The 72,089-nt window shown below is 43.9% G+C and overlaps 3 protein-coding genes across 3 annotated transcripts in view; all 3 read left to right on the top strand.

Moving 5' to 3' along the window:
- slc25a23b (solute carrier family 25 member 23b) overlaps positions 1–5,271 on the top strand; it is a gene marked incomplete at both ends in the record, with an annotated part of 9,408 nt that extends 4,137 nt beyond the window's left edge. Inside the window, 9 exons of the mRNA XM_080524904.1 lie at positions 231–354; positions 641–728; positions 876–987; positions 1,373–1,531; positions 2,026–2,178; positions 3,076–3,189; positions 3,376–3,543; positions 3,969–4,119; positions 5,084–5,271. Coding sequence (XP_080381030.1) covers positions 231–354; positions 641–728; positions 876–987; positions 1,373–1,531; positions 2,026–2,178; positions 3,076–3,189; positions 3,376–3,543; positions 3,969–4,119; positions 5,084–5,271 — 1,257 coding nt within the window. The remainder of the gene's footprint in view (positions 1–230; positions 355–640; positions 729–875; positions 988–1,372; positions 1,532–2,025; positions 2,179–3,075; positions 3,190–3,375; positions 3,544–3,968; positions 4,120–5,083) is intronic.
- Positions 5,272–16,408: 11,137 nt separating this feature from the next.
- pdxdc1 (pyridoxal-dependent decarboxylase domain containing 1) lies at positions 16,409–31,234 on the top strand. The gene is made up of 25 exons (XM_080522337.1): positions 16,409–16,538; positions 17,660–17,736; positions 17,896–17,964; positions 18,215–18,295; positions 18,478–18,627; positions 18,867–19,056; positions 20,127–20,195; positions 20,299–20,377; positions 20,779–20,863; positions 21,184–21,232; positions 21,519–21,620; positions 21,928–22,053; positions 22,297–22,347; positions 22,749–22,793; positions 23,323–23,403; positions 25,032–25,092; positions 25,400–25,470; positions 25,750–25,855; positions 26,083–26,254; positions 26,353–26,471; positions 26,566–26,687; positions 26,975–27,067; positions 27,622–27,718; positions 28,028–28,126; positions 28,585–31,234. The coding sequence occupies exons 2-25, from the start codon at positions 17,660–17,662 to the stop codon at positions 28,941–28,943; spliced, it is 2,553 nt and encodes an 850-aa protein (XP_080378463.1). The 5' UTR covers positions 16,409–16,538; the 3' UTR covers positions 28,944–31,234.
- A 20,902-nt stretch (positions 31,235–52,136) lies between these two features.
- The window catches only part of gspt1l (G1 to S phase transition 1, like), a 23,207-nt gene continuing 3,254 nt past the window's right edge, over positions 52,137–72,089 (top strand). The window contains exons 1-13 of the mRNA XM_080522338.1: positions 52,137–52,587; positions 54,766–54,810; positions 63,372–63,629; positions 63,949–63,982; positions 64,141–64,218; positions 64,444–64,624; positions 65,634–65,788; positions 66,096–66,236; positions 66,350–66,443; positions 66,689–66,769; positions 67,983–68,156; positions 71,686–71,775; positions 72,067–72,089. The exon at positions 72,067–72,089 is cut by the window's right edge and continues 146 nt beyond it. Coding sequence (XP_080378464.1) covers positions 52,395–52,587; positions 54,766–54,810; positions 63,372–63,629; positions 63,949–63,982; positions 64,141–64,218; positions 64,444–64,624; positions 65,634–65,788; positions 66,096–66,236; positions 66,350–66,443; positions 66,689–66,769; positions 67,983–68,156; positions 71,686–71,775; positions 72,067–72,089 — 1,547 coding nt within the window. The 5' untranslated portion in view covers positions 52,137–52,394. The remainder of the gene's footprint in view (positions 52,588–54,765; positions 54,811–63,371; positions 63,630–63,948; positions 63,983–64,140; positions 64,219–64,443; positions 64,625–65,633; positions 65,789–66,095; positions 66,237–66,349; positions 66,444–66,688; positions 66,770–67,982; positions 68,157–71,685; positions 71,776–72,066) is intronic.

Raw genomic sequence — 72,089 nt, 5'->3', positions numbered from 1 at the left:
TAACACACAATGAGGTAGGCTTCGTTTACATTATTTCTCACAGTCCTTTTTGATTCCTCCCCCTTCTCTCTCCTCTCACCCCTCACCCTACCTCATCCCGCACCCCTTCTCACTGCATGGACAATTGTCCCATGACCTTGTTTCACCCCTCTCTCACCTTTTCCCCATGTTGTCTCTTCTACCCTCCCTCATATCCTCACCACCTTCCCCCACTCCCCCCACCCTTGCAGATAGTGCGCGAGAGTGACACCAACCACGATGGCCTGCTGGACTTTGAGGAGTTCTCTCAGTACATGCTGGCCCACGAGAAAGAGCTGAAGATCATGTTCCACAGCCTGGACCGCAACAACGACGGTGTGCATGGCTCTCTCTCTCTCTCACACACACACACACACACACACACACACACACACTCTCACACACACACACACACACACACACACACACACACACTCTCAGAACACTGCACTGCACTGATGCACAAAGCATGCTGTATTCCACATTACACTGGCAATTTATCAACATATTGTTGCATGACGGATCTTGCATGAATACAGGTTATTGAATGTGTAGCCCAGAGTCACATTGTATCATATCATCCCTGTATTTACCTAAGTACCCTAGTCCACTCTGTTTACAGGTCGCATAGATGTTGGGGAGATTCAGCAATCACTGCAGAACTTGGGACTGGAGGTCTCCACAGAGCAGGCGTCCAAAATACTACAGAGGTGTGTGTGTGTGTGTGTGTGTGTGTGTGTGAGTGAGAGAGAGAGTGTGTGTGTGTTTGTGTGCATGTGTGTGCGTGGAAGCGCACTGTGTGTTTGTGTGTGAGTGCATAATGTCCATGGGTTTGTTTACCTTGTGTGTGTTCTCAGTATGGACAAGGATGGCACCATGACCATCAACTGGAACGAATGGCGAGATCACTTCCTGTTCAACCCTCTACACAACATGGAGGAAATCGCCCACTTCTGGAAACACTCACATGTCAGTCAGTGCTGCTTATCTATTTCTACACCTATATCACAACATCATTCATATAGGGGGGACCTGAGGGATTCTTCACTTGTTTTCCTTCTCCTGTAGTTCCATCCCCCAGAACCAAGGGGGCGACATGGTGCCCTCTCAGACCATGTGTTGATACACAAGTCGCAGACTCATAATACTCACAATGCTTTAACCAGAATTCATAAACTTAAACATTAAAGTAAAAAGTGTAAACATCTGTTGCTAGCTGGAGTGTGGTGGCACATACAGTGCCACCTTGAGGTGACAGGTCAAGAGTTTCTCAGGAGAAAAAAAGTACTTTTAGTAACTACATGAATCATTTCTATGTGTCTCTTAGATGGTTTATTTCTTTGTCAACTCTCAGATGTTTGATATCGGGGAGCACCTCACTGTTCCGGATGAGTTTTCAGAGCGGGAACGCCGGTCGGGGGTGGTGTGGAGACAGCTAGTTGCCGGGGCGATGGCAGGGGCAGTGTCGCGGACAGGAACTGCACCCCTTGATCGCCTCAAGGTCTTCTTACAGGTGAGGAGGGTGTTTAAACTACAGAGGTCAGAGGTCAGGGCTCAGTGTTTTGGCCATCGACCCCATCTCAGATCCGTGGAGATGAAGAGAGGATGAAAAGAGGAAGACTATTGACCAAGGCTGTTGAGAGATACTATATTTAAGTTTATTTAGATAAGCATGAGCTTTAGCATTTGTTACTGTATGTTAGCAAGTATAAACATTCGTGCCCATGCTGTGTCTTTGTGCAGGTGCACAAGGTTAGCATACATTAGCCAGTGTTAGCATGACTGTATCATTGCTGTGTCTCTGTGCCAGGTGTACAAAGTTAGCATACATTAGTCAGTGTTAGCGTTACTACCCATATTGTGTCTCTGTACCAGCTGTAAAAAGTCAGCATACATTAGCCAGTGTTAGCATTAGTGCCCATGTTGTGTGTCTATGCCAGGTGTACAAGGATGGCATACATTAGTCAGTGTTAGCAGTACTGTATCATAGCTGTTTCTGTGTGCCAGGTGCATGGCTCCAGCTCACGGGGGATCAACCTGTGGATGGGCCTGAGAGGGATGGTCCACGAAGGGGGCATCCGCTCCCTGTGGAGAGGCAACGGCATCAACGTGCTCAAGATCGCCCCCGAGTCCGCCATCAAGTTCATGGCTTACGAACAAGTAAGTGTCTGAGAGAGACAAAGGAAATCCTTCCTTCCTTCCTCACTTAATCACTGATCTAATGCCTGAAAGGAGGGGAGGTTGCAGCTGTTTAAAGAAACTGGTGAAACCGGGAACAAGTTTGGCAACCGACGGACCGTTCGGACCTTTATTCAGACATTTTTAAATAAATGTCAATGTTGTTGAAAATCAATGACACACTCGCTAGTCAAGCCATAATATTCCAATGCAATGGATTCGGTGAGTAATCCCCCACTACTACCTAGCTAGTGTAGAGTAGTAGGGATTACTCACCGAATCCATTGCATTGCAATGTTTTGGTTTGACTAGCGAGTGTGTCAATGATTGTGAACATTTTTGATTGGTTGCCGACTTATTCCCGGTTTCACCATCTGCTGTCACAAATGGAATCAACTGTATTTGGACAGTTTCGTAACATTTTACAGGGAAGGGCCTTTGCGTCTGTATAGATTACCATCTAGGGGGAAGCACCGCCTATGCAGTAATGGAGCGCCCTTACATATGGGCTAATTATGAAGCATAGGAATAAAGGACTTACTCTTACACTAAATACATTGGTGTGAAAAGAAACCTCACACACACACACTCTGTTTCTCACACACCCAGTCTGTGACCCTCCTCCTCCACCCCAGTGTGACTCACATGTTCCCCCTCTTTCCACACACCAACTTTTCTCTATCCCTTCCCTGCCACCCTCACTCACCTGCCTTCCCCTCTGACTCAACCTGTCTTTCCCTGTTCCCACATTTCTGTCTCCCTTATCCCCCTACCCCCACCTCCTCCCTCTCCACCATGTACCCCTCTACCCTGTCTCTCCCTCTCTCCTCCCCCTCCACCATGTACCCCTCTCCCCTGTCTCTCCCTCCCCCCCCGTAGATCAAGTGGTTGATCCGGGGAAGCAGGGAGGGGGGTAGTCTACGGGTGCAGGAGAGGTTCGTCGCCGGCTCTCTGGCTGGAGCCACGGCACAGACCATCATCTACCCTATGGAGGTGAGAGAGAGAGGGGGGGCGCCAACAATAACAACGACCGCACACAATGCTGATGTAATACTGCACTTAAAGTGTATATTGCTTTCTCTCACTCTTCCTGTCTTCCTTCCCTGTTCCACCATCTCTCTCCCTCCTTCTCTTCCTCCACCACTCTCTCCACCCTCCCTCCATCCTTCCCTCCCCCAGGTGCTGAAGACTCGTCTGACCCTGAGGAAGACTGGCCAGTACTCAGGCATGGCAGACTGTGCCAGGCAGATCCTGAGGAAGGAGGGAGTGAAAGCCTTCTACAGGGGCTATTTGCCCAACACACTGGGCATCATCCCCTATGCTGGCATAGACCTGGCCATCTACGAGGTGTGTGTGTGCGTGTGTGCGTGTGTGTGTGTGTGTGTGTGTGTAGGTGTGTGTGTGTGTGTGTGTGTGTGTGAGTGTGAGTGTGCGCGTGCATGTGCGTGCCAGCTGTCTCTGACTGCTGCTTTTGTCGTTTTCTGGGCAAGCCGTAAGCCTCATTCATCAGTTCCCTCTGACTTGCCCTCAGGGAATGTCAGGAAGTGTGTGTGTGTAAATGCATGCTGTTGATCTCGCTCAGCTTTCTCATAAAAGTCTCCATGCCTGAACTTTGGTGTTAACTTTTATAGCCAGTCAATGAACGACCACTGTTACTATCAACTGTCCCAGTGGTGGGACATGACACATGAATTGTCTGTCAGATCAAGTCCCTATGCATTCAGTGAAGTATTTCTCTTTTTTCTATTCTCTGTCCACCCCGTCTCTCTCAGACTTTGAAGAATGCCTGGCTCCAGAGTTACTGTATAGGCTCAGCAGATCCGGGCATCCTGGTTCTGCTAGGTTGTGGCACCGTGTCCAGCACCTGTGGCCAGCTGGCCTCCTACCCTCTGGCCCTGATCAGGACCCGCATGCAGGCCCAGGGTGAGACAGCACAGCACAGAGGGGGGAGATGGTGATGGTGAGGGTGATGGTGAGGGTGAGGGTGAGGGTGAGGGTGAGGGTGAGGGTGAGGGTGATAGTGAGGGTGAGGGTGATGGTGAGGGTGAGGGTGATGGTGAGGGTGAGGGTGAGGGTGAGGGTGATGTTGAGGGTGAGGGTGCAGGGTGAGGGATAGGGTGGAAGGGCAGTGTTACAGCTGAAAGTGTCCCAAGAAAACCAAAAGGGACTAACCAAAGTGCTGGTCAAAAAGCCTTACACTACGAGAGAGGTGGGGAGACAAATACAGTTAAAGGGTCCAGGGTGAGAGAGAGGGTCCAGGGTGAGAGGGAGGGACCGATATTAAGGCGAGGGGTGAAACAGAGGGGGGAGGGAGTGAAGGGAGAAATATGAAGTTAGAGGGAAGGGAGAGAGAAAGAGAAAGGGGACAGGGCTCGACATCAACGCCGTTTTACTTGTCCGGAGCAAGTAAAACTTTCGCCGGGTTTGTTTGCGCGAGCACGACGACGCTGCTAGATCCCGGATATTTTCAAAGAGATATTATCAAAGTGTACTCGCCTGTCGATCACCCGTACGCTTTGATAATATCTTCACTCACGATCATCTAGTCTAGTCTCGCGCCTGCGGCGTCTGTTGTTCTTTCTGCACACAGTTAAAATTATCTGGGATAATTTCGTCGTGCTCGCGCAAACAAACCCGGCGAAACTTTTACTTGCTCCGGACAAGTAAAACGGCGTTAATGTCGAGCCCTGCGGGGAGATAGTGTGGAGAGGGAACTACTGAATAACTATGTAATACTTGTTCATAGTTATTATGAGTATATATTATATACTATAACAGTATATATAACAGTATTATAACTATGTCATAGTTATTATGAGGGAGTTATTCATACAGCTGAATTGAATGTCTGACTTTCGTTTCTTTCTCTCCCTTCTGCTCCCATCAGCCACCACTGAGGGCGAACCCAAGCTCTCCATGGTTGGTCAGTTCAAGCACATCATGACACATGAGGGGGTACCTGGTCTCTATCGCGGCATTGCCCCAAACTTCCTGAAAGTCATTCCTGCTGTCAGCATCTCTTATGTGGTCTACGAACACATGAAGAAAGCCCTGGGAGTTGGCTCCAGGACATAAATGGAGGGAGAGAGGGGGAAGATGGAAAATGGAGAGAGAAGGGGTGAGAGAGAGAGAGGGGGTCAGCTTGTAGTGAGACCAGGGAGAGGGGAAAAGAGTGTGAGTGTAAACGGAAAGAAAGATGAAAAATGGATGAAAGAGGAGGATGCCTATTCAAAAAGAGAAAGAGAAGAGGGATTCTCTTTAGACTTCAGAGGAGAGGAGAGGAGAGGAGAGGAGAGGAGAGGAGAGGAGAGGGGAGGGGAGGGGAGGGGAGGGGGAGTCGTGAAAGAGTGCGGTGGGTGAAGATCCAGTGTAAATGGTGGAGGGAATGAGAAACAGAGAATGGAGAGATGACATACTGCAGGGATGTTGACCCCAAACTCCCATATTGTTGTACAATACAGTAATCACCCCAGTTAACACTTAGACAGAAAGTTTAATTAAACTTATCCTGCACTAATCCTTCAGCCAGTCACATCGCTGTAAATGAAAGAGGAAGTTTTGGTGTTATATGGTCTGTGAATCACCCCTACTCAAAGGTCTGTGAATCACCCCTACTCAAAGGTCTGTGAATCACCCCTACTCAAAGGTCTGTAAATCACCCCTACTCAAAGGTCTGTAAATCACCCCTACTCAAAGGTCTGTGAATCACCCCTACTCAAAGGTCTGTGAATCACCCCTACTCAAAGGTCTGTGAATCACCCCTACTCAAAGGTCTGTGAATCACCCCTACTCAAAGGTCTGTAAATCACCCCTACTCAAAGGTCTGTAAATCACCCCTACTCAAAGGTCTGTGAATCACCCCTACTCAAAGTCACATTATTGTACTCAGTGTGCTCTGCCCTGCCCTTAACCAAACAACATGGTGGATAAGTTTAAGTTGAAGTTTATTGATTTTTACAGTGCAGAATCACACCGAGGTGTCTCAGTGCACTTTACATCAAAAGAAAAAGCTAAATACATCACAGCAAAAGCAGCACAACACATAAACAAATAAAAAGAACATGCAATAGACAAGGACATCAATACATTAAATAAAAAGACGAAGACATCATAAAACGATAAAAAAGGAACATACAAGATCAATAATAATGAAAAGTGCAAAAGTGCAGCAATCATGATTTTTTTTTTTATATAATAAAAGTAAAAGTGAGAATAAGGGGTAAACAACAAAACTAAATTGAGGTCACACTGAAGGAGCTGCATCTGATTGAGGCCACCCCCGCACAACACTGAGATCAGCTAGGGAGGGCATAGTTTTGTGTAAAGAGGTGAGTTTTGAGTCTGGTTTTAAACATATTAATAGATGTAGCAGTCTTCATGAAGTGGCAGCTGGTTCCGGTGCTTATCAATTTTGGGAACAGTGAGGAGCCCAGCATCTTGTGAACGGAGAGGGCGGCGAGGAGTGTAAGGGGTGATCAGGTCAGAGAGATAAGATGGGGCTAAACCATGTAGTGATTTGTAGACTAAGGGTAGGATTTCTAAATCCGATCTGGACTGAATGGGGAGCCAGTGCAGGGATTTAAGGACCAGGGTGATGTGTTCAAATTTTCGAGTACGGGTCAGAATTCTGGCAGCAGTATTTTGAACAAGTTGTAACTTCCTAGTAGCACATGCAGGTAGGCCGGAGAAAAGGGCATTGCAGTAATCGAGTCTGGATGAAACAAAGGCATGAATCAGAATTTCAGCATCAGTTGTGGTGAGCATGGAGCGAATCTTGGAGATGTTACGGAGATGAAAGAAGGCAATTTTGGAGATTTCTTGGATGTGGGCATTGAAAGATAGAGTCAAAGAGAACGCCCACATTTTTGACGGTAGGGCTCGGTGAAATGATGCAATTGTTAAAGTTGAGAGTGAGGTTGGAATGGAGAGGGAGATCTTTCTTAGTGCCAACAATAAGCAGTTCAGTTTTGTTAGGGTTAAGTTTCAAGAAGTTATGAGACATCCAGTTTGTAACGACAAGTAGACAGGATTCAAGGTTAGTGACTTGGGAGTGGTCGTTGCGAATGAGCGGTATGTACATTTTAGTATAATCCGCATAACAATGAAATTGAATACCATGGCGGCGGAGAATGGGTCCCAGCGGGAGAATGTATTGGGAAAACAGCAGAGGCCCAAGAACAGAGCCCTGTGGAACACCAAAGTTGACTTCAGAGTGATCAGATAGAGAATTATTGTATGAGAACACATTGAGTTCTGTTAGATAAGTATGAAGTGAACCATAAGAGTGCAGAATCACAGATACCTAAGTGAGTTGATAGACGGTTTAACAGAAAGGCGTGGTCTACTGTATCAAATGCTGCACTGAGATCTAGTAGGATGAGGACGGATGATAAACCAGAATCAGAGCTAATGAGCAGATCATTTAATACTTTAGTGAAGGTGGTTTCAGTGCTGTGACATGATCGAAAGCCAGATTGATAAGGTTCGAAGAGATTATTAATGTTGAGGAAAATGGTAAATTGATTGAAGACTATTTTCTCAAGCACTTTTGAGAAAAACGGAAGGTTGGAGATGGGTCTGTAATTGTCCAGTACATCAGGATCGAGATTTGGTTTCTTGAGCAGAGGTTTAATAATAGCAGATTTAAATGAGGAGGGCATGGTCCCAGAAGAAAGAGAGGTGTTGATTATGTTAAGAAGATGGGGGCCAAGTATCGGTAGAAGTTCCTTTACCAGATTTGCAGGAAGAGGGTCAGATGGACAAGTTGTGGATTTGGCAGAGAGCACCAGAGCAGAGAGGGTGTCCAAAGATGCAATGTCAAAGTGAGAGAGTGTGGTGGTGGTGGTGGTTACTATGTGATCGGATGAGGGTTCAATCATACTGGATAGGGATCTGCTAATCAGGTTTCTGATGTTATTGATTTTGTTGATAAAGAATTGAAGAAATTGAGAAGCAGTAAAGGGAGAGTTGGCTATACAAGGAGGTTTACGGGTAAGCTTAGCTACAGTGTCAAAAAGGAACCGAGAATTGCCTTTATTGTTGTTGATCAGATTGAGGAAATAAGCGGTCCTAGCAGTGGAGAGCATTCGCCTGTAGATGGCTAGGCTATTGCTCCACTCTATGCATGAGGGCTCAAGCTTAGACTTATGCCATTTTCGTTCAAGCTTTCTGCAGACCAATTTTTGGGAGGAAGTGCGGGGGCGGTTGAGAGGAGATGATGAGGGGGTATGATGGCTCACACTCTTGGTCCTCTTGCGAGCAGGAGAGGGAATTGATTGACCATTAAAGCTCTCTTGGAGGAGACCAGTTGTGTTCAGGTACATCCACCCTCGCTTCCCCTTTGGCGGTATCCAGGGTTCCAGAGTATGTGCGGTGGAGCATAACTGTTGTTGGTGGTTGGGGTCAGGTGCAGTCATGCGGCAGGAGATGATGCTGGTGTTTAGATGGTCTTCGGCTGCTAACGACAGTGGGTCCGTGGGGGGTGGGCGGCTGTCCACTGGATCATCCGACCAGTGGCGGAGCTAGACCATTATAGGGGTGGCGAGGCTGAAACCATTCTCACATTGGGGTGGCACATTTCCTAACATGTACAAAATCAAAATATAGCAACCTTAACATCATGGGAAGTACTAACAAAGTTAACCATTTACATTGCTTTGCATGTTAGCATTCAAATGCCAACTTTCACGCAGAGACGCATTGAATGTGAGACTCGCACATTTGAGCGCCAAAAGTTCCACACTACCTCAGCTTCACATGCCGCTTCAAACACAGCGCTGGCAAACGTTAGCTGAGGTACTAGAAGTCTAACGTTAGCTGGCTACAGTTAAACAGGGGTGTTCAATAGAATGTTAACTACCTGCCTTGCTGGTGTGCTAGCTAGTATTCACGTAACATTCGTGTATTAACGTTAGCTAATAGCTATCAATCTAGATCAGCACGTCTCATGTCTGTTTTGAATACAACTAGTTGAGCTATGTTTTACATTTCAATTGTCGACATAACCAAACGGCCAAACTGAGAACCTGTCCATTGATGATGATGTCATCACACTGAAAGAAAAACTACACAATTCAATACCATTGAATGGTTTTAAAAGCTTCACAGAAATGGAATAAGATGTCTTAACTCTGTGGCTGCCTTGGGAATTGATCACATTGGAAAAGAAGTGTATAATCCGGAGAGCTTCCTAATTAGCTTGATCTGTTCATTTAGGTATTCACTACACAGCAGAATGTGTGGGCATGTTCCACAGCATGCTGTTGCTAAAACACCATGAAACCAAAATAACCCAGCTCTGTTGTTTGAATATATTTTCAAAAAAGGTGTGATGTTGAAATAGATTGCGAAGTACATGCAGTATGTTTGTCTTGTACATAAAGAAATGGTGAAATAATGTTATTCTCAAAAGCGCACATTTTAATGGGAAAACAACATATTTTACACATTTAAATGTATATTGTTACGTATTTTTGTAAGGGTGTGATTCTGAAGAGGTTCTTCAAGTTAACCTATACAGGGTCTTAATGCCGGCATCCTCCTCTGAGCCAGTTTGTGGGTGCATTTGCACTTTTAACTAAAGTGAATGTGTTTCTCCCAAAGTAGCAGTTACTGTACACATGAACAGACAGCTTCAAGGGCCGATAACACATTTGCAGATGTGGGTCCTGCAATATGGACCCTCTGCCAAATGTGAATGCGTAGAGGAGCAGCTGCTAGCTTTAAGATGATGCTGGAGTTAATGGCTGGGATAGGCTTATGGGGAGGGAAATAAAGTTCTCTCTATATATATAATCCCCAAGTATGTTTGTGTCATAATGACGAATAAGATTGTAGTGGAAACAAACTTTCATAACTTGCTATATCTGGTCTTGCTGGTAATCATTTTAAAGGAATGCATGCTTAGTTCTTGGTAATGGATGCTGCTTCTTTGTTAGGACAGACTACGAGGTCATTCGAGAATGGGCTTGTCCTCAATTCGAGGCTTGTCCAACCTAGTTTGTTTTTGCGGATCTTCGTGAGAGAGCATGTTTGTCATTCTTGCCACCATTGTGTCGTGTATTTATTTATTTATTAGGTTTGTGCACTTCAGCGCAGCATGTTTACTAACTCCTTCTTTCTGTCCACAAGTGTGAGTGGACGCAACCTAATACAATGTACTGTATGGAGAAATGGCATTTACTGCAGAATGGATTATGTTGCCTATAGGACCTATACGGGAGAATTTGCCTTGCAGACTGGCGGGTGAAACTTCATAGAACGAAAGAAAGCTGCATACTGTTGCTCCGATGCTATCCTTTTAGTAAACTAACAACTTCTCAGAAGTTGCCTAAGCACAGATCTAGGGTCAGTCAGACCTTATTTGACTTTATATCAGTGGGAAGTGGATACTTCCTACTCCGCATCTACTGGGTCAGACAGGGTGAAATATCTCTTCTTGATCTGTAATAGCGCTGCAAGCACCAGCACTTGTAAGGGCCTTTCTGTGGCATCCCCAATACAAACATTGGTGAAATCAATTATTGCTGCAATACAAATGCAATTCATTGTCATTATCATGTCACCCTTACCAGCAAAACTAATGTCATGTTTAATTTAGGTCTAGCTTTATACTGTAAAAAGGTTGAGTCTTTATAAAGACTGGGACGCCTGTGTACACGCAGTGCGCGGCGGAACTGCTGCGGCTCTCACGCTTGTGGCTTCCATACTGGCAGTGTGTCTTCTGTGGCTCTGACTGCGGAGCTGCTTCTGCCAGCCCTGTCTTTGTACATTGAGTTTTGCCTTTGCACGTGCGAAACATGAAAAAAAGTAGGTGAGAGTACGACTCTCTAGTTGGCGTGCCGCGGCAGCCAGCGTGAGACACGCTTGAGATGCGCGGGCCATGCGCGCTGTATGGCTGCTGTAACCCGTTAACATGGGTGCCGAAATGAAACGCACACGGGCTGCTGAGGTTGCCTTTTGCTGTGTGTTTTATGGGTAAACCAGCCCTTATATAATATGTGTATTCTCATTGTGCCCTCATTTTTATTAAGGCATTATAGATTTGAATAACAGTCTCTCTCATGGTGAATGTAACATTTCTCTCCAAAATTGCTTTTCAAGTGTTTCTCTGTGTTTATTTTGAGGTTTGAGTTAAAACAGTAACATTAATGGACTGCTGAAGTGCAGCTAGATTCTGTGCAGTGGAGAACAGGAAATACATGTTGTCACAGAGCACTTACCCTGGAGTAAGTTGTCAGTATGTCATGCATTATGTATTGTTTTAAGGTAGATGACTTCCACTTTGGTAATTCCACTGAGATGGTCTATCATGAATATTCAAAGGCTCTATCTGTTTTTCTAACTTGTGATGGATTTATTAGGTTTGTGCACTTCAGCGCAGCATGTTTACTAACATGTTTGTTTGATTAAACAAAACCTTTTCTAAACTTTAAAATCTTTGCTGGCACTATATGCCAAACATTTGATCACTATGAGCTCTTTGACAATTTGAATCAGGACATCATTTTTAATTATTGTTGATTAAGGGTAAAGGGGAAAATAGGAGGAAGTTTTTTTTTTACAAATAGATAATGAGGTTGAGAGAGACCTACATAATAAACCAATGTCATATTTTACATAATATATTGGTGCTATGCTTGTGAATGCTTGCTTCTTAAACAGAATGTTACGATGATATTCTCATGCAAGGCTAGTTGGATGACTGAATGTGCATTGGTAGGGTGCCTTGTGAACCAGCATATCCATATATGAAACATATCCCTAGCATGACTAGTGCATGTTATAGTTTAAGACATTAGATTAAAATAGCTTTGATCCAAATAGCTTTAACTTAGTAAATAGTTCTCACCCAGATCTGCTAAACTAATTTCAAAGATTGATGTCAATTCAGTTCATTGACATTCATCTGCAATTTATATACCGCTATTATCACCCTGCAATGACAAAGTGTTCCTTTATAACTTGTAATTTGCTAAATGACAAAAGGTCTGTCATTGCTAATGTTCTGCCACTCTCTTGCAGTGTATCAGACCTCTGTTCTGTATTTACACCCACATCTAGGGGCACCAATTTCCTATATAATGTATGTGCTTATCTACAGTAACATTGACATTTACATAATGTTTCAGTTTTTGGTAACATAAACTGATTCTTTAACCTCTGGCAAATGTACTGCTTACCTTTGTTCCATTTCAGACCATTCACTGGACTTGAACTGCTTGAATTCCAATAAAACGGGAAGAACGGGGGTATTCTAAAACTTTTGATCGGTAGTGTAATTATATTTACATTATCTACATAATCTACGTACACATATAAAAATATGTGTGCTAAATATAGCTGCTATCCTCTGCTAACTTTACCCTAACTTAACCTAAAAAATTACTTAATCTAACCTAGCCTAAACAATGCTGTTTAGCCACAACATTGATCTAACAGATACACATGTCAAAGACTCCTCCATATCTCTGATCAGATCAATGAATATCAAGAACATTATGAAAGGACCATGCAGACAGACTGTAGCCAGGTGTAAACAATGCAAGAGAATGCTCAAGCTTCATCATAGAATGCACATTTCTTGATTCAGTTGTGTTCTTTTTGTATCACTTGCTATTTTTAGGGCTGTTATATTATTGCATATTGTATGGTTGTTGCACATTGTCTGGTTGTTGGTTCTGTCCAGGATCAGACCAGCAGCAACTCTCTGTACCAAACAGCGCCAATAGGACTTACCCTCCTGGCAGTGGTCATAGTATACTCAACAAACCCATGAAGGATCACTACATAATGTTTATGGAACTGTATGATCAATCATCTGCTTTCTTTTTATGATCAATCCTCAGCTTTTTAAATTTACATAATAATAATCTATCATGCATTTGAAAGGAATTATATGGAACGGTAGTGAAACATATACTGTGAACTGGGATGGTTACTCATTGCACTTTTATTTTTCCAGGAAATGTCTATGTTTATCTAACCTGGCGAATGTGGTAGACTCTGAATGCACATGATGACACCATCTTGTCTGATCAGGACCCTAATGTAAAGGTGATGCAAATCTCTATGACCATGTCTGTATATATCTGCATAATATGTATGTGTCAATAAGATGTACATATTCTTATAGTTTCAGATATTACTGTAATCCTGACATTGCTTCAAATAAAGGCATTTTCAAGTCATCTTTCTTTGAAACTGTACACTTACCTCTAATATATTTGATTGAGAACTGTAAAGTAGGACAATGCTGCTGTATGATAAACTGTAGGCAGATATGCCTGATAAATCAAGTTTCAAAGATGTATTGTCATATTACTGTATGTACTGGGCTATAGGAGATACATGTTTATGACAGTACAATGACATTCTGACTTGCAAGCTCTCCTCACCCAAAACACAATAGGACACAGTTGTAGCAGAATCCAATAGTGTTATAAAACCAACTAGCCAGGGATCACACTGACATCTTAAACATTTCGTCCAGGCTGCTCTGCCCACCACAGGTCTGGAGTGTGACATTTGACAGTATGCTATCTAAACTGTGCCTTGTACCCGTCTAACCTACCTATTCCTAACAGTAGGAACACAATAATACAGTGACATAACATTTATTTTCATTGTCCGATCCCTTTAATTTATAGGAATCCAGTGATTTTATCACTGAGGGTACCAATCCTGGAACAACAGCTTGAATTTGCTCTCCGAACTTCTCACTGAGCATGTAGAGGTAGCATGTAGAGGAGGTAGGCAACCAGGGCGACTCCAGCGGACACTCTCATACTCATGTTGAGTCTACGCCTCTGCTGAAGCTTGTGAGACCGGCAGCCATATGTCGTCCATACCGGCCTCTGAATCTTGGTGCCACTGTAGACGGCCCTGGACCAGTTCCTGGGTGACTTGGAGTTTACCGTCAGGGATGGAAAAATCCCACCCACTTACTGACCCTCTCCTGGACAGCAGCCTCCGTTTCTGATGGCAGGATGTAGTCACTTGGCACTTGGATAAACACTCGCTGAGCAAGGGGCTGGGAACCCATGAGGGCACTCACTAGGTTTTCATCAATCATCAGATCATCAAACAGGTTTTTGGCCCTGCTGTGTAGTCACTCCTGAGGATGTCTCTCTTGATATGTGTGATGGTGGTTTTGGCAGTGGCCCTTCCTGGTTCCATGTAAGCTCTGGACTGCAGATTCCAGGTCAGTGACAGGATGCTACTGCAGTCCTGCACTGATACAGTAGAGTTGTTTCTACTGCAGTCCTGCACGGACACAGTAGAGTGTTTCTCCTCCAACTGGCCTGTCGTAGGAATCATGACTTCAACACGGACCATTACCGTGCTTGCCTTTGACATTTCTCTCGTAGTAGGAGGGTTCAAATCGGTCTCATCTGGTAGTTGTTCGTCATTGATGAGACAAACACTGCCTTGAATTGTATCTGCCCACTTCCGCAGACCGTGGGCAGTCTTCTCTTTCAAAGGGAACATCATGTTGATATCCATGGAGCAAGTCACAACAGGCCAGTATGCTGTCAACTGGGGTCTGTAACTCCAATTTGCAGGTTTGGAAGATTTACTGGGATCTTCAATGTCCATCCACTAGCAAGTGGGCTTTTTTGTGTTTGAGCAGATATGAAGCAGCACTCTTTCATTTGTGTCTTCCTTTGAGAGCCTCCATAGCCTCCCCTCAGATAAGCGCTCCTCAACAGCAACCATCATTCGCCTCATTTTATTATGGCCCTCTTTGGATTGGCAGGATGTGGCAAACAGGAACAATACACCAGGAAGCATGGAATTAAGGTGTTCAGCATGTTTCACAATATCGTCTTTGTCATGGTCATCCATCAGGCCAGCAGGGCTGTCTATGTCCGCCGCCGGGGCACCTGCTTGGCCGTCCTTGTGCGAGGCCTTTATGGTCTGTGCTTGCTTGGCTGGGCCGGGTGTGCTGGTGGTGGGGCGGGCTGGGTGTGTGGGGCGCCGGGGGCTCCCCGAGGGGGGGTGTGGGGGTCCACCGCTGGGTGCTGGTAGGCAAACTGGTTAGTAGTCGCTCTATGTGTAGAGGGCTGCAAGGGAATTTTCCTGGCTACATAGTGTACAGGTTTTTACTTTTGCCTGCTTGCGGCACTGTCAGTATGTGAAGCGCATCGAGTTGCATCTTGTAAGAAATGCGCTATACAAATAAAATTTGATTTGATTTTGATTTGTTAGTGGGTTCTGGGCTACAAGCAGTACAAACTCCCGCTGACCTACCAGAAGTCCAATGATGTAAGATGTGCTCATTTGGAGAGTTCCAAAATATTGGTGAATAACAGCAACAGCAATGAATTCCTTTCCCATTCTGACCAAGGCACTACTGAAATGGGAGCAGGTGAAATAATAAGGAAGGTCTGATGATGAAATGGCAATATCAAAATAGATAAATGAATCACATTTGAATGTGAATGGTCATCAGAGTTGATATTAACCCGATGTGTAATCATCAAAGACATTTCACACAGAGGTGTGAAATACATTTCAGTCGAATTCTTGAATGTGAAAATATGTGGGAATGGGATCATTATTTTTTCCAACAATACGTAGGACATAATTTGCCCATAGTGTTACGCAGTGCTGGTGCGCTGGTGCAGTCTGAATATTCGAGAATATGCATGCAGTGTGACAGAGAGAATCTCGCCGGGGCGCACACTGGGTTCAACGTCAAAAAGGGACCAAATAATTTGATTGGACAAGAGGCATTCCATTAGTGCTGATCAGATTTCCAGAGCGTATTTACGAACACAGCCATTTATAAACAACTTTTGGAATTGGTATCATCTCTGGCCGCATTTTCACTCTCAAGAACCGAGGATGGTGAATGTTCTTGACTCGGTGGCTCATTATGCAGACATCTGCTGCATTATAAAATGTTGTGAAACATATGTTGTATAAACATTATTAAGTTAAAAGTCAATTTATCCTAACATTGCATTGTGAACCTTGGCTTGACACAGTTATGTGCCTAGGTCAAGAAATACCACATTCCAACAATTGATTGACAAGTTGATTGCATGGCAAACAAATAAAACATTGTAATGAGGAGCATTAAGAACGCGCCTGTTCTTCCCACTACCAGACAGTGGGGGCCATGCGTAGCGATACGTCAGCGTTGCCAGCGTGGAATACGGAGCGCAAGTCCAGGAAGTAAACTGACAGTTCTGCGAAGCAAATAGATCACATAACAAAACTCGGTTAGCTCGTCAAATCTATATTCCCTTTCCATTAGCTGAGGCCAAGCAGAGAGGGGATAGGCGGCGTACCCCTGCCTCAAGATTCGACACCGCACGGAGCCACTGCATCACAAGGTAAGACAAGCTGTCATTTGAGTGCCCTGCTCTCCAAGGTAACGTCAGGCTATCTGGCTACCAAATGCTAAAGACTGCGAGAAGTCAGCTGCCAAGGCTCGGTTGTCATTGCTAGGATGACGCGGAATTCGACCTTGTTTCCTTGATAACAAACACAATAAAATAACGTTGGACCTTTTGATAGTGACTGTATCCCGCCCTGTGTTGTCACACACAGGGATGAGAGAGTGCCACCACGAAAATGACTTGATTGATAATGTTATATGATGATGATGATGACGATGGTGCCGATTTAGCTTGTTAGCAAGCAATGGTAGCAAGTCAGTATCCTCTTTGCCAATATTGAAATCTGAGCTGTGACTTTCAAGGCAAAGTGAGCTCCTTATATTAGCAACTGGAACAGGTTGACTTGGCATCCGGCTTAGATCAGTCACATGCAATAATGCCACTGACAAAATCTTTAAATTCCAATTCATTTCATTTCTAATATAAATATGATAATTGTCAAAAAAATGGAAAATAGAACCAGTCAAATCTAAAATCTTTTGACTTCTCCAAAGTATTACATCATTATGTAATGCTCAATTATTTAATCATAGACTTGACCAAGCAGGATGCTATCACTATTGAGCAAATGTTGTGCTGGGTTGTAGGTTGAAAGTCCGGTTTGAAGAACCAGTTAAATACAATTCAAATTACAGGAATCTACACCACACCCTTTATCCATTCAGAAAGAAAGGTGGGCCCTAGGGCTCTAGCTGTGAATGGATAGAAGTTTCAATTGTCTCCATTTTCACTTGCTTGGCCACCAATTGTGATGAAGTAGAGAGTTGGCTTGTATTGCCATGGTCAATATTTGAGTAATATAAAACAATCAGATTGACTAATACCTCTGTCGTGTGTGTGTGTGTCTGTGTGTGTGTGTGTGTGTGTGTGTGTGTGTGTGTGTGTGTGTGACTGTGTGACTGTGTGTGTGTGTGTCTGTGTGGGGACGGGGACGGGGGGGGACAGTGAGTATGTCTGGCACTCCCACTCCCTGCTGCACCTCAGCCAGGGAATAAGAGATCCAGCTGGTTTGGTGTTTTTGTCTTCTCTCTTTAACCCCTGACCTCTGTCCATAGATGATGGTTGACCCCACACTCGCTGAAATGGGCAAGAATCTGAACGAGGCCATGAAGATTCTAGGGGATGGTCGAAGGTGAGGTTATAGGCCCATGCTTTGGTCTGTTGGTTAGTTAAAGGCAATATTGGCACACTTTGATTGATATGCCTATTCTACACACACAAACTCTCTTACATAATCGGATGAAACAGATCATCTGACTTGGCTCTGTTTTTTGTGTTGTTTCTTCTCCAGAGACTCAGAGGAGGGCACAGAGAGGCGGCGCTTCAGCAGGACTAGTATTCCTGGACCCTTACAAGGAGAGTGAGTGAAACTGAATATACCACAGGGAGAACCTACTTCTCTTACACCTCTCTCTTTCTTTCTCTCTCTCTCTCTCTATCTCTGTTCTCTCTTTCTGATCTCTCTCTCTCTCTCACCCTGGTCTCTTTCCCCTTCTTCCTCCCTCTCTCTCACACACATATTGACCCTGTTTTATGAACTAGATGCCCCACTAATTAGCCTGAAGTTGTTGCCAAATACTTATTTACTAATACCAAATATGTGTGTCCAGGGGCCAGGATGTTGCCAGCATACTCCAGTTGGTCCAGAATCTCATGCACGAAGAGGAGGAGGAAGACAAACCAGGTCACCGGTAAGTCTTAAATCCTGGAAACTGAATACATTACATATTAACTCCCGGTTCCTATTCGTACTTCCTGGTGTCCTAGGATGACACAGGACAATGTTTACTCTTCTTCATGGACTTTTTTTTCTCTTCAGTACTGTTTAAAGGCCCTTTTTATTGTGACCTCACTTCCTGTATGGCTCACTCAGCAGGATGCAAAACGTCGGGGAGCAGGGTCACATGGCGTTGCTAGGACACAGCCTGGCGGCCTTCATCTCTGTGCTGGACAAAGAGAGACTCAGGAAGCTGACCACACGCATACTGTCTGACACTACACTCTGGCTCTGCAGACTCTTCAGGTGTGTGTGTGTGTGTGTGTGTGTGTGCGCCCATGTGTGTACCCTTGTGTGCACCCTTGTGTGCGTACCTTTGTATGTGTACCGGTACCTGTCAACATTACCATACCTCTGAAACTCGGTGAATTGGTAAACACTCTCACCGCTTGTCTGTGGAACATTGCCAAGGACTAACAATCAACATTGAATCAACATGGCTCCTCACACAGTATGATTGTTACTTCCTCATGACTGGGGTCCAGGTATGAGAACGGCTCGGTGTACTACCACGAGGATGACCGGGAAGGGCTCCTGAAGGTGTGTCGTCTGGTCATTAACACCCGTTATGAAGACTACGCCATGGAGGGCTACACCGTGCTCACCTCCAGACAGCCTGTCATCTACCAGAGCGCCACCTGCAGGCCAGGGCTGGGCCAGCACCTCTGCAGCCAGGTGTGTGTATGAGCAGACAGTACCTGTAGTGTAGGTTGTCTGACAGTACACAGGCACTCACACACTGGGTCACAGACCCACGTGGTTACACATACACACGGTTGTGTTTGCACTGTGCACTGCATTTACAATTTATTAATACTTTCCCCAGGATTTCTGAACTGAGTAGCGCTGAATTGCTGAATTGCCAACAAGATGGTACACAGTATTTACTCGTTAATAAGGTTTAATCAAAATAGTTTGCAAAGTATTGACTTGCTAAACAACAGTACACAACAGAAGTGTCATGAGAGCTGTCCTGGCAAGAAGCCCTGAATTCCGTCTCTCACCAACATCTTATACTCGACCCGATGCACAAGGTCAGCCGGCCCTCCTTCGAGGGTGGCGTGATTTACAGACAATGAGCTGGTGTGTACCTTATCTCTCTCAGTACTAGCAGATGGGCACACTATCTTGTCAAGTGGCAGATTTAACCCGGCCTACCCGGCAGAATGAGCACATTCTGTACTGAGAAGTAAGGTGGTAAATTGCGAACACAATGTCCAAACTTGCCTTCATGTAGAACTCCAGAGCAGTTAGGTCAGATAACATACTGTTAACCTTTTAGTCTATGACGTTAGTACAGGAACAAATCAACTTAGGATATACTGATTATACACAGGAATAACAGGAAGACACGTTAGAGCATTTTTACCCATTACAATTACCAAAACCCTACTCGCGTTTATTCATGTCAAAATGTGCCAGAAATACAGCTAAAATGCTGAATTCACTGAGGAACATCATAACACGTTCACTTTGGTTTAGTTTTTAACAATGATGTCGTTGATGATCAAAGATAGTAACTCTATCATTACAAAAGATATCGTTTCATTTGCCTTGAAATGTTTACATAATGGTGTTGTCAAGTTCACAGCGTGCTGTAGCGCCACTCTGAGAATGCTGTACACATACATGTTTGACCTCAACTAATGGTTATACACACACAGGATCACTAAGCACACACCTTTTTATGTTGTCATTACGGGAATGGGAAGTGTGTATGTAATAGGGTCTTTCTCTCTCCTCAGCTCGGTCTGCCTCTGTCCAGCCTCTGCACCGTCCCCTGCAACACCATGTTTGGATCTCAGCACCAAATAGTAGGAAAATCAAACCCTGTTTTTCAAGGGAGTTTTTCGCTCACTGAACACCTGATCCGATCATTCATTCATTCATTAACTCATCTGTGTTATCCTACGGCAGGATGTTGCTCTTCTTGACAAGCTCATCAAAGAGGACGTAGAGACTGGGAAGCTTCCATTGCTGTTGATTGCCAACGCAGGTCGGTGAAGAGTCCTATTGGATTCATATATATGTGACAGCAGCTGGTGAAACCGGGAACAAGTCGCCAACCAATCAAAATGCTCTCACTTTTATTCGGGAAAATGTAAATACATTTCATGCGTTGTTGAAAATGAATGACACTCGCTAGTCAAGCCAATGCAATGGATTCGATGAGTAATCCCCACTACTCTATACTAACTAGGTAGGTAGGTAGGTAATCCGTTGATTGCAATGTTTTCGTATGAAATGTATTTACATTTTTCAGAATAAAAGTCTGAACGGTCTGTAGGTTGGCGACTTGTTCCCAGTTTCACCAGATGCTGTCACATATTATCTGAACTGGCTGACTACTAAGGCTCTTCTTGATTGACTAATAAGACTTTAATGCTTCTTTCCCAGGAACCCCTGGTGCCGGTCACACAGACAAGCTGGGCCGTCTGAAGGAGTTGTGTGACCAGTACGGCATGTGGCTCCATGTTGAGGGGTGGGTGATGTACAGTGACTAACATTCTGTCCAGGTCCTTAAAGGGATACTTCACCCCAAATGTTATCAGTTGTTTTCGTACCTCGATATCGTATATTGCATAGATCCCACTGTATCAAAACATTTGACAAATATTGATTTTGGGGTGAACTATCCCTTTTTACTATGTTCAGTTGTCCTTTATCCGTTTATATCTTAAAAAGTGAAAAGTACTCAACAGATATTCAGAGACTACTCTGTTGTTAGCATGTACTATCTTACTGACCAAGCCTTCTTTGAGGGGTTTATAAAATGCTTTATAACTGCTTTGTTTCTCTCAGGGTCAACTTGGCAACCCTGGCTCTGGGTCATGTGTCATCCGCAGTAATGGTACGTACAGGACACTCACCGAATCCATTGCATTGCAATGAATTGAAGGACTATCAAGTGTGTCATTGATTTTCAACAACGATGACATTTATTTCCATTTTTTCAGAATGAAAGTCTGAACATTTTGATTGGTTGCTGACTTGTTCCCGTTTTCACCAGCTGTTGTCACATATATTTCTATTATATGTCTATTGTGGCTTCCGCTGTGCTCACCAGGAAACACGTAGATATTGTACTTTAACATTATGACCTGTGACCTATCAACTATGTGTTTCCTTCCTTCCAGGCGGCCACCAGGAGTGATAGTATGACCTTGACTCTGGGGCCGTGGCTGGGGCTGCCCGCCGTGCCTGCTGTCACCCTCTACAGACACGAGGACCCAGCCCTGGTCAGTGCCTCTCTGCTCCCTGCGCTCTCCCCGTCCCTCTGTCAGGAGATGTCTGCCTCCTCTCTTCCTCTCTCTTAAGTCTCTTGTGTGACTGACCTGATCTGGTCTCTCATTCTCTCTCTCAGCTCTGATCACTCTCTGGTGTCTCTCTCTCTCTCTTATGTCTCTCTCTCTGGTCTTTCCAATTATTGTCAGTCTCTTGCTGAGTGATTAATCTCTCTCTCTCTCTTTCTCTCTCTCTTTCTCTCTCTCTTTCTCTCTCTCTCTCTCTCTGACTAACTCTTTGTCTTCTTTTTCTCTCTGTTAGTCTCTGGCTGCAGGGTTGACCTCCAGTCAGCCGGTGGAGAAGCTGCGTGCCCTGCCCCTCTGGCTCTCCCTGCAGTACCTAGGGCATGATGGGATAGTGGAGAGGATACGACACGCAGCAGAGCTTGTGAGTACAGCACACAATCCACCATAGAAATAGACAATCCACCATCGAAACACACAATCCACCCTATAAACAGAAAACAGAAGGGTATTAATAACTCGGATCACCGAACACTGATCATGAAATCTCTTTTTGACTAGCCAACTGTGTTTGGTCTATGTAATTTCCTTCTATGACATATTGACTAGATACTCATAGTTCTCATTGGCTAAACTGCCCTATCTCCTCCACTCTCTCTGTCTATAGAGCCAACAGCTTCTGGAGAAACTGAAGACACTTGCCTCCATAAAGACATCGGTAGGTCATCTTAGGTTGTGGGTTCGATTCCCGCTGGGACCATATATACTGAAAATGTATGCACTCACTGCAATGTAAGTCGCTTTGGATAAAAGCGTCAGCTAAATGGCAGATATTTTATCTTGCCACTATCTGAAATGAAATTATGATTCATTTCATTCAGACGGTTACAGTATAAGGAATCATAACAAGCTGTTATGAATGCTCATCATTATTTTTGTGGAAGTTGATATGCTGTAGATACACTGTACACACACAAAAATATGATATACCGTTAGGTCATAGAAAGTGTCAATATGAAAATTGCATACACATAATACTGTACATAAAGTCATGAATACTACATACATATACATGTACAGTAAGTGATGCCTGTAAAGATGAAGCCATCTCTGTTTTAGGATGTTCTTGCCACAGAGATGTCTCTACTTGAGGCTTTGACCATGGTAAAGAGCCCACTGAGTCCCCAATATCTCTGCCACAACATGTAAAGGGTTTGTCCACTGGCATTGGCTCAGGGCAGATGCTGCAAAGATTCACTGATCTCTAAATCATTTGGAATACTGTGAAAGTGATTCAGCTTCATATGAACTGCACGTATATGTGACATAGAGATCAGTTGAGCTGCTGAGCAACTGTGCTAACCCAAACCAGTGAGGGAGCAACGTGCAGATAATTGTAACAGTGTTGTGGTGTGGCGGTACTCAAACTCATCTCCTTGCCCTTCCTCTACAGCAGTCTGGGTGCCAGTCTGTCTCTGCGAACGTAGCGTTTGAAACAGTCTATTACCCAGGTGTATGACTCAGCATGATTCAATTGCAGCCATAGACCTGTTTTGAACCAGGCAGTTAGTATTACAAAAACGAACGAACTGGGGAACTTGAGAGACGGCTTTGCGTACCTCTGTTGTCGTGAGTCTCCGGTGGATGTCGTGTGTGGCTGTAATTAGTGAGTTGTGGGTTGCCTTGGTTACAGGGCGTGGTGTCTAACTCTCGGATCCCCCCCATCTCCGGGGGCTCTCTGCGGGACGTTCTGGGCTCTCTCATACTCTCTATTGTAGGTGGGACCAACCCTCTGCCTGCTTCCTCTCCTCCTCCTCCCTACTCTCTCTTTATCTCTATCACTCTGTCCCTGACCATGTTTGTTCACCCCCATGCGCTGAGAGGCACTGTATTTGAGACGTGACTCAAATCGAGGGCCCCCCATTGGCTGGATGACTGGCTGGCTGACCGACTGGTTCTTTAGAATGTTCAACACCACAGGCATGTTTTAGGGCATGTCACCTGCCCCAACCGATACCCCACCCCACCCCACCCCAACCAATACCCCACCCCCACTTCACTTCACAGAGCCTGATGACCTCCAGGTTGAACTTTGTCCCAGGCGTCATCAACGATGGACCTCACTGTGTTTTTAGGAATTCCTGTTTTAGAGATCCAACTGTTCACCCAAAAAAAAAACATACACACTTACCGTGCCTAGTGTCAAATGGAGTAGAACATTATGTTTTTTAAATGTTGCGTTTGTTCTTCTGACTAACCCACCTTAGTCCCTATGAATGTCCATAGACACAACTCATTCTTTAGCCGTGAACCATTAATGGAATGTGGAATTCCACTTATTGGAGCCACAGGAATTGGCTGTGGATCGAGATCCGCCATTTCGGACACATTGGAGAAGATTAGTAGGGTAGGGGATAACGGGTTAACCGTGAGTTACGAGATAAGAGTTAAGAGTTACCGTGATGTGGAAAAGGTCCACGGAGAACACAGAAATGTCCATTGTGCATGGAACTCAAGGGCATCAAATGTCGTACAAACATTTACAGTAACTTGGTTGCATGATATCCGTGTATTCGTCTGAATCCTATCATATCAAACACTTGGTGGTAAAAGGATTTTAATATGTCCAATTCAAAATTAACCCCATGGCATTTCTATACGGTACTGTAGATCTGAGAGGATTGGATTGGCATAAGCAAAATGGCAGAACCTCCATCCCAGCCCACCAGCAAGCTTCCTTGCAATCTTGCAATCAAGCTTGCAATCTACTACCTTATTGGCAATACTAATCTAATACCTCTAAGACCTATAACTGCCTAAGGATAGGGCTAAGGGCTCAATTTGGAATTGGGCCCCACTGTAGTATTGAGATGCATGACCTCAGTCTAGCAGCAGGATAGCAGGCCTGTTTGACTGGGCTGTATTGTCACAACCACAAACCGCAGGCATCTCCATGGCATTACATCACACAGCTTCTCCGACCTGGCCTGTTCTCCCACACTCACCACTCCTCCACCTGATAGCAACACGGCACATCTGTTTGCATGTTAAAGACAGAAGTTCAAAGTTCAGAAGTCAAAGATAACCTATTCTGACCCATGTGAGGCCTCGTGTGTTTATTGCTCTGTCCAGAATCAAGCCTAGGGCCAAGGGCCCGACACCGCCTTCTACACCTGTGAAGATCTGAATGGTTCAGATAGATAAAACATGACATAAGTAGTTCCACCTTGCTCTCTTAGATAAAGGTGGAATATTCGTCCACCTTGCTTATACCTATCAAATCCTTTCAGATTTACACAAGTGTGTCAAGGATGTAGGGGCTAGGGGTTGTTTGTGGACAGGGCCTGTGTCTCCTCTGTCCCTAGGTGGCTCTTCTAACCTATCTCTACTACTGTGCTGCAGGTGGAGGACGAGCTCAACTCACCTGTGGTGGTGTTCCGGTTCTCCCAGGAGACCAGTGCAGGTTAGTGTGTGGTTATTCCTCCCTAGAAACCTCCCCCCATTGTATTACATGCATACCGTTGTCCTTTTTAGTTTTTAGTCTTACAGTCGAGACTTTATCCGGATATATTAATATTACAAAAACCTTTTGTATTTAGTAATGCATTAAGAGTATTCAGGTGTTGTTGTTTTTGGGGGGTGGGGGGCATGGTGATGAGTCACTCATTTGTTATGCTACAGTATGTCATTCTAAATGGAGAGGAAAAACCTACATTAGACTTTGGATAATTTTTCACACCATCGCAATCCTTCTGTCTCTCTCTACCCAGCATCCAGTGGGGGTTCTGTGGAGGGCTACTTCACAGGGGAGAGAGAGGTGCAAGATGCCCTCAACAGATGGGTGCGTATGCCTGCCTCAAACAGCAAACAGCAAACTAGGGGTGGGCATCGACGATCGATAATTGATCGATAAGGATCTTGGTCGATCACAAAATAAAACATTTGGTCGATCACAAAAAAAAAAAAAAAAAAATGTTGTTGTGATCGACCAAATGTTTTATTTTGTGATCGACCAAGATCCTTATCGATCAATTATCGATCGTCGATGCCCACCCCTACAGCAAACAACAACGCATTGATTAGTTGATTGATTAACTTATCGACTGCTCTCTGTCTGTAGCTCGGCGAGCGGCTGGCCCAGCTGGTGCCTGCTAGTGGCGTAGATGTGGTGGAGCTCGAGGACGAGGGCACCTGTGTCCGATTCACCCCTCTCATGACTGCCGCAGGTAAGACGCACACACTCACAGGTAAAACTCAGGTAAGAGACTCACTCACCTGCAAAGTAAGGGAAGTAAGCCCAGAAATGACAGAAAGCTCTGGAAGTATTCTATTTGATCATTGGATATTCTATGATATGATTATAAATACTTTAAAGATTGAAACATGTGCATAATAGGTAGAGATAGACCGTATGGAGTGGACTAAATGTTGTATTCCTGCCTCTGACCTCTAGCCCTGGGTACCCAGTGCGGGGATGTGGATGTCCTGGTGGAGAGGTTGGCTGAGCTGGTACCTGTGCTGAGCTGTACACTGCGTCTCCGACAGGACTTCAGAGAGGAGGTGTACCACCACTCCTCCCTCATCTACATAGAGGACCTGAGCTGGCCAGGGCTGGGGGCCGTGAGGTGAGGACAGAATTTGAAAAGAAAAGCTTTGTTGTTTATTTTTGATAGACAATTAATGATGATGATTTTTTCCAATTTAAAACGTATTGTACACCCAGGTATGAACCAAGGAGTGAGGGGATGGATGACAGTAAGAGGCAGCAGGAGGTTGAGAAGATCAACAGCGATCTGCTGAAAAAACTACGGGATCTGGACGCAGACCTCAGCTTCTCCACTGGTTAGTACCTGTCCACAGATCAGAGGATCGTTGGAAATTCAGTACATTTTAGCAACAGTAACTTACTGGAAAACCTTTCTCTCCTCATCCTCAGGCCCGGAGTTTGGTCCAGAGAAAGACTGCATATTTGTTGGCATGGCAACAGAGGACCTTGACGTGTCAGAGCTGGTGGATACGATAGCTGCCCTGGGGAGGGACATCGAGGAGAGTGGCAAGGTACCTTCTCACGCTAATGTGTTGGTCCCTCAACTCATTAGAGGTACCAACTGAATTGATTGTTCCAATGACTTGCTGTTTATATGGTATTTCTGGAAGATATCACGGTACCTCTCGAAGATATACATTTCAGTGATGTAGCGTATGTCTTCAGATCAGAAAGTAACATCATCTTAACCTGTCGATGGATTTGATTTCTAAATTGTTACAAGCTATTTATTTGCAATGGAAATGTGTTACTCAGTGTTACGCTTCTATCCATCCCCATGTATTCATATCTCCCATAGTTGTTAGAGAATATGACAGAGGTGGTACGGAAAGGCATCCAGGAGGCAGAGCTGCAACTCCAGAAAGCCAATGAGGAGAAGCTCATGGAGGAGGTGTGTGTGTGTGTAGTGTGTGGTGTGTGTTGTGTGTGTGTGTTGTGAGTGTGTTGTGTATACATTTACATTTACATTTTAGACATTTATCAGACGCCTTTATCCAAAGCGACTTACAACAAGTACATTTATCTAAGTAAGTGAATCATCTACATGTATACAGCAGTCATCATAAGAAAAAGTAATCTATGCTAGGACCAGGGGCCTATGGAAGAATTACTTTTTAAATTATTATTATAATTTTTAATTATTATTTACAGTAAAGGAACTATACAGGGGGGTAGTGGGGATGAAGAGGTTTTTTGACAAAATGTGTGTAATTCAGCCTATAAAACGCTAAATCAAGCAAACTATTTATCAATACAAGCATGAATAGCAGTCTTGAATGAGTAGGAAACGTTAACGGCCTTCAGGGCTGTTCTGAAGAAGCTTTTAGTGTGTGTGTGTGTGTGTGTGTGTGTGTGTCACATGAGAGAATATATTTTGTATATAAACAAATGTAATACATGCAACAGTTATGGACTTATTATTCTTTCTCTCTCTCTCTGTCTCAGGGTGTGTTGAGACAGATTCCAATTGTTGGCTCCGTGTTGAACTGGTTCTCTCCATTCCAGAGCTCTGTGAAGGGCAGGACCTTTAACCTGGCTGCAGGTACTACACACTGAACATTCACGTGTGTGTGTGTGTGTGTGTGTGTGTGTGTGTGTGTGTGTGTGTGTGTGTGTGTGTGTGTGTGTGTGTGTGTGTGCATGAGTGCCTGTGCATGAGTGAGTGAGAGAATGCATTAAAAGTTCAGTGTGCAGTATTGTTTAGTTCTGGTAGTAATAAAGCAATACGGAATGCAACTTACTCCACCATTAGACAAACTGGAAGTCAGTATTGTTTATTTATTAAGTCCTTATACAAGCTGGTGGTATTGTGTGTGTGTGTGTGTGTGTGTGAAACTTGTGTCTTCCATAGGTTCCCTGGACTCCACAGAGCCCACCTACACTATGAAGGCCCAAGCAGACAGACTGGCACCTCCAGATACCCCTACATCGTCTGCCAAACGACTGCCAGGTACGACCTGACAGATTTGACACATTCAGATTATTTCATCAATACCTTTTACAGCTGTTGTGTTCTGTCACAGTATTTATCTCAATGATTTCCATAACTATTCTGTTACTTGAAAAACTTGAAAGAAATAATACCTGCACACACGCTTTACCTCTGCAGGATTTTGAGGTGAAGCATGTAGTTTAGCACTTTGCTGCCCCCTTTGGCCACACAGAAAATGAGAACAAGTAAATGTGGTATGATTTCTAATAGCAGCAATATGCCTATCCTTGTGAACAAAGGTAAAATAGGTACGTAAAGGCCAGTGCTCGACCTCTAACATGCTGCCACGTTAGGCACTTTAGCAGACTTTAGACTTTAGCAGGCTATAGGAGATATGAACTGAGGCCACCTACTTGTGTGTGAACCGATCCATTCTCTTCTGACTCCGCCCCCTCCTCCTTGTGTCGTCCTCATAGGTCAGAGGTTATTCCGCCGCTCTGGGGTGGGCTCTGACTCCCACAGCGAGACAAGTTCCATAGGACAGCCGGAGGAGCTCTCAAGGGAGGGGTGTGCAACTCCGTCAACTTCCCCTCTCCCAGCCCAGGAGCAGGTGGTCCTCGAAGCTCCTGAGGTACCTGAGGAGGGGGTCCTAGAAGCCCCTGAGGTACCTGAGGAGGAGATCCCAGAAGCCCCTGATGTCTTGGAGGCACCACCAGAGGTACCCCGAGAGCTGGCCGACCCTGAGCCCACACAGGAGGAGGTGGAGGTGGGCACAGAGGAGGAGATGCAGCCTGAGGAGCAGGAAGCAGAGGTGGCAGATGAGACTAGCAGATAGGACAGCCCTGTTTAAAGGTTCCTCAGGACAGGCTCTGAAGGGTACCAGCCTGGCGGTTATTGGAGAGTAGGGCTACATTGCATTATGAAATCTTACGCCCTTGCCTCTTTCTTTGACAACTCTCCACTTTCATATCTGAATTAAATGGATACTGGATGGGGGAAAAGAGAAAAGGCAGAGACTTCACTTAGCCTACCAAAAGGCTAGGTGGTGCTATAGCCATATCTCTTTCATCTTTCCACTTATTCCTTGAACTGCGAGGGTGAGAAGTCAAGGGCAGAGGGAAGGGATTAAGATTTCAGAGTGGAATTTCAGCCTTGGTTTTTGGAGTTGACAGCAATCAAATGTCAGAGAGCCTGCCTCTCAGGCTACTGAATGTCTCAGTCTGGTGATAAAGTAGAAATAGAATTCTGACACCTGTGTATCCTGTAGGGCCTGGATTGAGTGACACTGGTTTAGTTGGAACTACAAATGGGTCTGGAAGTGAAAGGTGAAAGGTCAGCTGAATACTTCCCTCCACTCCTCCAGTCACTATTGTATACTGTAGACCAGGAGTGATCTTATATGCAGTGCATCTTATATGCAAATAATGCGACTAACACTGGAAATACAATTCTAGATTGTATGTACTGTAAATACTGTACACAAACCTTATATTTGTATCCACTCAATCACCGTCATTATCAGCCGAATCCAACTCTATTGAGTGAGGGGATTGTAATAGGAAAAATAAATACTGTGATATGACTTGAATAATAAGAACAATAAACAGTCACCTGCTCAAGACCTTTAAACACTACTACAGTGTGTGCACTACCCCAAAACATCCCTCCACAGTTAAAGAAACAGAAACATCAACCTGCTAATATTTGCACATACAGTATAGGGGCCTGAGTAATCTATATTGTTTTTATTTTGATATGACTTTGTTGTCAGTAATACTACTTATGGAGCTAAAGCGGACTTATGTCCACAAGCAGAGACATGCTTAACAGGCATTTTGAGGCGGTTTTTTTTGTTTTTTTGGTCAAAATATATATTTCCTATAACTGTACTGTATGTTGAGGTGTTTACTGTGAGAGAGATACAGTACCGATAGCTCTCCGATTGATGATAGCATGATTGCAGGGTTGAAAGAAACTACCGGTAAATGAAAATGAAAACAGCTTTATTGCACTCATTCTGTCTTTTATTACTACACTACCTTATTTAATTTTGCATTGTGTTTGTCTTAATTTAATCAAAATAAATTAATTTCTATTGTGTGATCAAGAGTTAAAACAAATCAATCACTTTTGTTGCAATAACTACTTTGATGAAGAATTATGATTGCTGACTTGATATGACTCAATTATCATTTCCGTCCTGCCTTTATGGAAATTTATTTTTAATTTAACTTCAACTTACTTTTTTTCTAAGCTCTAACAACGCTCCTTCCGTACCATAATATTAATATAAAGGGAAACATTATCTAGAGAACACATTATAGTAGGCCTACCAAGGCAGTTTACAACATGTTTGTTTACACTGTTCTTGTGTTGAAATGATAGGCACCACATCCTTATTGACCAGTTATACTTCTGCTAAGTTGCTATAACTAGTGCCCAGAGTTCTTCCTGGTCCAGTCATTTGTTCAGGAAAAACTACAGGCTTTAGTCATAACATCTGTGAGAAGCCTAAATGCTCCAGAGTTTGGAGATGTCTGATGATTTTCAAGTGAAATGTATAATTTGCCTCTCTCGACTGCTTTTGCACTGTGCCATTGATGTTTTTATATCCAAAGCATAAAAGGAATGAGTGTATAGTATACTTTTTTGTTGATATCTTAACTTAGGATGTGCACTTAACTTAAAAAATGCAACCTAAATTGTTGTATCTTCTGAAGTTCATTCCCTTATGATGATTTTGTTTAAATATACTTTAATATTTCCATCTGTTGAAATGTGATGCAAATCCATGTTATGCTTGTAAGGCTTATCATGTCATTGTTAACACCATATTCTATTGAAGAGATTTTGTCTTTTCATATTGTGGACATTATACTGTAAAGTAGGTACAGTATGTACACAATGAGTTTCATTCTGCTCCAAATTCCTTTTATAATCAGTAATTCTGGTGCAATAATCAATTTTGATTCATCCATAGAGGAGAAAATAACTGACATTCAACAGTGTTGTTGAACTGGGAGCATTATTTTTGATACACAATTGTACACCATACACCATTTCCTTTTTCTGACGTGCAAATACTGTATGTAATAGTTCAATGCTTTAACAGTGCTCTAAGGGCAAAGGTGGATGAAGTACTACTCATTGAGGTTCAATGCCTGTTCCTCTTAAGCTGTAAACAGATAAATAAATAAAATAAAATAAAACACTGTCCAGTTTTAATTTCAAGAAATGGAAAGAGGGAGTTTATAAAAACATGAAATGAATCAGTTTTGTGTCATAGATAATTTTGATATAATTAGCCTTGTGAGATAATTTGCTTTATTGTTTCTGTAATGGCTAAAAATGCTCTAACGTGTCTTCCTGTTATTCCTGTGTATAATCAGTATATCCTAAGTTGATTTGTTCCTGTACTAACGTCATAGACTAAGAGGTTAACAGTATGTTATCTGATCTAACTACTCTGGAGTTCTACATGAATGCAAGTTTGGATATTGTGTTCTGATTACTTCTTACCTTACTTCTCAGTACAGAATGTGCTAAATCTGCCACTTGACAAGATAGGGTGCCCATCTGCTAGTACTGAGAGAGATAAGGTACACACCAGCTCATTGTTTGTAAATCACGCCACCCTCGAAGGAGGGCCGGCTGACCTTGTGCATCTGGTCGAGTATAAGATGTTGGTGAGAGCCGGAATTCAGGGCTTCTTGCCAGGACAGCTCTCATGACACTTCTGTTGTGTAGCAAGTCAATACTTTGCAAACTATTTTGATTAAACCTTATTAACGAGTAAATACTGTGTACCATCTTGTTGGTTTCCTGTCTCACCTGAGGACCGTATGGTTACATTTCCATTACAGTTTCCCATGGGCCAAAGATTCCACATCAACATCAATCACACCCTAACATGGCAAACAATTAGAAGTCATGTCAATGCTTTTTCATGTCAAGTTTTTGGTGCACAGGATACAGGCCATACATCCTACAATGAAATGCTTACTTTGCAAGCTGCCTCTCAATCAGGATGTAAGAATACAAATATAATAACAACACAATAGACAGGTGAGGTGAGTAAGTGTGAGTGTTCATTTTCTTAAGCCACCTAAGGAAAAACTGGAAAAGAGGAGAAACTGCCAGACGGTAGCAGAGCAGAACAGACTGGCTGCGGACTTTGGTGATCTTCAGGGCCTTCCTCAGGCTGCCTGGTGTAGATGTTATAAATGGTCAGGAACTCGCCCCCAGTAATGGACTAATCCGTCTTCACCACCCTCTTCAGATTCAGAGCCTTGCGGTCGAGGCTTTTGATGGTGCATCTGTAGAAGGTGGTGAGGATCTGACAGGCCATGCCAAATTTCTTTAGCGGCCTGAGGAAAAACAGGATCACTGTCCCAGTGTGATGGGTCCATTTTAAGTCCTCAGTGATGTGGACACAGAGGAACTTGAAGCTGGTGACCCTCTCCACTTCAACTCCATCCCACCCTCTTCTGCCCATAGTCCATTCCAGCTACTTGGTTTTCCTGACGTTGAGGAAGAGAGTACCAGCATACCCGATAATGCACTGAAGGAGCTATGGTATTGACCTTAGAAATTGTTTCTTACTCTTGCAGTTGCAAAGAAAATCAATGTGGGGAATGGACATGGCTATCACTGTCAATCTGGTGGCTCTATGGCGAGTCTCTGAGTCCATGCCGGCACTTTGCTAGATATGATCTCCCTCTAGTGGCTTAGTTTTAAGATTACAAGTCTTGTCTTCCGTTTCAGCTATCACGCTTTACCTCTGCAGGATTTTGAGGTGAAGCATGTAGTTTAGCACTTTGCTGCCCCCTTTGGCCACACAGAAAATGAGAACAAGTAAATGTGGTATGATTTCTAATAGCAGCAATATGCCTATCCTTGTGAACAACGGTAAAATAGGTACGTAAAGGCCAGTGCTCAACCTCTAACATGCTGCCACGTTAGGCACTTTAGCAGACTTTAGACTTTAGCAGGCTATAGGAGATATGAACTGAGGCCACCTACTTGTGTGTGAACCGATCCATTCTCTTCTGACTCCGCCCCCTCCTCCTTGTGTCGTCCTCATAGGTCAGAGGTTATTCCGCCACTCTGGGGTGGGCTCTGACTCCCACAGCGAGACAAGTTCCATAGGATAGCCGGAGGAGCTCTCAAGGGAGGTGTGTGCAACTCCGTCAACTTCCCCTCTCCCAGCCCAGGAGCAGGTGGTCCTCGAAGCTCCTGAGGTACCTGAGGAGGGGGTCCTAGAAGCCCCTGAGGTACCTGAGGAGGAGATCCCAGAAGCCCCTGATGTCTTGGAGGCACCACCAGAGGTACCCCGAGAGCTGGCCGACCCTGAGCCCACACAGGAGGAGGTGGAGGTGGGCACAGAGGAGGAGATGCAGCCTGAGGAGCAGGAAGCAGAGGTGGCAGATGAGACTAGCAGATAGGACAGCCCTGTTTAAAGGTTCCTCAGGACAGGCTCTGAAGGGTACCAGCCTGGCGGTTATTGGAGAGTAGGGCTACATTGCATTATGAAATCTTACGCCCTTGCCTCTTTCTTTGACAACTCTCCACTTTCATATCTGAATTAAATGGATACTGGATGGGGGAAAAGAGAAAAGGCAGAGACTTCACTTAGCCTACCAAAAGGCTAGGTGGTGCTATAGCCATATCTCTTTCATCTTTCCACTTATTCCTTGAACTGCGAGGGTGAGAAGTCAAGGGCAGAGGGAAGGGATTAAGATTTCAGAGTGGAATTTCAGCCTTGGTTTTTGGAGTTGACAGCAATCAAATGTCAGAGAGCCTGCCTCTCAGGCTACTGAATGTCTCAGTCTGGTGATAAAGTAGAAATAGAATTCTGACACCTGTGTATCCTGTAGGGCCTGGATTGAGTGACACTGGTTTAGTTGGAACTACAAATGGGTCTGGAAGTGAAAGGTGAAAGGTCAGCTGAATACTTCCCTCCACTCCTCCAGTCACTATTGTATACTGTAGACCAGGAGTGATCTTATATGCAGTGCATCTTATATGCAAATAATGCGACTAACACTGGAAATACAATTCTAGATTGTATGTACTGTAAATACTGTACACAAACCTTATATTTGTATCCACTCAATCACCGTCATTATCAGCCGAATCCAACTCTATTGAGTGAGGGGATTGTAATAGGAAAAATAAATACTGTGATATGACTTGAATAATAAGAACAATAAACAGTCACCTGCTCAAGACCTTTAAACACTCCTACAGTGTGTGCACTACCCCAAAACATCCCTCCACAGTTAAAGAAACAGAAACATCAACCTGCTAATATTTGCACATACAGTATAGGGGCCTGAGTAATCTATATTGTTTTTATTTTGATATGACTTTGTTGTCAGTAATACTACTTATGGAGCTAAAGCGGACTTATGTCCACAAGCAGAGACATGCTTAACAGGCATTTTGAGGCGCTTTTTTTTGTTTTTTTGGTCAAAATATATATTTCCTATAACTGTACTGTATGTTGAGGTGTTTACTGTGAGAGAGATACAGTACCGATAGCTCTCCGATTGATGATAGCATGATTGCAGGGTTGAAAGAAACTACCGGTAAATGAAAATGAAAACAGCTTTATTGCACTCATTCTGTCTTTTATTACTACACTACCTTATTTAATTTTGCATTGTGTTTGTCTTAATTTAATCAAAATAAATTAATTTCTATTGTGTGATCAAGAGTTAAAACAAATCAATCACTTTTGTTGCAATAACTACTTTGATGAAGAATTATGATTGCTGACTTGATATGACTCAATTATCATTTCCGTCCTGCCTTTATGGAAATTTATTTTTAATTTAACTTCAACTTACTTTTTTTCTAAGCTCTAACAACGCTCCTTCCGTACCATAATATTAATATAAAGGGAAACATTATCTAGAGAACACATTATAGTAGGCCTACCAAGGCAGTTTACAACATGTTTGTTTACACTGTTCTTGTGTTGAAATGATAGGCACCACATCCTTATTGACCAGTTATACTTCTGCTAAGTTGCTATAACTAGTGCCCAGAGTTCTTCCTGGTCCAGTCATTTGTTCAGGAAAAACTACAGGCTTTAGTCATAACATCTGTGAGAAGCCTAAATGCTCCAGAGTTTGGAGATGTCTGATGATTTTCAAGTGAAATGTATAATTTGCCTCTCTCGACTGCTTTTGCACTGTGCCATTGATGTTTTTATATCCAAAGCATAAAAGGAATGAGTGTATAGTATACTTTTTTGTTGATATCTTAATTTAGGATGTGCACTTAACTTAAAAAATGCAACCTAAATTGTTGTATCTTCTGAAGTTCATTCCCTTATGATGATTTTGTTTAAATATACTTTAATATTTCCATCTGTTGAAATGTGATGCAAATCCATGTTATGCTTGTAAGGCTTATCATGTCATTGTTAACACCATATTCTATTGAAGAGATTTTGTCTTTTCATATTGTGGACATTATACTGTAAAGTAGGTACAGTATGTACACAATGAGTTTCATTCTGCTCCAAATTCCTTTTATAATCAGTAATTCTGGTGCAATAATCAATTTTGATTCATCCATAGAGGAGAAAATAACTGACATTCAACAGTGTTGTTGAACTGGGAGCATTATTTTTGATACACAATTGTACACCATACACCATTTCCTTTTTCTGACGTGCAAATACTGTATGTAATAGTTCAATGCTTTAACAGTGCTCTAAGGGCAAAGGTGGATGAAGTACTACTCATTGAGGTTCAATGCCTGTTCCTCTTAAGCTGTAAACAGATAAATAAATAAAATAAAATAAAACACTGTCCAGTTTTAATTTCAAGAAATGGAAAGAGGGAGTTTATAAAAACATGAAATGAATCAGTTTTGTGTCATCAATAATTTTGATATAATTAGCCATGTGAGATAATTAGCTTTATTGTTTCTGTAATGGCTAAAAATGCTCTAACGTGTCTTCCTGTTATTCCTGTGTATAATCAGTATATCCTAAGTTGATTTGTTCCTGTACTAACGTCATAGACTAAGAGGTTAACAGTATGTTATCTGATCTAACTGCTCTGGAGTTCTACATGAATGCAAGTTTGGATATTGTGTTCTGATTACTTCTTACCTTACTTCTCAGTACAGAATGTGCTAAATCTGCCACTTGACAAGATAGGGTGCCCATCTGCTATTACTGAGAGAGATAAGGTACACACCAGCTCATTGTTTGTAAATCACGCCACCCTCGAAGGAGGGCCGGCTGACCTTGTGCATCTGGTCGAGTATAAGATGTTGGTGAGAGCCGGAATTCAGGGCTTCTTGCCAGGACAGCTCTCATGACACTTCTGTTGTGTACTGTTGTTTAAGAAGTCAATACTTTGCAAACTATTTTGATTAAACCTTATTAACGAGTAAATACTGTGTACCATCTTGTTGGTTTCCTGTCTCACCTGAGGACCGTATGGTTAAATTTCCATTACAGTTTCCCATGGGCCAAAGATTCCACATCAACATCAATCACACCCTAACATGGCAAACAATTAGAAGTCATGTCAATGCAAAGTTTTTGGTGCACAGGATACAGGCCATACAGGATACAGGCCATACATCCTACAATGAAATGCTTACTTTGCAAGCTTCCTCTCAATCAGGATATAAGAATACAAATATAATAACAACACAATAGACAGGTGAGGTGAGTAAGTGTGAGTGTTCATTTTCTTAAGCCACCTAAGGAAAAACTGGAAAAGAGGAGAAACTGCCAGACGGTAGCAGAGCAGAACAGACTGGCTGCGGACTTTGGTGATCTTCAAGGCCTTCCTCAGGCTGCCTGGTGTAGATGTTATAAATGGTCAGGAAGTCGCCCCCAGTAATGGACTAATCCGTCTTCACCACCCTCTTCAGAGCCTTGCGGTCGAGGCTCTCGATGGTGCATCTGTAGAAGGTGGTGAGGATCTGACAGGCCATGCCAAATTTCTTTAGCGGCCTGAGGAAAAACAGGATCACTGTCCCAGTGTGATGGGTCCATTTTAAGTCCTCAGTGATGTGGACACAGAGGAACTTGAAGCTGGTGACCCTCTCCACTTCAACTCCATCCCACCCTCTTCTGCCCATAGTCCATTCCAGCTACTTGGTTTTCCTGACGTTGAGGAAGAGAGTACCAGCATACCCGATAATGCACTGAAGGAGCTATGGTATTGACCTTAGAAATTGTTTCTTACTCTTGCAGTTGCAAAGAAAATCAATGTGGGGAATGGTCATGGCTATCACTGTCAATCTGGTGGCTCTATGGCGAGTCTCTTGAGTCCATGCCGGCACTTTGCTAGATATGATCTCCCTCTAGTGGCTTAGTTTTAAGATTACATGAAAAAAATTGCATTACATTGACTTCTATGAGAAACCACTTTCCTGGGGGAGGCCTGGCCTCCTCAATACAAACGGATAGGGAGTCTGGCCTGTAGGTGCTTTACAATTGCAATATTGGGTTTTAGCCATGGAAAAATTCAGATTTATGAACAAAACGGAAATAATATGAATATAAAAAATAAAAATAAATGTTTTTGGTTAAATAAATAAATAAAAGTATTGCTTTTTTTAATCTCTCTCTCTTCTCTCAAATTATTGGGGAGGCCAGGCCTCCTCCACCTCTATGGAGGAGCCTCCACTGCGGCACACAAGATTTACCTCTGCAGGATTTTGAGGTGAAGCATGTAGTTTAGCACTTTGCTGCCCCCTTTGGCCACACAGAAAATGAGAACAAGTAAATGTGGTATGATTTCTAATAGCAGCAAATATATGCCTATCCTTGTGAACAAAGGTAAAATAGGTACGTAAAGGCCAGTGCTCGACCTCTAACATGCTGCCACGTTAGGCACTTTAGCAGACTTTAGACTTTAGCAGGCAATAGGAGATATGAACTGAGGCCACCTAGTTGTGTGTGAACCGATCCATTCTCTTCTGACTCCGCCCCCTCCTCCTTGTGTCGTCCTCATAGGTCAGAGGTTATTCCGCCGCTCTGGGGTGGGCTCTGACTCCCACAGCGAGACAAGTTCCATAGGACAGCCGGAGGAGCTCTCAAGGGAGGGGTGTGCAACTCCGTCAACTTCCCCTCTCCCAGCCCAGGAGCAGGTGGTCCTCGAAGCTCCTGAGGTACCTGAGGAGGGGGTCCTAGAGGGGGTCCTAGAAGCCCCTGAGGTACCTGAGGAGGAGATCCCAGAAGCCCCTGATGTCTTGGAGGCACCACCAGAGGTACCCCGAGAGCTGGCCGACCCTGAGCCCACACAGGAGGAGGTGGAGGTGGGCACAGAGGAGGAGATGCAGCCTGAGGAGCAGGAAGCAGAGGTGGCAGATGAGACTAGCAGATAGGACAGCCCTGTTTAAAGGTTCCTCAGGACAGGCTCTGAAGGGTACCAGCCTGGCGGTTATTGGAGAGTAGGGCTACATTGCATTACGAAATCTTACTCCCTTGCCTCTTTCTTTGACAACTCTCCACTTTCATATCTGAATTAAATGGATACTGGATGGGGGAAAAGAGAGAAGGCAGAGACTTCACTTAGCCTACCAAAAGGCTAGGTGGTGCTATATCTCTTTCATCTTTCCACTTATTCCTTGAACTGCGAGGGTGAGAAGTCAAGGGCAGAGGGAAGGGATTAAGATTTCAGAGTGGAATTTCAGCCTTGGTTTTTGGAGTTGACAGCAATCAAATGTCAGAGAGCCTGCCTCTCAGGCTACTGAATGTCTCAGTCTGGTGATAAAGTAGAAATAGAATTCTGACACCTGTGTATCCTGTAGGGCCTGGATTGAGTGACACTGGTTTAGTTGGAACTACAAATGGGTCTGGAAGTGAAAGGTGAAAGGTCGGCTGAATACTTCCCTCCACTCCTCCAGTCACTATTGTATACTGTAGACCAGGAGGGATCTTATATGCAGTGCATCTTATATGCAAATAATGCGACTAACACTGGAAATACAATTCTAGATTGTATGTACTGTAAATACTGTACACAAACCTTATATTTGTATCCACTCAATCACCGTCATTATCAGCCGAATCCAACTCTATTGAGTGAGGGGATTGTAATAGGAAAAATAAATACTGTGATATGACTTGAATAATAAGAACAATAAACAGTCACCTGCTCAAGACCTTTAAACACTCCTACAGTGTGTGCACTACCCCAAAACATCCCTCCACAGTTAAAGAAACAGAAACATCAACCTGCTAATATTTGCACATACAGTATAGGGGCCTGAGTAATCTATATTGTTTTTATTTTGATATGACCCCCAATTTGATATGACCCCCAATTGTTGTATTTTTTTTTGTTTGATACACAATTGTACACCATACACCATTTCCTTTTTCTGACGTGCAAATACTGTATGTAATAGTTCAATGCTTTAACAGTGCTCTAAGGGCAAAGGTGGATGAAGTACTACTCATTGAGGTTCAATGCCTGTTCCTCTTAAGCTGTAAACAGATAAATAAATAAAATAAAACAAAACACTGTCCAGTTTTAATTTCAAGCAATGGAAAGAGGGAGTTTATAAAAACATGAAATGTATCAGTTTTGTGTTGTAATGGCTAAAAATGCTCTAATGTGTCTTCCTGTTATTCCTGTGTATAATCAGTATATCCTAAGTTGATTTGTTCCTGTACTAACGTCATAGACTAAAAGGTTAACAGTATGTTATCTGACCTAACTGCTCTGGAGTTCTACATGAAGGCAAGTTTGGACATTGTGTTCGCAATCTACCACCTTACTTCTCAGTACAGAATGTGCTCATTCTGCCGGGTAGGCCGGGTTAAATCTGCCACTTGACAAGATAGTGTGCCCATCTGCTAGTACTGAGAGAGATAAGGTACACACCAGCTCATTGTCTGTAAATCACGCCACCCTCGAAGGAGGGCCGGCTGACCTTGTGCATCTGGTCGAGTATAAGATGTTCGTGAGAGCCGGAATTCAGGGCTTCTTGCCAGGACAGCTCTCATGACACTTCTGTTGTGTACTGTTGTTTAGCAAGTCAATACTTTGCAAACTATTTTGATTAAACCTTATTAACGAGTAAATACTGTGTACCATCTTGTTGGTTTCCTGTCTCACCTGAGGACCGTATGGTAAAATTTCCATTACAGTCATCAATCATTTTGATATAATCAGCCTTGTGAGATAATTAGCTTTATTGTTTCCCATGGGCCAAAGATTCCACATCAACATCAATCACACCCTAACATGGTATTGGCAAACAATTAGAAGTCATGTCAATGCAAAGTTTTTGGTGCACAGGATACAGGCCATACATCCTACAATGAAATGCTTACTTTGCAAGCTTCCTCTCAATCAGGATGTAAGAATACAAATATAATAACAACACAATAGACAGGTGAGGTGAGTAAGTGTGAGTGTTCATTTTCTTAAGCCATCCAAGGAAAAACTGGAAAAGAGGAGAAACTGCCAGACGGTAGCAGAGCAGAACAGACTGGCTGCGGACTTTGGTGATCTTCAAGGCCTTCCTCAGGCTGCCTGGTGTCGATGTTATAAATGGTCAGGAACTCGCCCCCGGTAATGGACTAATCCGTCTTCACCACCCTCTTCAGAGCCTTGCGGTCGAGGCTCTCGATGGTGCATCTGTAGAAGGTGGTGAGGATCTGACAGGCATGGCCGGCCCGTCCTACAGGCCATACAGACGGTCGCCTGGTGCCCCGAAAGGCGGAGGGGGGCCCACTCATAGTAAAAAAATTATTTGTATTTTGAATGATCACTGGGGTGTGAGTGGGCGGGGCTGAGTGGGCAACGGTCAACTCCTTCACTCAAGAGCCTGTCTGTGCAAGTGTGTCGGGTAAACATCACTCTGGCGCCCAAAAAAGAAAAAGAAAAAGAGAAGAAAAACAAGCCAAAAGTAGAGGTATGTATGTATGTCCTGTCCTTGAATTTCATTATTTAATATTTATGTGTGCTGCATGGAGGAGGATGGTAGCTAACTCTAGCTGACTAACTAGCTAGCTAGCTAATGTTGCTGCTTAGCCAGTTGAGGGATGGAGACACACTAGGACCAGCTCGGACAAAGTGGCTCTAAAGTTAGTCAAGTTACGATGCCAATTTTTAAGACCATCAATGAAGCAGAGGCATCAAACAACTGTCGAGCAGCCAAGAAATATGATATTACAGTGTAATGTTAGAAGATGGTGAGACCAAAAAGATTCCCCTTCCAGGAGATTGACAGGAGGGTGTGTGAATATGTGACTGAAAAACGTAACGAATGTATGCCCATACCCCAAGATGATAAAAAAAAATGTGAATACAAATAAAATGATTTTCTTTATAAAAAGATTTGGTCTTCAAAAAAGTCATTTTCCAAAAATGAGTCTTGAAAAAAGGGGGGAGGTCGTCTTATATTCGGGTCAATATGGTAACTATAAACTTGCTTGGTTAAATTGCAGCATCGCCACCGATTCAACATATAATTTAAAAAAAAATCTGAATAGAATAAATCCCTCTGAAATGTTCTCAATATAGCCTACATCATGTAACGTTACACTTATTTGATTAAGTTAATTAATGGTATGCTTTGGCTGTATTCCTGTAGGAGCTTTGTTGAAATTCCTGAGTGGGCCCCCACCTCCAGCTGATGTGACAACCCAGCCACCTCCTCCTACTACTGCTGCTGGTGAGTAATGTTTCATACTTTATACTGTGTTATGTAGGAGCACAATTATTTGTGTGACATTAAGGTAAAGGTTTTCTGGTTATTATATATTATCTCATATGTCTGCTTGAAGGTCCTTCTACTCAAGAGGACCCTGACCCAGGAGAAATATACTGTTATTTATATTGAGAAATATACTGTGATTTATATTGAGAAATATACTGAGATATATACTGTGAACTTCTGTGGGCTATACTGCCAAATCAGCGGCGGCTGGTGAGTTTTTTATTTTGTTATTTTTCTATTTTCTAAAGATGCCATTGAAAGTGTGAATTTTATGTTTATATTTAAAGGAGAATAAATCCAGATTTTTGTTGCAATTCTACCTGGACTGGATATACGATTTTGTTGGTTTGAATATTTGGATGTGCGTCAAAACCCCTGTCTTGCCTGGACGGTGGTTACTAAATAGTTTGAAGCCACTACAGGCCAAATTGAGATATCTGCCTAACTCTACTCTCCTAACACTGCTGATTCACTGTGCATTATTGCCTATGCCATCAGCCTATCAGAATGCTTGTTACATTCCAAAATCACTTTCTGCCCAAGTCATCTCTTTGACATAGGCATTGTTGACACTACCTACAAAGATGGCCCAGTGACCAGGTGACCAAGTATAGCATGACTTAGGCAATTATGCTATGAGGCTAACAAAATAATAATTGCCACGTTGCTCAACGTCAGAGAAACACTGTGACTGGTGAAATTAGGTGTCAGCTAAGATGATTGAAAGATGTCTGGTGAATCAATTTAACCAGTCACAGTGTTTCTCTTGGACGTTGAGCAACGTGGCGATTATTATTTGTAAAAACGAGTTACTACGAGGGGGGGGGGGGGGGGGGGGGCATTTTCAAGATCTCGCCTGGGGCCCAACAGACCCACAGGCCGGCCCTGCTGACAGGCCATGCCAAATTTCTTTAGCGGCCTGAGGAAAAACTGGATCACTGTCCCAGTGTGATGGGTCCATTTTAAGTCCTCAGTGATGTGGACACAGAGGAACTTGAAGCTGGTGACCCTCTCCACTTCAACTCCATCCCACCCTCTTCTGCCCATAGTCCATTCCAGCTACTTGGTTTTCCTGACGTTGAGGAAGAGAGTACCAGCAGGGGCGGACTGGGATCAAAAAACAGCCCTGGCATTTGCGACACAACAACCCTATTTCCAAACCCAACACGCAACACGGATTGTTAACATATAAAGCTTGAGATAATCAGACTGACTAGAATCCAATGTAGACATTTGGAACACATAACACACGCTGTTGTCCGACAACCTCCCTCTCGCTAACGAGCTGAACGAGTTCTACTGTAGGTTTGAGAAAGAGAGGTTCCCGCCCACCCCCGCCCTCTCCCTCCACACCCCCCGGCTACAACCACCACCCCCGTCCCCCAGGGGGGCCAATGTCCCTCCTGCTACCCCCCCCTCCCCCCTCCCCCCCCCCCTCCCTCCCCCCTCCTCACCCGCCCCGCCCATCCCCACCCCCCTTTCCCCACCCCCTCTCTCTGTCACAGTGCGAGAGGTAAACAGACTGTTTAAGAGGCAGAATCCCCGGAAGGCAGCTGGTCCGGATTCCGTCTCTCCCTCTGTCCTGAAGCACTGCGCCGACCAGCTGGCCCCGGTGTTTACCCACATCTTCAACGCCTCGCTGGAGCTGTGTCACGTCCCAGCGTGCTTCAAGGCATCAACCATCATCCCCGTCCCCAAGAAGGCCAAGGTCACAGGCCTCAACGACTACAGACCCGTCGCTCTGACCTCTGTCGTCATGAAGGTCCTGGAGCGCCTTGTCCTGGCCTACCTGAAGCTCATCACGGATCCTGTGCTGGACCCCCTGCAGTTCGCGTACAGAGCCAATAGATCCACGGAGGACGCCGTGAACATGGCTCTGCACTACGTACTAGAACACCTAGACACTGCAGGCAACTACGCCAGGATCCTGTTCGTGGACTTCAGCTCGGCCTTCAACACGATCCTCCCACACATCCTGGAGCACCAGCTATCCCTGCTGCAGGTGCCGGTCTCCACCTGCAGGTGGATCACGGACTTCCTGACTGACAGGTCTCAGCGGGTGAAGCTGGGGAAGAGCATTTCCGGCTCCAGGTCCACCAGCACAGGCTCCCCGCAGGGCTGCGTCCTGTCTCCAGCACTATTCTCCCTTTACACCAACAGCTGTGTCTCCCGCCACCCCTCGGTCAAGCTCCTGAAGTTTGCAGACGACACCACCCTGGTGGGCCTCATCTCCGGGGGGGACGAATCTGCCTACAGGGGTGAGATCGAGGGGCTGCAGAGCTGGTGCAGTTTAAACAATCTGGAGCTAAATGCTCTGAAAACAGTGGAGATGGTGGTGGACTTCCGAAGGAAAGCAGCCCTGCCCCCTCCCATCACGCTGGGAGGTACCCCGGTGGCCTCCGTGGAGTCATGCCGCTTTCTAGGCATGACCATCTCCCGGGACCTAAAGTGGGAGCAGAACACCGAGGCCCTCACAAAGAAGGCCCAGAAGAGGATGTTCTTCCTCCGGCAGCTGAGGAAACTCAGGCTGCCGAGGTCCATGATGGTCCAGTTTTACACGGCCATCATAGAGTCCATCCTCACCCACTCCATCATCACCTGGTTCCCTGCTGCAACGACCAAGGACAAGGCCAAGTTGCAGCGGGTGCTACGTTCAGCAGAGAGGGTGATCGGCTGTCCCTTGCCCTCCCTCAACTCCCTGCATGACACCAGGGCTCTGAGGAGGGCAAGGAAGATCATGGCAGACCCCTTCCACCCCGGCCACGGCCTCCTCACCCTGCTTCCCTCTGGAAGAAGGTTGCGGCTGCCTAAGGCACTGAAGGCCCGCCACAGGCTCAGCTTCTACCCCTCAGCCGCCAGGCTGATAAATGACTCTGGCTTCCCCCTCCCCCCCGCCCCCAAGTCTGCCCAGGACTGAACTGGACTCACTGTAAAAACTCTGCACTGCACTTTATGCCGCACTATCCAATGCACTGTTGTCTGTCCTGTGTTGTTGTTGTTGTGTTGTCCTGTTTTTTGACTCGTGAAAAAAAGTATAAACGCACTTGCTGTGGTGACGAAGCAAATTCCTATATGTGTAATGCATAGTGGCAATAAACGTTATCTGAATCTGAATCTGAAACACGCAACTGACACACTACAATCGCTGAAGAATTCAGAGTGCCGACAACAATCCACAGTGACTGACTTAACCTGAACTGTGGCATCTATCTTAGCCAAAAGGACCTTGAGGCCCAGTTAAGCCTAATAGCTTACGTTAATATAGACTCGGTGTAGCTAAATGAAGCTGCTCTGACACGGAATACAATAACGTTAGCAAAAAAAAGCTACAGTTATTATAGAATAATACCAAGTCATTCTATAATAATTATATATAAATACGTCATTTCACATTCTCTTCCTTGTTCAGTTGTTTGTAGAAAGTTATAGAAATGCCAAATAAGAAGAAGAACCAGGGAGATGACTTCAATTTCCAGTCTGCTTGGCAGCTTGAAAAGGAGTTTCACGATGACGACATCACCTTAACCGAATCTCTGGCAGACCCCGAGAAGGAGAAGTCTCATACGGACCCGATGTGTCCATGGACCATGGACTCGTTTGAGGCTGAGAAGGCCAGAGGTGTTTTGATTGATTGATTGAGAACTTTATTAGAAGATTTGCAGAAGTAGGTACATGAAAGTACATATTACATACAAGGTCAACTAACAGGATAAAAACCCAAGAAAGCCACTGGCTTATTTCAATTGGGGTCCTTGATAATATATGTGTGTTTGTGTGTGTGTGTGTGTGTGTGTGTGTGTGTGTGTGTGTGTGTGTGTGTGTGTGTGTGTGCGCTGAGTAGAGATCAATGTGGGTCTTGTGTGTAAATGACCAGAGAGTCTTGAATTACAGATTTTCGCTTAAAACATTTGCCTTGACAAGTAAAAGTCTATGGGCTTGACGGCCCGCCTGTATTAATAGATTGTTGTAACGTTATAGGTTACATGATTAACTTTAATTGGTCCCAGAAGGCCTTGCGGCAAGACGTCATAGAAGTTGACAGTTTAGTTTGTTGTTTTTGAGAAATGCAAATTGTAACGTCCAGAATTAAAGTGAATATCCAGTGTAGGCCAACAATTTTTTTTATATAAAGAAGCTTTCGCTTAAAAACCCGACGTTCTAGCCATCATTTAGGAAGGTAGAAAATACTACAAGGATACGGCTTTTTGGCCGTATCCTTGTAGTCATTTCACATTAAGTAATTTCACATTCTCTTCCTTCCGTTTTTTATATTGTAGCCATTGTAGAGAATTGCAGGGCCCTGTTGGAGTACAAGGCCCTCCTGGAGACCGTCACTGCAGAGGACAAGAGTCTGCAGAGTGAGGCCCTGGAGGACAAGGAGGCAGCGGAGGAGGAGAAGTGGATGGCCCTGTTGGAGTACCAGGCCCTCCTGGAGACCGTCACTGCAGAGGACAAGAGTCTGCAGAGTGAGGCCCTGGAGGACAAGGAGGCAGCGGAGGAGGCTCTGGTCCTTTGCAGGGAGGAGGTGAAAGAAGGCAGACTGAGAGAGAGCGACCTCCAACAAAAACTCCATGTTATGGAGCAGGAGAAGAGGAGCCTCGTCTGTGACAACTCCGACCTGGAGAAGGAGAGGAGCCAGGCCCTCGCTGCCCAGCGAGAGACTGAGGGGAGCCTGGCCGGGGTCAAGGCGACCCTCCTGGAGACCGCCAACGCCACCAGGGAGGCAGAGGACCACATCAAGGCCCTGCAGAAAGAGGCCCTGGAGGACAAGCTGGCGGCAGCTGAGAAGGCTCAGGTGCTTGACAGGGAGGTGGAGGAAAGCAGACAGAGAGAGAGCGACCTCCAACAAAAACTCCACGTTATGGAGCAGGAGAAGAGGAGCCTCGTCTGTGACAACTCCGACCTGGAGAAGGAGAGGAGCCAGGCCCTCGCTGCCCAGCGAGAGACTGAGGGGAGCCTGGCCGGGGTCAAGGCGACCCTCCTGGAGACCGCCAACGCCACCAGGGAGGCAGAAGACCACATCAAGGCCCTGCAGAAAGAGGCCCTGGAGGACAAGCTGGCGGCAGCTGAGAAGGCTCAGGTGCTTGACAGGGAGGTGGAGGAAAGCAGACAGAGAGAGAGCGACCTCCAACAAAAACTCCACGTTATGGAGCAGGAGAAGAGGAGCCTCGTCTGTGACAACTCCGACCTGGAGAAGGAGAGGAGCCAGGCCCTCGCTGCCCAGCGAGAGACTGAGGGGAGCCTGGCCGGGGTCAAGGCGACCCTCCTGGAGACCGCCAACGCCACCAGGGAGGCAGAGGACCACATCAAGGCCCTGCAGAAAGAGGCCCTGGAGGACAAGCTGGCGGCAGCTGAGAAGGCTCAGGTGCTTGACAGGGAGGTGGAGGAAAGCAGACAGAGAGAGAGAGACCTCAAAAGAAAAGTCCATGTTATGGAGCAGGAGAAGAGGAGTCTTGTCTGTGACAAGAAGAAGAAAGGGAAATTCTGGAAATTCTGTTCAAAGGTGAAGCGCAAGGTAAAACAGAAATATACAGTGAATTTAAAAGAGAGCCACATTCCACATAATTTCACATTAAGGAAATGTAATGTAAAGGTAAAGTCTTACCAGTTTATCGTAAAACAACAGACAAGCTATGCATTGTTGTTGTAGGAATACTGGGGTTTTAAGAGATATGTTCTGTCATTGATTCTTCTTCTGTAACAACTGATATAGTGCAAGAGGACCAACCAGGCTGGTGTCCAGCCTCCAGCCCCAGGACAGGAGGACATCAATGATGGTGTCCAGCCTCCAGCTGAAGGACAGAAGGACATCAAGGTAGGAATCCAGCCTCCAGCCCCAGGACAGGAGGGCATCGAGGTTGCCCACGACGATGGACACAGCAGAGGTAAGTCAACATGTAGAACACATAGACCAAGGACATACTAACCAAACTAATGAAGTATTCTATTCTGTAGCTAAGGCCTGATGAAGCTCATATGAACTCTCTCTCCTCTCTCTAGCGGCCAGCCCAGTGACAGCTGAGTCGACGCCTTGTGAGGAGAGCGGAGCTTCAAAGAAACAGAAGCGTTCCCGCCTCCAGAGGATGCTCACATCTGTGAAGAGCCTTGGGCTGCTGAGCTGCTATCCAGGCAGACGGCCTCCATCCCCCCAGTAACCGTCTTCACGACGATGGACACAGCAGAGGTAAGTCAACACATAGAACACATAGACCAAGGACATACTAACTAAACTAATAAAGTATTCTATTCTGTAGCTATAGGCCTGGTGAAGCTCATTATGAACTCTCTCTCCTGTCTCTAGCGCCCGACTCCTCCAGAGGACGCTCACAACTGCAAACAGCCTTGGCCGGAGCTGCTGTCCACCGTGAATAAAAAATAATTTGGATTCCATTCCTTTTGCTTGTGCATTTTTCATATCTTATGAACTTGTTATGCTGAAGATTGTGTAACTAGATAAGTGATCTTAAATATCATAGATAGAAGCAACTGCGATTACAGCAACAATTATTGCCATGAAAAAAATTGCATTACATTGACTTCTATGAGAAACCACTTTCCTGGGGGAGGCCTGGCCTCCCTCAATACAAACGGATAGGGATTCTGGCCTGTAGGTGCTTTACAATTGCAATATTGGGTTTTAGCCATGGAAAAATTCAGATTTATGAACAAAACGGAAATAATATGAATATAAAAAAAATTAAAATATGTTTTTTGTTAAATACATAAATAAATAAATATAATTATTGCTTTTTTAAATCTCTCTCTCTTCTCTCAAATTATTGGGGAGGCCAGGCCTCCTCCACCTCTATGGAGGAGCCTCCACTGGTACACAGTCAATCCTAACATCACCACTAGACAACCATAGGATACCCCTTACATTTAGACTGTACACACAGTCAATCCTAACATCACCACTAGACAACCATAGGATACCCCTTACATTTAGACAAGGGTACACACAGTCAATCCTAACATCACCACTAGACAACCATAGGATACCCCTTACATTTAGACAAGGGTACACACAGTCAATCCTAACATCACCACTAGACAACCATGAATGAATGAATGAATGAATGAATGAATGAATGGACTTTATTGTCATTGCTACAGTACAGGTACCAAACAACGAAATTTAGGAGGGGTGGCTCCCCTGGTGTTAGGAAAGGAAAAAAAAAAAAACTTAAAAAAAAAAAATCACAAGAAGGGAAGGAGCTGGTTTACATAAATAAAGGCTATGTACACTATCCACTGTACTATACTGTACAGATAGACGACTAGGGTTGTCATATTGCACAATAGTATTATTTCACATGTATTTAAAGTGTCGCAGTTTGCAGGCTTGAAATGTACATGTTTGTGCCTCAGCACTACACCTGATTTTTTCAGTCCAGCAGCTGCCATCAATCCGTCCAGACTGTCCAGGGCCCAGAACTTAGGTCTTTGCTGTGTTCAGGGCCTGGACGGCCCTGTGGTAGGAGCTGTTCTTCAGTCTGTTTGTCCTTGCGGCCAGGGTCCTGAACCGCCTTTTCGAGGGCAGCCTGGTAAAGTGTTCGTACCCAGGGTGGGTCGGGTCCCTGGAGATCTTGGAGGCCTTCCTGAGACAGCGTGTGTTGTACAGCTCTTCCAGAGAGGGGAGGGGGGCGCCGGTGATCTTCTGTGCTGTTCTCACGACTCTCTGTAGCGCATTTCTCTCCGCTGTTGTGCAGCTGGAGAACCAGTTGCAGATGCCGTAGGTGAGGATGCTCTCCACTGCGCCGCGGTAGACGGTCACCAGTATCTCCTGCTTGCTGTGTTCCTTCCTGAGGACTCTCAGGGTGTATAGCCGCTGTTGTGCCCTCTTGATGGTGGCTTTTGTGTTGTCCTTCCAGGTCAGGTCATCCCGCATGTGCATCCCCAGGAATCGGAGGGTTGAGACTCTCTCCACGCTCTCTCCGTCGATGAGCAGGGGCTGGATCTCGGACTTTTTCCTCCTGAAGTCTACGATGATTTCCTGGGTCTTTGACTTGTTCAGCAGCAGGTTGTTAACCTTGCACAGCTTGCTCAGTTGCTCTACCTCATCCCTGTACGCCGCCTCGTCCCCCCCTGAGATGCATCCCACCACGGTGGTGTCGTCTGCAAACTTTACGATGGAGTTGCTGGGGTGGACGGGGGTGAAGTCGTAGGTGTAGAGGTTGTAGAGGATGGGGCTTAGCACGCAGCCCTGGGGGGACCCAGTGCTGAGTCTGAGGGCTGTGGAGGTGTGGGGGCCCACCCGCACCCTCTGGGGGCGGTCGGTCAGGAAGTCCTTGATCCACGCACATATAGAGTGTGGTAGACCCAGGTCTAGTAGTTTGGTCACTAGCCTGTCTGGAAGGATGGTGTTGAAGGCGGAGCTGAAGTCCACGAAGAGCAGTCTCGCGTAGCTGTTTCCCCTCTCCAGGTGGGATAGAGTGGCGTGGAGAGTCGTCGCGATGGCTCTTACATTTAGACAAGGCAAGGGTACACACAGTCAATCCTAACATCACCACTAGACAACCATAGGATACCCCTTACATTTAGACAAGGGTACACACAGTCAATCCTAACATCACCACTAGACAACCATAGGATACCCCTTACATTTAGACAAGGGTACACACAGTCAATCCTAACATCACCACTAGACAACCATAGGATACCCCTTACATTTAGACAAGGGTACACACAGTCAATCCTAACATCACCACTAGACAACCATAGGATACCCCTTACATTTAGACAAGGGTACACACAGTCAATCCTAACATCACCACTAGACAACCATAGGATACCCCTTACATTTAGACAAGGGTACACACAGTCAATCCTAACATCACCACTAGACAACCATAGGATACCTCTTACATTTAGACAAGGGTACACACAGTCAGTCCTAACATCACCACTAGACAACCATAGGATACCCCTTACATTTAGACAAGGGTACACACAGTCAGTCCTAACATCACCACTAGACAACCATAGGATACCCCTTACATTTAGACAAAGCTAGACACTGTCATTCAACCACCTGCTTCAGTGCAACAAGAATTAAGTAGTTCCTACATTAAGTAAGTGACTACAGGTGGTCAGAATCAGATACCTGGTTGAAAGTAAAATACTTTGAACATCCCTGCATGAAAACACAAAAGGGCATCTAAATTCAGCACATTTATTTATACATTACTTGACACCATGATGTCAATGGGAAAAGAGCGGCGCAAAGCTACCAGCGATCATTTCAAAACAGCGATAATCGAGGCTGTGTTCGTAAAAAACGCTCTGGAAATCTGATCACCGCTCATGGAATGCCTCTTATCCAATCAAATTACTTGGTCCCTTTATGACGTTGCACCTAGTGTGCGTTCCGGCACTCTCAGAGCAAAATTACGAGCGCAGCCCTGCGCGGACGGCCCGGGCCGATATAAAACGTTTTGGGCCGCGGTCTGCTGAAATAAGTTATTTTCAATGAAAATCACCAGAGACAAAATTACAAATATGTTATTCATTTATTTTTTATATAATACATTCTGAGCGGCCCAGAGTCTCGCGGCCCTCCTGGCGTTTGCCAGGCTTGCCCGATGGCCAGTCCGCCACTGAGTACCAGCATACCCGATAATGCATTGAAGGAGCTATGGTATTGACCTTAGAAATTGTTTCTTACTCTTGCAGTTGCAAAGAAAATCAATGTGGGGAATGGACATGGCTATCACTGTCAATCTGGTGGCTCTATGGCGAGTCTCTGAGTCCATGCCGGCACTTTGCTAGATATGATCTCCCTCTAGTGGCTTAGTTTTAAGATTACAAGTCTTGTCTTCTGGCTTGAGGTCAATTCATATAAGTATGATGATGATCAACATAGTGGAAATTATGCTGTTGCCACTTTGCAATACTTTATTGGTACTACTATGAGATTGTAAAGAGAAACAAGAGGACACGACACCCGTACATCATTGGACATGCACATCTAACTAGCTAGAATGTCCATGATAAAGTTGGGTGTATAATACAGTACAATGTGACGTCCTCGATATATACCAAGGTAATGACTTTGAGAAAAGATGGTGCATGTTTTTGAGACAAAAACGCAGTGCTCTCGCCCATACCGAGAAACATTTGGAACTCTGAAATGTTGAATGTGCGGTTCATGAAAAGGGTCACGAACATTGACGTAAAAACGTCCGCTCCACTCATGTGTATGGAAATGTAGTTTTTTTGCCGCCACCATTCTGTTGGCCTGAATGATGTCGACACCTGAAAGACACAGCATTTCCCAGCGTTCAATCGACTGCCTCCCATCGGTTGGGGAGAGTCAGCGGCACACACGAGGACTCGCTGGGAGTGCTGAGTCGAATCTCTCTTTCTCGCGTCTCCCTTTACAGAGAGAAACCGGCAATTTTATTTGTAGTAAATCGAACACATATTAGACGTTAGATAGGGGAAGTTTTTAATCAATTTTACAGTGGTGACCTCAACATCGGGTTAGGGGGCTGGACACTAAAGGTAGTTCACCAACTGCGTAACGCGAGTCTTCACCACACATCAGTTAGTAGTGAAAATCGTCAGACCCACGATGGACCCGAGAGACACAGCCCCTGATTCCTGGGAACAAGAGGACGAGGTGGTGGCCACCGTCGACGGGGAACTCGATGAAGAATTCGCAGCCCTCAACGTGAACGCCAAACCGTTCGTCCCCAACATAAACGCCGTCGAATTCATCCCGGCCTTCTTTGTGAAAGGGCCCTCGGAAAATCCTGATTCCGGTGGTAAGTTCGCAATCACGTTTTTTACACGTTAGCTGGCTAACTAGCTAGCTCGCTAGCCATACAGACACGCGTTCGTACCTGATAATCGCTAAAACTAGCCAGCTAGCCAACAGTCGCGTTCTGTACATCACTAAGCTAGCGAGCGAATGCTATTATACAAGTGAAGTTATTCCGCTAAACCAACCGATGAGTTTTGCCTTGACATGTGAGCTCGGTTCACCCTGGGACGCTAGATGGCTATGTGTTGGCATATGCTTTACGTTTAGAAGCTAGCTAGTTAGCAATCTAGATACTTTTCTGACACTTGGTGCTACGTTGGCAAGAGAGCTAACGCATTTTGTCGCTAGTCAAGCTAGATGCAGCTAGCCGTATCAATCTCCACCGCCGGCAATAACGTGTAGCTAAGTTAGCGATCCAGCCTGTCTGTCTGGTTTTCCAGCGGTTGTTGTAGCAGTCAGCAGCATTGGCGTCATGTGACAACTGTGTCTTTCTCCTCTTGGCCGGTTGTGGACTAAACTAACGTTACATACGTGGGCCTCCAGTTGTGATTATATTGTTATTAAGGGCTGAATGTAGCTAGCGACAGCTGTGTTTTTTTATAGGGATATAGCGAGTTGCTAACGTGTCAAATGAGCTTAGGCGTGAAATGACAACTTGTTGAGGAACTGACAGGGTTGTATTTAGTGTGACGTGGATATTCTCAGCTACGTACGAAGTGGAGGTAAAGCATGTCGTGCATGATGCCATGCCATAAAACAACAACGTGTTTTGAGAACTGTATGAGAGAGAGATGGGGGGGGGGGGAGACATTTGAGCAGGATCAAGGACATTTATGTGGCTAGATGTGTATATACAAGTTTATCCTAATCATTTCAAATTTGATTTCTTGGTAGATATAATAAAGTATAGATCACAGATCAGTAGTATTTGGGGGATAGTCTTTTGTTAGATGGCACCAAGAACTCCATGGCAAACAAGCCCTTCAAAGCTGTTGGTTTTTACAAGATGTTTTGCCTTTCCTACAGGCTACATGATCTTGGTTTTAGCAATGAGAGTAAAATGAGAGTTTTGGTTCAGATCTGTCTTTCAATGTCACCCAAAAGCTTGATCTGGATTAAAATGTTCTGGAAATACTGCCAAAGTCATTGTAGGGTTATCTGAAGCAATTCCACCACTAGTGTGTTCTCTTTGACTCAAGATGAACTTTGCTTAGCCTTTAACCTCAATTTCCCCTTTCTTTGGCCTAAAGAACTGGTCTGTGCAGTCTAATGCCGTACACTACTTTCCTCACAGACCCATATCTGATATAGGATATGTACCTGTGAGGGGATTCTGTGAGAATATTCAGCCTCTCTTGGAGGAAAATGACCTTCAATTAAGTTCTATGAATGGTGTTTCTTTGTTGTTGAAAACCTGGACATCTTGGCATTACAACCTCTATCCTGACAAGTTGCCATACCGTTCAAAATGGCTACTGAATGTCCTATAGTAATGAAAATGCAAGTGAAATTTCACTGGCCATTTCCCTCACAATCCATGTATGATTTCGCAGTGTCACCCATCAAATGTTGTGACATTGGGATAACTTTTGGTGAGACACTTGCACTGAACTTGAAACTAGTGTTAATTACGTTAACACTGTTCAGACTAGTCTACATTGACCGTGGCTTTAAGGGGTTCTGTAATAATCTGAAAAGTTGATAGACAGGGCAAGGTTAAAAACAACTTCCAGCTGTTATGCAATTACATTGAGCCTGAATATATTCAATCATGGTTTCTACACTTGAACTGAGCTGTGTGTGTGTGTGTGTGTGTGTGTGTGTGTGTGTGTGTGTGTGCGTGTGTCCTTTTGTGTGCGAGCTATGATGTAAATCATATGTCTTACCTGAAGTATGTCAAATATACTTTATGATGGTTTCTACACTTGAACTGAGCTGTGTGTGTCTGTCTGTGTGTGTGTGTGTGTGTGTGTGTGTGTGCGTGTGTGTGTGTGCGTGTGTGTCCTTTTGTGTGCGAGCTATGATGTAAATCATATGTCTTACCTGAAGTATGTCAAATATACTTTATGATGGTTTCTACACTTGAACTGAGCTCTGTGTGCGGGAAAAAATGGCACTGTAATTCCTTTTTTTGTTGAAGGAAAAATAAACTAATGTGATAATGTTGCATCTCTTTCAGTTGCTGTTGAGTCAGTTGCCACCATGGAGGTCTCAGAAACTGCTGGTATGTATAGGCCTACTGCGCACACCTGCCTGTCTGTCTGTAACATTACATCCAACACTGTTAGTCACTGCTCACTGTTTTCCAGCATTGTCCTTGACTTGATTGGCTCACAAAATATATGGGTATAGCCTATGTCCCCAAAATCTCAGTAATTACTGTCATGCTGTGATGTTAAAACACTCACCAATTTGAATGACTTGATAATTTGCACTAAGCAGTCCCTAATTTTGGACATGTTTCTGCTTTTTACTATAGTTAAGATAGTTCTGTGCATTGCTATGTCATGGAGGAGGTTTATATGTCTGCTATTTTCATGACTGCTGTGTCCCCTCTCTGTTATTATGTGTACTTGGAGCCCTAATTGACTGTTTACAAAAAAGTGATTGACATAGCGACTCACCAATCAGCACTTGGCAACCGTAACTAACCACAACAACCTGTGTCAAACTCAGTCAGAATCTCTACTCTGGTCATTGGAATGTGTTGTTAATTTCTCTGGAAATAAGCATATTAAAGCAAAAATTCATTGGTCAAAATGTCTGCTTGGGGCAACTGTAATAGCGACTCAGGTACACTGAGCATTTAGAGGGGGAATGTGTTTTCTATCCGTTTGCCACGCCCAAAAGTTACTTGGAAAAGTGTCAGCTCTGGATAAAAAGTGTCTAGACTCTAAAATCAAGCACTTAAGTCGCATTCTAACAATACAAATTTGGTATAGGCAAGTCAGCCTGCAGCAAGGATGCGCCCATGAATTGATTGTTATTTCATCAAAAAGCATATCAGTGTTTCCTCCAGGATTTTTCACATTAGTGGCCGATTTTTTTCCGCGTGCACGCGCATAAAACGCGTGCGCGTGCATACAACGCGTGCACGCGAAAACAAATATAATTTCTTAAATAGCGGTTAAGTCATTAAAGCCGAGCAGGTGATTTTATATAGAAGGTGATCAAATACCAATATTGTTATGTACGACAGTATGTCATTGCAGCACTTTGTTGCACTTTACGACGTCACGTTCTGTTAGAGATTTACGACTGTGTGTGTGTGTTGTCAGAATGAATGGCACTTGACAGTAAACGGATCTCAGTTTGTATACCTGTGTGGATCTACATTTATTAGCATAACACAAACATAATAAATTAGATAGAACAACCCTGTTCATTAATGTTCATTAATGCTTGAGTTCATGTTCATGTTCGCACTGTTACTGTGTTGTGTGCCAATGCACCCCTGTGATGCTGTGTGTGTTATTGAGACCGTTGGGAGAGAGAGCTCGGGTGAACTAAGAAAGTTGTGTATGAGATACAATTTACAATTAAACGCACAGATTACATGAGAGAAGCTATCTGTCATTATTTCAACCACTGTCCAAGTGGGGACGTTACAATACTTTCGTTTTAGAACGAAACGTTAGGCTAGCAGCGTTTAGCAGTCACCATTCTTGAGCAAAACATGATACAAACAAACATTCAAATACTCGTGTCGTCTTGATTTTTTTTTCGATTTCAATGTATGACGCATCATTTGAAAGCTTACCATCTGTAGTTTCAGACTATGTAAATAGTGATGCTCCGATCTGATCGGCGCCGATCGGTATCGGCCGATATGGCCTTGATCGGTTTTGATCGGAGTTCTCAAAACGGCCGATCAAACATGACCGATCAGTTTACAAAATGGCGTCGCCAGTCTGGAAATATTACACAGTGTCGGAAAGAGACAACAAATATGCCGTTTGTAATGTCTGCTCAAAAGAAATACCTTGCGGAGGAACGCACGCAAGGTCTTTCAATACCACGAATATCATACGGCATTTGCTGCGTTCGTCGATTCGCTCAGAGAGCGCCGAAGCGCACACTGGGCTCGACGTCATAAAGGGACCGAGTGCTTTGATTGGACGAGAGGCGTTCCACGAGTGCTGGTCAGAGTTCCAGCGCGACTTCACGAGCGTAGTGTAGGTAGTGTTCACCGACGTCATGTGACCCTGTGAGCAGGAAGTCACTTGGCCCATAGCAACAACTAGGGATGCTCCGATCTGGATTTTTGGGGCCGATACCGATCACCGATTTTTTTCCTCAAGATCAACCGATACCGATACCGATTTTAAAAAAAATACATAACTGTAGGCCTACTGACTGGATAGCCTACATATTTTTTGCTTTTTAGACAAAAGTTTTGATCCATTAGGCACCAAGCAAACGCAGACCCATTTTTATGGCATAGTAAAGGTCTGGCCTATCACCCAGTTAGGGCCTGAAGCCCAAGTCAGTGGATATGGCTGTATAAAAGACATCATAAACGTGGCCTTCATGGTTTACATACTGTTACGTCCTCCTATGTTTTCTGTTCAGTTATCTGTCTTCCCCAGAAAAAAAAAAAAAAAAAAAAAAAAAAAAAAAGATCGGTTTTTGCGATCGGCGATTTTTGCCGATCACCGATCGAGTCATTTGGAGTGAAATCGGCCGATTTAAATCGGTGGCCGATAAATCGGAGCATCCCTAGCAACAACAACTATTAGCGCGTGAGTTTTAGGTCTTCCTCTGTGCACCTTGCACAAGTGTAGATAGCGAGCGACTTTTCAGCAGCAGGACATATTTTAGATGATAAGAGGAACAGGCTGAGTGCCAAAAACGCTGAGATGCTTGTATTTCTCAAGGCTAATCTGCCAGTGATGCTGCTTAATCAGAAGTAAGGTTTGAGTCTGAAATCTCCTTAGGTGCAATGTTTTGTTTTTTTGTTTTATTGATTATTGCTGACTTGCTGTCTTATCTCCTCCTAAATATGACTTGAAACTGACTGACTTGAAACAGTATTTTATATTTGGCTATAGCCTGTTTATGTTGCAGTTTAGTTTGGGTATGTTTATTGTTCCTCAGGAAAGCTACAGTTACAGTATAAGCTCCAAGTTCTCTAAGAGCCCCTAGTTCCTCTCATTCGAGTGGAATGTTGCACATTTGATGTGACAGTGTACATTTTATTTATTATGATTTTTATTTTCACATTTTATTTGTTTTTCCTGAAGTAAGCTACAGGTGGTTGTGAATTCAATAAAACAGATGGTCGTCAATTCATGATACTTTCTCATCTCCTAATTTCATTTAAATACTTAATATACAATGTCAATGGTGTTAAGAATAATTTAAAACATAAATAATGCTACACAATAAATAGAATGCTTCAATTGCCATTTTCGACGCTGTGATCGGTGATCGGTGATATCGGATCGGCAGATCACTGATTCCAGTGATCGGTGATCGGTGATCGGCACCAAAAACCCTGATCGGAGCATCTCTATATGTAAACAAACGAAAAATTACGTAAGCAAATGGTTATTATTTATCTGGTATAGATACCACTTCTGCGCCGAATGTACCGCCACCGGCACAAATCCGCACCCGACATTGTAATTACCGTAACTTCTAAACGGTTTGTGCTATCGAAAAAAATCCAACTGTCCCTGAAAGCTGAGATGTTGCACTTCAACCAACATATAGGGTATTACGGTAAAATGTGACGTGAGGACATTCTCAGAGTCAGTTTACTCACAGTGATTGGCAGAGCGTTCAGGGACACGTGCTTTTTTTCAGTTCTCCGGTCATAATAACTCGCTGCCTTTCTGCGCAGCCTGAATCAAAGTGGACTGTCTGAATCATTTGGTGGCGGAGCAAATTCATTCGTGGCGGCCCGCCACCAATAAATGCATATAGAGGAAACACTGATAGTGTACAATAGAAAATGAGCAGATCCCATCGCAAGTCAACTAAACATGTCAGGTGTCTCTCCCACTGATTTCTAATAACGAGATAATCATGAATTCTCTCGCCTGAGATAAAATCTTGTCCAAGTGCAAGGTTTTTGTTGATTCTGTCCAAGCGAGTTTGTTGGCTGCCTGTTGCCTGTTGTTCTATGGATCAGTGAAAGTAAGCTGTCATGTTGACTTGATATTATTATTATTATCATCATTCTGTATAGGCCTAATATATATAGAACTTGTCACAAATGTTCACCTGTAAGCAAACTATAATTTCGCTGTCTTATGCCCATCTCCAACTAGTCCTTATTGTCTACTGTCAGTATTTTTGCATTCTATTTCAACCCCCATCCAGCATTTGCATAGTATCAGTTAATATCTTTAGTTCTTTGAGTATTGAACATGATGAACATAATACGCATAAAACCTTTTTAAAGCTGTCCCTGCATTACTTAAAATGTCTTAGATGGCAACATCATTATCCACTTTCTATTCATCTGTTCTCATTATCGATGTTACTGCAAGAGTAAAATGATGACTCCAGACTTTCGACTGTCATGGTCTTACTTCGTTTACATGAAAATATGTGAAATGTATAAGATTTGCCAAGCCTTGAAGCCCAGCCAAACTGGCCAAGGCACAGCCACTGAGCTCTCCCCTCTAACCCATATTCCACTACACAGATTTTGACTGGCTCATTGTTAGAATGACGACCCCTACCCCTGCTCTCCAACTGTCAGCATATTCTGTCATCAATGCCGCCACAGCCATTTTCAACCCTGCACAATTTTAAGCCTATAGATACATAAACAGTAACATTGGATTTAGGCCATTACCTCTGAACATTTCCAAGAAGCTCACAACCGTGTTGAACAAGTCGCTTGTAATTAATTAAATGGATTACACAATTGATTGATTGAAAAAAACCTGGAAGTGTCTTATCGTAAATCTGAAACTATAACCAAGGCCTATATCAGTTGTTAAATGCTGCGACAATAACTGTTGCCAAAAGTGTAACTGCGATTACCGCAAACATGCTCTGTCAAGGAACAACGCCCTCTTGTTTAATTAATTGGCTAGTAGCCATCTGCTGCTGTACTGTCAAACTGTTAATTAGCAGTCAACTCTGAGAAGTTGGTTAGGATGTCTTAACCAATTTGAAGGGAATTTTTCAATCAACTTCAGCAGAAGGCTTATTGGCTTCAGAGACAGCTAAATATCTGTACGGGACTTCATAGTTATTTGAAGCTCATGTTTTGGGCTCTTTTGATATGCCTGTCATAGATATTTGATTAACGTTCCCTGAGCTTTATGAATTTACACAGATAAAAAGTGCAAGTTCATACAGTGAACATACAATCGGCAGGGGTTTAACCGCCACTGCACCATACATGCGGTGTGAAGTGTTGCCGAAAGCCTGTAAGAGAATAGTCTGCCTTATCAGATGCATGCAGATTGCCAAAATCCAGTTTTGTATAGCAGCTCATGAATTGTAGGTCACAAATTCTCTCATAGCGCGAAGAAACAGGGAAATGTTTTAGCACAGTCCAACTTTAATGAGCACAAGTTTGCCATAGTAATGTTACAGAGTGATTACAGAATGAAGTAGGCTAAGGAATGTTCATGTGTGATAGCAGTAAATACAGTATGTTGGGTTTCAGTGGGATTGAGACTGGGTAGAACAGAAGCCTATAGTTATAATAGGGTGCGAATGTCCACGTTTTCAGCAAGGGCTGCCTTCTCTTTTTCACACAATGTAATAATAATAAGAAACATGTATTTATTCTGTATAGCGCTTTTTGAGGGATCGTTTGAAGGTGGAGAGCGGCCTGGATAAATTGTCACTTTGTTTGTTAATCAGAAACGTTTTTGGTGACGAATAGAGATGACATGTAGGTAAAAATTACCCTACAACTAATTTGGCCACGGCTCTCTTTAATGTCTTCCACGACAGAATAGAGAGAGCGATTATTTTTGTTATGAGTATGCTGTTTCTATTACAGCATATTGGATTACTTTTATTCATATTCCATTCACCTCGCTAGTGCATGTCAATCTTGTTAACAAACTGTTCTTAATTTAGTGAATGACGAAAATGAATTGTATTTCTCCATTAGCTAGATAAATTGTCACGCTTTTGTTTGTTAATGGGAAATGATTTGAACTTGTTGTAAGTAATCACAAGTTGTTATGAGTGGGGGGAGGTGTCTAAACTGTAGTGAGGGGGTGTTGTATATCACATACTGTATAGTGAGAGAGAGCAGCGCAATGCAAGAGTAAGATGAACAGCTTGCGTTTCAGCTATTTGTCCCGATTCTGAAAGTCGTCGTCAATGTCCCTTTATGTACCCTGCGAAAATGTAGCCCCCCCACCCCTTTCTACCCAGAGAAAGTTTTGCCCCTCTTAAACAGTGACTTTTGATGGAACAGTAACCTCGTGGGTAGTCAGAGTGAAAAACATGATAGTCTCAGGTGAATGACACGAGTGCACGAGTAGACCAGATAAACAGCTCTGATCATGAGCGATACATACGTTTGTCAGTATATAAATCCTAACTCATCCAAACCTGCACTACAATCTAGCAGGCATCTGTCAGTGTGAGGTTATGTCCTGATTCCGACAATGACGGAAGATGTGTGTCGTCGTCCCCCTTATGTACCCAGTGAAAATGTTGCCCATCACCTGTTAAATTAGTACTTGTGGTGACTTGACCGTAGAATAATATGATGGTTAGTGCGAGTGAAAAGCGTAGAACCCAACAGCAGTCACACAATTTAACCAGTAGCATAGATGACGCACATACTTCCACACAAGTTGTACATGGGAATAAATATGTACCGTATTTTCCGCCCTATAAGGCGCACTTAAAAGTCCCAAAAAAAAAAAAAAAACGACAGTGCGCCTTATAACCCGGTGCGCCTTATATATGGATCAAAATGTAAAAATTACATGACCAATATTTTTTTTTTAATAATAATACAATGTTTCAGTACGACTGGTAAACTACAAAGCCGCACCGCTTGCAGCATTACGGTAATCAGTAAACGACGGCCGCCATCTTGGAATCTCCGCGAATGCTATGCTTGTGGTGGGTTAACATAATTCACCCCCGGAACTAATAGTTGGGAGTATTGTTCCGTACGGAGGGTTAAGTGGGTGGTACTGAGTTTTAGTTCCTGTTTTAAGTGTGTGATAACAACTGGTTCATGTCTGTCAATAAACGTCTAGCTGTGACATTTAATACGCCGCCTCCGACTCCCGTCTCTCGGCACTACATGCTATTGTTATTCTATCATGTGCTCTGAATGGATGCCGTACTCACCCAACTGTTCAATTCGGACACTCACACCGCTTGCAGCATTACGGTAATCAGTAAACACCGGTGTTGTGCTTACTCACAGTCCCACACCACAAGACCCCAAGTTAAGAAGACTAAACAGAGTTTCCGAGGGAACAAAGTGAGATTCTTGGTGCTTTCAACTTGAAGTTTTAAAGTACCCACTCGATATAATAAACAACAGTTTAACGATCACTAAACACTTATCATTTGTGTATTGGATTCATTATTCTCGTTTGCCGGAGGCTACCGGTAAGGGAGGGTTGATTTGTAAACATACTTTCGTTTTAGCTCGTGTTCAAAAGCAAGAACTGTGTGTTCATCTAGTTATGTGTAGTTATGTGTTTTTAGCATGTCGATGTTCTCCCAGTATGTTGTCATGTTATTAAAATACAGTTTAGACCTTCGTAGCGATGTGTTTTGTTAGCTGTTAGCCGCTAGCAGCGTTTGTTGTGGTTTGGTCAGATTTACTTTTCTCCCATTCAGTGTTTGAGATGAACCAACATTCAAATACGCCTGTCGTGTTCAATCTTTCTCTGATTTGAATGTATGACACATCATTTGAAAGCTTACAATCTGTAGTTTAAGCATGTGTAAAAACTGAAAAAGTACGTTGCACATTTCACCAGGAGCTGTCACATATTGGTTGTTGGTTATAATTGTATAGCCTATTGGTTGTTTTCTGGTGTTGTTTTGCTCTGTTTGTAGTCTACTTGATGTATTTTTATCAGCTGTTAAATCACCACAGCGGTTAATCCACTAATAGAGATAATAGCAGATTGAAAATGCTTGTAGCTAACTACTCTATATCTCGTGGTTGCAGCTATTGCGAATTGCTATTCACGCGAGTCAGCTGTGAATCACCGCAGGTCCTTGACGCTTGTTGCAAAAATGGATGACGAACGGCTGATACTTGAGGTGGAAAAATATATATTTTTGACAGTGGAGCAGGTAGAACGTTGATGGTGACAACGCTCAGGTGGAGCTTGGACAACGGGAAGTTGACACAACACCGATGGAGAGGTGACGCAACGCAGTAGGTGGAGCTTGGGCGTAACGCAACCCCAGTCAAACGTTTGACTGCAGTATCTATTCTATGCGCCTTATAAGCCGGTGCGCCTTATAAGCCGGTGCGCCTTGTATATGAAAAAAATTCTAAAATAGGCCATTCATTGAAGGTGCGCCTTATACTCCGGTGCGCCTTATAGGGCGGAAAATACGGTATGTCTTATTCTTAACCGTCCTCTATTCTTCAGTGTTTTTATTTCCAATTCTTGATTTAACCATGCTCAACGAAGAGTCCCGGTGGTTGTTTTGATGAGCTGAATGACCTGAAGAAGAAAAACTCACCAGTGCCGTCGCGTCATTGTCACACCAACGACTCAGCTCTAAACTTCTGCCAGCTATACAAACACAATAGCCTATTACTTCACAAAGCCATTTTCCTAATCCTCTGTTCTGTATGTCCTTCTCCAGCTCCAGTAATGGAGAACGGCGACGCCGAGATGACCGCTGAGATGACCACAGAGTCGTGGGACCAAAAAGGGGCGGAGCCTAAGGAGGAGGAGCCAGGAGGTGGCCCCGACAGCGACGGGGATCCAGAAGCGGTTGAAGAGGTCCAGCAAGAAATCATGATGGAGGAGGAGGAGGAAGTGCCAACGCCCAAAGTCGTCCCCGCCCAGCCAGATGCGCCCAAGAAGGAGCATGTTAACGTAGTGTTCATTGGTCACGTAGGTTAGTACTGACCCCGTCTTATGCCTCTTTCCGGAGTTATGCACAAAACGCTTTAAACATATTACAGGTTATGAACTTGGAACAAGAACCCATGTTTTTGCCCACGAACACACAACCCTATTTTTTTCCAGTTTTTCTTCCTATTGCATAGACATGGGAACAGAGTGTATAATAACCAGGGTATGTTTAATTTATGCTGGCCCCTTTTTATTCATAAAACAAGTTATGTAACAAGGCTAGACTAACTAAGAGTATAGAGTGGAAACATTTTATCTGCTCTTAACACCCGCCTCTTCTCTGTCGCTTACCTGTCTTTTAGATGCTGGCAAGTCGACCATTGGAGGACAAATTATGTGAGTATCTATCTTTGCTTTCAGCTCTCCATTCAATCATGTTTTTTTCCCTCCCCCCTTTACACATGATGTAATCAGTCCAACTGGTCTTTCTAATACCTGTTGTGTTTCTCACCTGCTCTCTCTCTCTCTCTCCTCTCTCCCTCCCTCTCTGGCAGGTATCTAACGGGAATGGTAGAGAAGAGAACTCTGGAGAAGTATGAGAGAGAAGCCAAGGAGAAGAACAGGGAAACCTGGTGAGCTTTGGTCTATTTTTGGTTTAACAAGACGTAGCCCGAAGGGACCTTGCATGATGGTTCTGAAAACAGTAAGAAGGACCATTTGTGAGCATGACATTTAACACGGGCAATCCTCATTGCTTCAGGTAGAAGCTTATTTGAAGGCTTATCACAGTTGTTTTGAAGGTAACCTCACATGGAACATTTACATCAAATAACACTTCCTGACTTTCTATTCGTCAGGTACCTCTCTTGGGCTCTGGACACTAACCAGGAGGAGAGAGACAAGGGGAAGACGGTCGAGGTGGGCCGAGCGTACTTTGAGACAGAGAAAAAGCACTTTACCATTCTGGATGCTCCAGGCCATAAAAGCTTCGTGCCCAACATGATTGGAGGAGCATCGCAAGCCGACCTGGCTGTACTGGTGAGTCCTTTGGTGGACCCATCTGTCAGATCTCTGAAGTCCTTTGAGTGATCTTGACAGGCTAGAGCATACCGTATTTTCCGGACTATAAGTCGCTCAGGAGTATAAGTCGCATCAGTCAAAAAATGTGCCATTAAGAGGAAAAAACATACATAAGTCGCACTGGACTATAAGTCGCATTTATTTAGAAATGTATTTCACAAAATCCAAGACCAAGAACAGACATTTAATCTGGAAAGGCAAATTTATTCAACTACACAATAGCACACAGAACAACAGGCTGAATAGAAGTCTGGTATGTTAACATAACACATTAACAGTTATTCAGCAACACAATAGCATAAAGAACATACCTGGGAGGCTGAATAGGCTAAATTAACATAACAAGCCAGCGAGTCCAACAAGCAAGTTACCAGTAAGCAAGTTCACCAAGCTACTGTTTGCTTAGCTTCAACAAGCTAATGTTTTAGTTCATGTCTTCAGTAGTATAGGAGCAGCATATAGTTGTCACAAGCCCAGAGCGCCCTCTGTCGGCTGTAGACGGTAGTGTTTACTCCTTGGTTCATGTCAGTCAGTATGAAATTATATATATATATATTGATATAAGTCGCACCTGACTATAAGTCGCAGGACCAGCCAAACTATGAAAAAAAGTGCGACTTATAGTCCGGAATATACAGTAATTTTACTATTTTGGGTTGATTTCTTAAAATGTCACATGCATACTGGTTACTGTTCTTGTCAAGCTCTAGCTCACTAGAGGGTACTATTGAATTGTAAAGCAATTAACCTTCGGAGTGAAATTAACATTTTGTCATTCCAGAAGATGTTAACCAAGTCATGTTCTATTGTGATGAATGACTTTTAATTGATACTTGGATTGCAGCTATGCCTTTCACTAGCTCTTATTTGCTTTATATTGTAACACCTGCATTCAGCTCCCACCGGTGTAATGCCTAGCAGCCAATTTGTACCAGAGTGCTCACTTGCACATCTCTGTTCTTCTTAGGTGATCTCTGCCAGGAAAGGCGAGTTCGAGACGGGCTTTGAGAAGGGCGGACAGACACGGGAGCACGCCATGTTGGCCAAAACCGCAGGCGTGAAGCATCTGATAGTTCTAGTCAACAAAATGGACGACCCCACAGTGAACTGGAGCCTGGATAGGTAGGCAGTAACTGGGTAGAATGCATAAGGCCCAAGGGAACTGTTCTGCAAGATCTTTCATTCAGTTTGGCGATGCATGACAGTACAGCGCGATAGCTGTGTGACTAAAGCTTTCTGAGCGAATTGTCTTGCTTTTACATTAGCTATCCAGCTGTAATTTGCCCCGCTATTTTGTAGCTGTGTCATATTACTGAGTCTACCTTTAAACTTGGCGGTTGTCACACGTTAACCCGCTAGGATTGGCACTTCAATGAGCACTGGAATCCTAGCCTAACTGTGAATTACCTTGCTTGTTTTTAATCCTTAGGTACGAAGAATGTAAGGAGAAACTAGTGCCATTTTTGAAGAAAGTGGGCTTCAACCCCAAGAAAGACATTCACTTCATGCCCTGCTCCGGCCTCACAGGAGCCAACCTCAAGGAGCCTATTGAAACGTGCCTGTGGTATACGTGAGTGTCACCTGCTGACTTTGTGAAAGGATCTATTTGATTGTCATGTGACAATCTACATATTAATTTGTATGTGCTGCATTTAAATCTGTTATCCTCTTCTGTGGTTCCAGAGGGTTACCATTCATTCCACATCTGGACAGTTTGCCAAACTTCGCCAGATCGAACGACGGACCAGTTAGATTACCTATCGTAGATAAATATAAGGTAAGAAACAGGCGCTATTCTGCGCTATTGCATTTGGCACTCAACTCATAATATTGAAGCATTGACTTAAGGCTGTGACCGTATCCTTGCTCAACATCATCACCATCAGTTGACGTATCACTGAGTCCTCTTTCTCTTACTTATAATGGCTGTCTTCCTTATACAACTTATTCACACATCAAATATATCTCGCGGCTGGGTTGTTGAAGTGTCTCACACTGTATCTCTACTGCTCTCCTCTTCAGGACATGGGCACCGTGATCCTGGGCAAACTGGAGTCGGGGACCATATGCAAAGCACAGCAGCTCGTCATGATGCCAAACAGGGTAAGAGATTTCACAGCCTCCTGCTAAGGAACAACGGCCACACTGATTATTAAAGCTATTGCTAATCATAGCAGATGCCCAGATTGGAAGATTTCTGCTACAATCCACTTCACTCTCTTCAACAAGAGTTGATACTTAAAGGCACCGTCAGTGATTTCCTACATATGCTGCACCACCAAACAACATGTAAACAATGGAGCATATGCATTTTTACATTCAAATAGCATTTCATTTCTCTGACATATCTGTTGTGCTCATGGAATCACATCCATAAGAGCAGCATTAGTTTCCTAAAACATGATTTGAAGCTATGCATCTGGATGTTAATGGAGTCCTTCTTGTTGTAATTATGTGGTACTATAGTTGTTCTACTCTAAATGTATTTAGGAATCAAATTAATCATTATCATGGAGGACCACCGACTCAGTGGGCCAGCCGAGCTAAAGCAGACACCACTTGTGACTAAGATGTAGGAGAGAGACTGACCTCGTTGAGTAAGGGAGGTGGTCAACGTGGACATCCGGTGAGGTTGCTCTCACATGGCTCTGTTCTTGTGGCGTATGGGAGCGTAGCACTTCATTGTGCTGTGACGTACAGTCCCGTTCCACGACGTTGTAGAGCAAGCTTTGTCCCCGGCCCTCGTGCTGGTGAGGACGGTGTTCTGTATATTCCTACATCTTCCCAGAGCCCTTTGGGATATTTCTGGGGAGCTAAACCATGCAGTGTATAATATTTTGTGTTTTGGTAAATGCTTCACCACCAAACAACATGTAAACAATGGAGCATATGCATTTTTACATTCAAATAGCATTTCATTTCTCTGATATATCTGTTGTGCTCATGGAATCACATCCATAAGAGCAGCATTAGTTTCCTAAAACATGATTTGAAGCTATACATCTGGATGTTAATGGAGTCCTTATTGTTGTAATTATGTGGTACTATAGTTGTTCTACTCTAAATGTATTTAGGAATCAAATTAATCATTATCATGGAGGATATTTGAAATGACTGGAAAAAGAAATACTTCACAGTGCTTTGTTGTTTTTTTCCTCTATGGGAATGCAAGTGCATAGTTTCAGTCTGTTCAATCGAGAGTCAAGACAGATCTATTAAATAAGCGTCTTAACTTGAGGACTGCTGAAAAGTACATGGGTTCATGGTTCCCCCTTTCTCTTCCACCCCTGTCCCCCTGTCTACCCTCCCCTTCTAGCACACAGTGGAGGTGCTGAGCCTGCTGAGTGATGATGTGGAGACGGACGACGCTGTGCCCGGGGAGAACCTAAAGCTCCGGCTAAAGGGCATCGAGGAGGAGGAGATCCTTCCAGGCTTCATCCTGTGTAACGCCGAGAACCTCTGCCACTCTGGACGCACCTTCGACGCCCAGGTGAGATGCCACCCCCCCCAAAAAACTGCACGCCAACTAGGGCTGTCCCAAACGACTATTTTTCTAACGATTAATCTAGCGATTATTTTTTCGGTTAGTCTACCGACTAATTTATCGATTAGTCTATCGATTTTGTTTTTTGTTTTTCGGTAAAAAAAAAATCTTATCATGTGTAGGCCCCTTAATTTCCACCTCACTGCTATGTTTAGCCAGCTTGAATGCCAACATGGCCATTTAGAAGTCTGTCCATCACCACAACACATAGCTAGCTAGTAGCTACATAGCTAGCTAACGTTACTCTCGCTGCTATGTTATGATTAGCTAAATTGATGCTAACGTAGCATGCGAGCTACGAGCTAGATAACGTACAGTAGGTGCGAGCACCACAATGACAATAGGCTACCGTAGCTAGCCAGCTACATAGCTAACGTTACTAACACCAGAAGACAAGACATACAAACTGTGGTGAGCTACATTGCTTGTGTAACATTTAGTGATGCTCCGATCTGATCGGCGCCGATCGGTATCGGCCGATATGGCCTTGATCGGTTTTGATCGGAGTTCTCAAAACGGCCGATCAAACACGACCGATCAGTTTACAAAATGGCGTCGCCAGTCTGGAAATATTACACAGTGTCGGAAAGAGACAACAAATATGCCGTTTGTAATGTCTGCTCAAAAGAAATACCTCGCGGAGGGACGCACGCAAGGTCTTTCAATACCACGAATATCATACGGCATTTGCTGCGTTCGTCGATTCGCTCAGAGAGCGCCGAAGCGCACACTGGGCTCGACGTCATAAAGGGACCGAGTGCTTTGATTGGACGAGAGGCGTTCCACGAGTGCTGGTCAGAGTTCCAGCGCGACTTCACGAGCGTAGTGTAGGTAGTGGTTCGTCGATTCGCTCAGAGAGCGCCGAAGCGCACACTGGGCTCGACGTCATAAAGGGACCGAGTGCTTTGATTGGACGAGAGGCGTTCCACGAGTGCTGGTCAGAGTTCCAGCGCGACTTCACGAGCGTAGTGTAGGTAGTGTTCAGCGACGTCATGTGACCCCGCGAGCAGGAAGTCACTTGGCCCATAGCAACAACTATTAGCGCGTGAGTTTTAGGTCTTCCTCTGTGCACAAGTGTAGATAGCGAGCGACTTTTCAGCATAGCAGGACATATTTTAGATGATAAGAGGAACAGGCTGAGTGCCAAAAACGCTGAGATGCTTGTATTTCTCAAGGCTAATCTGCCAGTGATGCTGGTTAATCAGAAGTAAGGTTTGAGTCTGAAATCTCCTTAGGTGCAATGTTTTGTTTTATTGATTATTGCTGACTTGCTGTCTTATCTCCTCCTAAATATGACTTGAAACTGACTGACTTGAAACAGTATTTTATATTTGGCTATAGCCTGTTTATGTTGCAGTTTAGTTTGGGTATGTTTATTGTTCCTCAGGAAAGCTACAGTAAAAGCAAGTTCTCTAAGAGCCCCTAGTTCCTCTCATTCGAGTGGAATGTTGCACATTTGATGTGACAGTGTACATTTTATTTATTATGATTTTTATTTTCACATTTTATTTGTTTTTCCTGAAGTAAGCTACAGGTGGTTGTGAATTCAATAAAACAGATGGTCGTCAATTCATGATACTTTCTCATCTCCTAATTTCATTTGAATACTTAATATACAATGTCAATGGTGTTAAGAATAATTAAAAACATAAATAATGCTACACAATAAATAGAATGCTTCAATTGCCATTTTCGACGCTGTGATCGGTGATCGGTGATATCGGATCGGCAGATCACTGATTCCAGTGATCGGTGATCGGCACCAAAAACCCTGATCGGAGCATCTCTAGTAACATTAGCTAGTAGCTATCCATTTTTCACTCATACACGGCCGGAAAAGTGAACAGAAATACAACAGTGACTTACGGTGGTATCTTGCGGCTGTCTTCACAAAGAGCTCCAGGATGCTTTCGCTTGAGGTGCTCGTTCATTGCAAATGTACTGCTGTGATAGGCCATTTCATTTCTGCACAGTTTACAGACCACCACATTGTTTTCTTTTTTTGTAAAGTACTCCCACACTTTGGACGATCGTGGGCGAAGTCTTTTAGCTGCTCTGCCTCCTCCATGTTTGCACTGGTCGCAGCCATGTTGTTTATTTACGACGCACATTACGCAAGTCGACGTATTGACGTAGTCGATTACGTCGACAACGTCGACTAGTCGTCCCAGCCCTAACACCAACTAGATACGGGCTTTGCCCATGTCCTATTAGTCAAGAGTGTGGGCAATGGTGGCTTGGGGTGGTCCAGTGGTTTAGCACCGCGGTCTACAGTGCACACATATGCCCACGTCGGCATGGGTTCGTATCTGGCCCATGCCCTGCTGACATGCCCTCTCTCCCTTCTTCTCCTTACTTTCCTGTCTGTCTTCACTATATCTGTGAGAGACTGACCTCGTTGAGTAAGGGAGGTGGTCAACGTGGACATCCGGTGAGGTTGCTCTCACATGGCTCTGTTCTTGTGGCATATGGGAGCGTAGCACTTCATTGTGCTGTGACGTACAGTCCCGTTCCACGACGTTGTAGAGCAAGCTTTGTCCCCGGCCCTCGTGCTGGTGAGGACGGCGTTCTGTATATTCCTACATCTTCCCAGAGCCCTTTGGGATATTTCTGGGGAGCTAAACCATGCAGTGTATAATATTTTGTGTTTTGGTAAATGGATAGCATCTCTTCTGTCAAATGTCTATAGAAATGGTTATACCATATTTGTTATCAGTTGCCACCTTTTTTGTATCAATTGTTTTATATTAACCTGTGTAAATGTGCCTCTGTTTTCACTATATCTGTCCAATAAAATTAAAAATATGAGTGGGACTGCCCCACAAAAATTACTTGGCAATGGAACAGCTACCGTTGTGAAACGTGTATTGCATAGTATCAGGCCATTAAGCCACAGTGTTTTTTGTGTGTTCCATGGTGTGCATGTATAACTTATAAGCTTTTTGCCTTTTTTAAAAGACCAATTAAATTTCTCCCTTTCAATGTGAGGGCCTGTTTAAGTTTCCTACGCCATTTTAAGACAAAGATATGGAGGCACAGAGACGGCATGTACTGTCATCTAATTCTGTGGAAAGATGACATGCTGTCCTACAAAAGGAGAATTTGAACCACCTCATCTCGTTTCACCAGAGACTCAGTAGTGCTGTTATGTCAGTGGAAATCAATGATGCTACAGTGCAGCGTTAAATTTCATGGGAAACGCAGTGTGTGTGAATGCACTTCATCCCAAAAGAGCTAGTTCTAGTAGTTGTTTGTTTACTTTTTAAGAACAAGTCTCAACCATGGCAAGCATGCTGAAACAGAATGTCTGTGTAAATTAATATTTGTATAATTATATACACTGTGATGGCTTTTAATGGCAAATCAGTAGTGGAAAGATGGCTTAAGATGAGAGAATATATTCCAGGAATTATTATTAAGGCAGAAAATATTGATTAGATTATTGTTGATATCTTTGTGTCTGTGTTTCTCTCAGATTGTCATCATTGAACACAAGTCCATCATCTGCCCGGGATACAATGCAGTCCTTCACATCCACACCTGCATAGAGGAAGTGCAAATTACGGTAAAGCCTCCAAGCCACAACCCACTCCCATATACTTTTAGAGGCATTACTGAAACCCACAGAAGGGATTTTCTTCCTAGATTCAAAAGCAATGTATTGTAAATGAAGTAGTTGAAGTACTTCATGTTAGTGTAGTTGCCAGGTGATTGTTTGGGTGTAACTCAACCCTCCCACCACTAAGTTGTGCTAAGTAGACTTTCAGTCATTATCACTACCTTTGGGGATGGAGTTATGGCTCTGTGTATTCTATCTTCTCTGTGGTGGTTGATGGAATGATCTATCCTCCTCCAGGCCTTAATCTGTCTGGTAGACAA

The sequence above is a fragment of the Nansenia antarctica genome, assembly GCF_963989245.1.
Source record: "Nansenia antarctica genome assembly, chromosome: 2".
NCBI classification, from domain to species: Eukaryota; Metazoa; Chordata; class Actinopteri; order Argentiniformes; family Microstomatidae; genus Nansenia; species Nansenia antarctica.
This window is presented reverse-complemented; position numbering and strand designations above follow the sequence as displayed.

Coding starts and splice junctions, on each gene's coding strand:
- pdxdc1 (XM_080522337.1), top strand. CDS start 17,660: ATGATGGTTGACCCCACACTCGCTGAAATGGGCAAGAATCTGAACGAG. Junction 21,233..21,518: donor ATGTGTCATCCGCAGTAATG/GTACGTACAGGA, acceptor CCTTCCTTCCAG/GCGGCCACCAGGAGTGATAG. Junction 27,068..27,621: donor AGGAGAAGCTCATGGAGGAG/GTGTGTGTGTGT, acceptor TCTCTGTCTCAG/GGTGTGTTGAGACAGATTCC.